Below are 72,089 nucleotides of genomic sequence, written 5' to 3' on the forward strand. Positions count from 1 at the left end.
GCTCTTGTGACTCATTAGATTACACAGTCCTTGTCTCAAAATGCTGTCCTTCATGGATTAGAAAAGAAAAATACATATGTAGAAATACTAAAAATACCTCTGCCTCCCTCACGCCTGACAAAAGGACATCTCCAGCAGGTGCTCCTACGTAGCAGGCACAGGTCTTGCAGAGAAGGCTCTGTGCTTGCAGTGCTCATCTTCACACAGCAAGAGACACTTAAAAATAGCTTGTACTACACAAACCTCTTAAAACCAGTCAAGGAGGACTTACAAAACTATCTCAGGTGCCTTTTCACACATGCAGCTGTTTGTGCCTTGTTTTTCTGTCTTTATACAAGTCAAGAAGTGGTTGGAAGACATAATTTGTTTTGTAGTTATAAGATAGAAAACAAAGCATCAGATGTCCCCCAAAAACATGATTTTAAACTCTGCTTCTAAGGTGGGATCAGATGAAACAGCTGAGATTTTTTATTTTGTCAGGTAAAACTTTACAAATTTTATTGCTAGCATGTAGTCAAGTAAACCAAGACAGGTTTCTGAGGCAGTTCACATATAATAGATGTTGGGTTTTTTTCAAACACAATATAAAAGCCTTTGAAGAATAACTCTTGGATTTCACAGAATTGACTTGCAAAAGTTACTTCTGCACCCTGTTAAAGAAATTAAAAATAAGGAATGGGACTAACATATACTTTTACAAAGATTTAATGGTATGAGCTGGGAAAGGAAATACTGCTGTATTTGAACATCCAGCCTTAAAGAAAGAATAAAGAGGCAAGAAGCCTGTAGAAGCAGCTAGCATTTCTCACTGAACCAGACTCTAAATGTCTGTGCCCTTTGAAAGAAGAGTTTCAAGCAATACTGATGACATCTGGTTTGTTCTCACTCCTGAACTTTCTTGCCTGTAAATGCATAGAATAATCAGAAATTCCTTGTGCTCTTGGCTGCTTGCTTTAAAATTAGCATTCCAAGTCAAAATAGAGAATTTTGTTAAACATAGTCACACAGACTGGCAGATTTTTAGATTTTTTGCTCTTCAGTCTAAAATTCTTCAAAGCCTTAGTGTACTCAAAGGAATAATTAAAAAGTGAGCTTGAAGTTCTAGCAGAGATAGTCCTTGTAGAGGAGAAAGCTCCTGTGCCTGGACTGCTTGTGCAAATCTAGTCCCAAGGTTAGTTTTTAGTCCCAGGAAACCTTGGGATCTTATCACACCAGAAATGGGTCCATCCAGGCTAAACTGCTGTGCAAAGAAAGGACAGGATCAAGCAGCTTACAGAACTGCTGACAGCTTTGAACTGGGCAGAATGAGAAGCTTTCATGCCTGAGCTATCAGCTGGGTGCCCTTTAGCAGCTCTGGATTCACACCAGGCTGAAGGTGAAAAGTGATGGAAATGTGTGGAGTGGCTGTACCCTCCTACTCATAGATTCTCTCCTCAAACTCACACATACATATATATGTGTGTGTCTGTGTGCATATGTATGTTTGCATAAATTCCCTGTATTTCTTCATAATTACATTATTTATATGTAATATATAGTATATGCAGTCTGCAGTGTATATACTTTTTCTCTACAGCTCTCCCTATAAATATGGGTGTCTGTACACACACACACATAATCACAGCATTATTTAAAATTCCAGTGGTACTGGAGTTTCCAAGGTCTCATGAGAAGGACACAGTAATGCAGCCAGACCCTGTGTGTGCTGTGCAGAACTGCACATCATCTTCTCAAGAAATGCTCATTTACAGTCTGCCAGGTAAACTGTTACGTACAAAGCTGCAAGTACCAACAGACACTGATTTGGCAACCCAAGGTTGAAGCAGGTGATAATGACACACCTTTATCTTAAAGCAACTCCTAACACACGCGAAGCTTCAAAGATTAGAGCATCACATTGTTTTTTATGAAATCAGATGGGAGCATGATGCAACCCACACTGACAAGGGCTGAAGCAAAAGAGTGGGTGTTCCTTGGCTGCTGGCAGTGGGGACTGCACTGAGGGCTGGTGCCATGTGCTGGAGCAGGAACTCAGCACACATGGCCAGATTTGCCAGCCAGCCCTGGGTGCTGTTGCTGGCTGCTAGATCTGGTCTCTGGTGAGTTTTCCATCAAAAAATCACAGTTGTCAGAGTTCCTCTAAGTGAGTAGAGAGGAACCTCACTCCAGCTTCTGGCCCTAGAGGAGGACAAGGATCAGCAGCAAAGTTCCAGGCAACCCTTCATCCTGGCTCCGCAGCACAGGTGTCTGCCCCACTCTGGGTCTCCCTGGCAGAGGAGATCCATGGGCAAGCTCCACCTGCCACCCGTGCTGCACTGGGCTGCCCAACACATCCCAGGGTACGTGGAGGACTGGTGGCAAGAGCTGAGGCTGCTCCAACATCTGCCTCCCTGGGCAAGCAGGAGCAGCCTGTGGCAGCACTGCATGGGCGTGGAGGCAAGGACAGGGCTCACTGCAGGGACCGTGCTGAGAAAAGGCCATCCCCACCTGTTTTGCTCTCTTTCTGTCTCTCTGTAGACATACACACCTAAAAGACATTATGGAAAACATACATAGATGCATACATATAAACAAACACACCCACATGCTTCACGCACACACATATCCTTTCCAAGAATATCATGGAAGTTCTGTTTGCAGTTTTCGGGAGCCCTCACAATCAAATCACACAGGAGGAGGGTGGCAGAAAGCTGTAGGCAGAAAGTAATTTACTTTTTTAGCTACTGTTTGCTAAATTGTGTGGTGTTTGCTTAAAGGTAATTGTCATTAATTAACCCCAGCTGGTAACTGATCCCCACACAGCCACTGGCTCATTTCCTCAGGTGGGATGAGGAAGAGAATTGGAAGAGTAAAAGAGAGAAAACATGTGGGTTGAGATAAAGACAGTTTAATAGGTAAAGCAAAGGCCCTCTGAACTCAAGCAAAGCAAGCAAGGAATTCATTCACCACTTGCCATGGGCAGGCAAGTGTTCATCCATCCCCAGGAAAGCAGAGTCCCATCATGCATTACAGTAACTGAGGAAGACAAACTCCATCACTCTGAATGTCCTCCCTTTTCTCCTTCTTCCCCCAGCTCTACATGCTGAGCATGATGCCATGTAGTCTGGAATATCCCTTGGGTCAGTTGGGGTCAGCTGTCCAGGCTGTGTCCCCTCACAACTATTTGTGTACCTCCAGCCTCCTCGCTCATGTGAGAGACAGAACAGGCTTTGACTCTGTGTAAGCCCTGCTCAGCAATAACAAAAACATCCTCAAATTATCAATACTGTTTTCAGCAAGAAATAATTTCATACCAGCTACTATGAAGAAAATAAACTCTACCCCAGACAAAACCAGCACAGTATGGCAACACCTATTTGCCAAAGAACCAGTTGCAGAAGTGTTATGAGAAGATGGAGTTAGAGACCAGAGTAATTTGAAACACCACTCTTCATATTGCTGTGATGCAAGGAGAATGTTTCCTACCCCACTTACTCTTTACTCTGCTTTTCAGAAGCTGTTGGTGCTCAAAGAATACTTCTGTGGTCTGTTCTAGTGTGTGAAGGCACTTAGACGTTCTCTTCTTTGGAGGCTTCATGCATTTAACTGGAGGGGTGGCCAGGGCAGTTTCCAGGTAGAGGGGGTGGATGCTGTTGGAAGACATCCCTTAGGACCGAGTGTCCCCGGGTCTGCCCTGACTCTGCAAATCCTCCAGGCCAAAAATAGAAATATACAGTCACAGTCCAGAGCAAAAACAATCAAATTCTGTGTAGGCTGCCAAAAAAAATCATCAGCCTAGGTTGTTCCAATGAGCAGGCTGGTGTGGGGGCCCATGCAAGCAGTACTGGTGCAAATGCCTCAGGAAAAGTCACTCCTGGAAAGAAGGAACCCACCTGTGGTTTTTCTGATGGGTGATGTCTCTTTGAAATAGCACTAATTTCCCAAAGAAACAGCCTTCCCTGGGGCCTGGCAAGGAGGATGAGGTGACCAACTAGACCTTTCACCTGCACAGCACAACACAGGTAAAGGATCATGGAAATGCTGGAACAGGGTGCCATGGTCCTTGCCTGAAAGGTCCAATCATGGCACTGGTGATGGCAGACCAGAGCCTCAGCAGGCTCATGCCAAAAATGAAGCTAAGGGATGTCATGTAGAGGCTGTCCACAGTGTCCAGGTAGGGGCATCGCTGGAGCAGGGAAGTGAAGGGTTTGTGATTTTGGAAGTGAGCTGCAGAGTCATTCCCAGTGAAGGCTACTCCTTGGCATGCAGTGAGAACAATGAGGGCTGCATGTGCATTGGAAATTTGCTTTATGCTCACTTCGTGTAATGAAATGTTGTGATCTTTTTGGTTTCCAGTTTCCAGTTACTTGTTCATGACTTCCTCTAATACTGTAGCATCTTTCTCCAGATAATCTCTGGTGTTGCCTGGGCATTTGGTGGGGCTGTGCAGCCCCCAGGAAAGCCCCTTCTGGCCAGTTTTTATGACAGGTTGCAGTGGATGAGATGGGACTGCCAGCTCACCAGGGACCCTTCCACTACAGCCTGCTCAGCACCACACAGATCAACCCAAGCTTCCACACACTGCAGCCAGGCTGGGAAAGTTTGTCCTTTCCCCTGCTGCCCCCAGAAAAATGTGATGGAGGGCATTTAGCCAAGACCTTGTCACCCCAATAACCCTTCCGCTGTTTTGTCTGTACTAACAGGTGGTTTTACTGGATGCTTTGCTCTGCTTTACGCCAGGCTTGGGGTAAAAGACAATTTCACTGACCCTGTCACGTGCCAGAGTGACCTGGGCCACAAGCAGAAGCAGCCCCTTGTGCTCTCCCCTCTCTCTATGGGGAGCTCAGCTGCCTTCCTTGCATGCTGCCTCCCTTGCTGTAAGCCAGCCCAGCTCCTGCATCGGGCGTTTTGTGGAAGAAACTGTCTCCTTTGATCTGCTGATCTTTGATCATCTAATGTAACTAAAGATCGTGAATTAGTGCTGCTGCCATCTCACAGGGAGCCCAAGTTCCAGATATTCTGTTTGGTGTGCTGTCGAGATCACTGATAGCAGTATTTTTGTGACTAGTTAAATAGCAACCGTGTGTGGAGAGCAGGGTTGATCGGAAGGTTACAGTAGCCTCCGTGTCAAGGATGTGGCTAATTATAGAGTAGCAGCTCCTCTGCTGATGCGAATTGTCACAGCCCTGCTGGAAAGCACAAGCCATAAAAATTCACATCAGCTGAAGACACTTCTCATCAGCCAAGAACTTGCTGCAGCTTTGTCTCTCTAACATAAATATTTATGTGGATGGATCTGGCTGCATCTTGCAATTTGACAGTCTGTGAAATACCTACAGCTTCAGGCCCCCTCCTCTGCCTCATTATAGCTCTTGTAGAAAGTATTATAAACAGAGCTATTACCTGACACTAGGATTTTTATTTGAATCTCGATTCCATGACAGTCAGATCACTACTGCTAACAATTAACATGCTTCTGAATTGCCTCTGTTATCCTTGGGGATATAAGATGCGCAGATTCATTCTGAAACATCAAGAAATCCAGAAAAGAACTGTACATTTCAGGTTGAAATCTTCCGTGTGTCTTGCTTATTGTCTTTAACAGAGCACATAAATGAACATGTTATGTTTTTAGGGCACTGCCTGCTTAAAGCCTAGAGATCATGGTGGATATTTCAAGAAAGAACAGAAAGAAATTGATCACTGTTTTTCCAGATGTTTTCTGAAGGAGTGTTTGTGAGCATGGGTGAGAGAGTAGAGACAGGGCATCACAGACCGGGTCAGCCGGAGGAGCACCTCTGCTCAATACCAGGCTGAGGCACACAAATACCAGGGTTTAAAATTTTTCTGGACCTCCAGCTGCACCCCCAGGCAAGGCTGGGGCTGCCCCAGGCTGTCAGGAGGAGCTGCTCAGTGACTGTGTCACAGAAAGGCTGCAGACATGGCTCCAGCCTGGGCTGGCTCCAGTACTCACACAATGCAGCTATCACGCACCAACAGCATCGTGTCTCATTAAATGCAGAAAAGCTGAATACCAACTCTTTTACCTAAGGCAAACATGGTAAATTGAATTCCCTCATGTCCCAAAAGAGGATTTGAAAACATATCTTCCAGGAGCCATGTGCTTTCAGCTTGTGGATGTACCCTCATGCTGAAACTGATGGCATGAAAATGGGCATCAGACATTGCAGGGATGTCAGAGAAACAAGGACACAAGTAGCTGGCACTGGTGTGGTCGTCACTGTGCTCCCCCAGGCAGGAGGATTCCCAATTTCTTCTCCGTATTGCCCAGACTGTCCCTCCATGGTAGCCTACCGAGTCTGGGGATAAAGACATGGGGAGAAGGTCTCAACCCCCTTATCCCTCCTGGTCAGGCACTTGGAGTGGGTCTGGCCAGGATGGAGTCAGCTTTCCTCACAGTGGTGCTGAGTTTTGATCTGTGGCCAAGCCGGTGTTGAAAGCACACCAGTGCTTCAGCTGTTGCTGAACATGCTTGCTCAGCATCAAGACTTTCTCATTTCTTCACTCTGCTTTCCCCCAGTGAGTAGGCTGGCAGTGGGTAAGGGACTGGGAGGGAACACTGCTGGGACAGCTGGTCTGAACTGGCCAAAGGGATATTCCACACTGTCTAACATCATGCCAACAACAAAACTGGCAGCAGAAGAAGGGGATGTTTCAGGTTTCTAAAGGTGCTGTTGCTCAGTGAGTAGCTTGACATTGGTCTGTTTGTGGGAGATGGTGAGTGATATCCTTTGTGTTACCTGTGGGGGTTTTTATCTTGTTCCTTCACCTATTAAATTGCCTTGATTTCAATCCACAAGATTTCTTGCTTTTGTTTTCCCTGTTGGGAAGAAACAGAATTCTATGCTGGTATCCATGGAGTAATCAGAAATATTTTCAAGTGCAGTAAAGGACACTTCCAAAGAACAGAAGAATTAAAAGAAAGCAAACCAAGGTCTGTGGAAATATGATGCGTTACATTCAAAGGACCATCTAAATTTCCTGCAAAAAGAAATTACAATGGCATGCATTAAATATAAATCAACACAAAGTATGAGAGAAAAATAGTGTACAATAGTCCAATTTACTGACAAAAAGCATGAAGGCTCAATTTTTATACTCTATTTCAATGTAATTGTAGAAAGAGAAAATATATTTTCCCATGAGAAAAAAACACATTAATGATTCCTTCTTTTCAAAAGCAAACAGGAGAATGCAATGTGACAGGCATAAATGTGTGTAATGTCTAAGAATTCTAACTTGAAAGATTTCAAAGCAGTCGCAACTCAAAACTCACAGTAGTAGTAAAATCACACTTCTAAGATGCTGAGAATAATTGGATTCATATTTAGACTTGAATTAAACTGTGACACCAGACAAACCACTCAGTCAAGAGTATCAGTACTTGCCAAGGACAGCAACTTCTTTGTCTCATGTGAATGTTGTCCTTGTACCTTAATGAGAGGGGGAAAGGGGATGGTCTGGTGCAAACGGTGCTACTATGAAATCTAGGTTCAATTCTTCATAGCTGTCCTCTGAGCAGAGTCCTCCTTTGTCCAGACAAGCAATTAAGCTGCATAACCCAAAAAGCGTTTTCTCACCTAACTCCCACCAGACTTTCAGAGAGTCAGGCAGGAGTCAGGCATTCCTCATCTAGGCCCTGAGGAGCTGCCTGTCCTCACTTCTTGGTGTTTCTGCCTTGGCTAAGCTGCTGGGAAAGCCAGTGCCATGAAAACCAAGTGTACTCTGGACAGCAGTGAGTTAATTTTAGAGGATCCTGCTGCTGACACATGCCCAGCATCTACAAGAGCCAAACCATCAGCCCTTGGTTAGACAGCAACCCTGGTACATGCATCCCAAGGCACTGGTGTTGGAAACACCTCCAGGTGTCTCCAGCAGTGATGGTTCTGGAAGAAAAGGACTGGAGCCACCAAAACTCTCATGAGATGACAGGTGACAAACAGATGAGGCTCTTCAGCACAACCCCAGCCAGAAAAGAGGGTGTCAGAATTTTTTTAGTCTTTCAGATAAAATCAGTTCAACTGGAGCAGATGCCAGGAAATCAGCTGATTCAACCTCCTGCCCAGTTGCCTTTATAGCACTTCTGCACAAAAGCTACAGAATATTTTCTTAAATAATTTCTTGGGATGAAGGTACTTCTGTAGGACACTCACTGTGGGTGAGGTGTTTAAAGTGTTGCAGAGAGCAAGGGATCAGGAGTGTGGTTGACTTATGCACAAGGTGAAGGGGAGATCAACCATTTCAGTCCCCAGGGATGTCCCAGTGGCTGACCCACAGCCACACATGACATGTCAGAAGTTCAGCAGGGCAGAGACAAGCTATAGAGCCATAATACAAATTCTGGGCACGTGTCACACAAGGGCATTCCAGAAAAAAAAAAAACAAACCAAAACCAAACAGGACAGGGTCCTAGATGCAGTCCTGCCAGTTATTTCCTGTAATCATGAGCAGCTCACCGCTGTTGTTCAGTGTCCACATCTGCAAACCTAGTCAAAGAGCACATGCCTGCTTCAACATGACCATTTGCCATCATGCTGCAAAGAGCTAAGGGTCACTTTTTGCCATTAATGTTGTCTAATTCTGCATTATCCTCAATAACTATGGATGTATCAAGATGAGCTCACAGACAAAAAATGTTTTTTATATGCTGAATGGCCCTGTGAAATGGGAGCAAGTGAAACAGCAACATCTGCTTAACTCACCCTCAACCTTCAAAGGATTTTAGCAGACCTTTCCTTATGCAGCATGAAATTGTGTTGCAGTATGGACCCCCAGTTCCTCAGAGAGAAAATATAGTCCCTGCCTCATCGTCCCTGCCTCATTGTCCCTGCCTCCCTGCCTTGTCTATGTTGAAGCACAGAAACAGCTTCATATGGCTTAACCTCCTCCTCTTCCTCAGTCACCAATAAAAATACCTGCCTGACTTTACTGGTAAAACATTTCTTACTGCCTGAGCTGCTGGCAGGCACAAAAGGCTTTTCTCCCTGAATTATAATTGTAATGTATTATGCAAGCAGTTAAGCAATTGAGAGATAGAACCTGCACGAAGCCAAAATAGAGCCCCACACAGAACACGCATGACTTTGCATTTTTTTTCTTCAAAATTATAAAGGAACTGGCCTAGCCAGTAGGGTTAGCCAAATTTTAAATCCCTGTGATAATAAATGACATAGCCATGACACAACTGGGTTTGCATAATGGCTTTTTACAAATTTGCAAAACACAGATGACTTTTTGCAAATGCTAGCCATGGCTATTTTTATCTCATGGCTAAACTCTAACTCCATCGGAAGGCCATTCCACCAAAATATTGTATGTTTCACAGGCAAACACACATCTGGGAGGCTGTGGTTATTTTATATTTATGGGCCCAGATATTTTCCCCAAAGGATGTGGAATCCCCCTGTGACAAATTTAAGCCTTCTGACAATAGGCTTCACATTTGTTGGTTACTTACCTTGTACCAGTGGGATTTAATGGACTGCAGGTTGAAAGCTGCTGATTTAAATATCAATCAACTTAATTCTGCAGAAGGATTTGTCATACCGTGAGAGAAAGAGCTCAGCCCCTGCAGACGCGGGGAGGAGGGGAGTGGAGGATTAACTTGTGTAGTTATGGGTTGGTTAAGGGAGGCTTCTTACCAGGATTTTTTGTTTCAGAGAGCTAATGGGATGCAAGGCTGAGGGATCACAAGAACCCAAGAGTATCAAGTGAGGACTGCACCAGGCATCCCCAGCCCCAGAACAACCACCCTGCATAAAGCCTTCCTCCATCCACAGATTACACCTGAGCTCTGTGGACATAGGTAGAATTCCCAAGTCCCCTTTAGATCAGCAGCATTCTGCCCATGACTGGACACGTCTACACCTCTCTTGCGGTGTGTCCTCCTCAGTTTTCCTCTCCCTGCCTTTTGTCCTGGGCTCTTTTCCTGACAGACTGCAAGGGGACTCAGCTCCAATCTGCATCTAGTCCCAGCTTAACTCTGGCTCCACAAACAAGCCTGCAGTTTGAACATCATCTGGGATGAAAAATGTGGTGTACTAAACACCATTCCCCCATACCACCCCCCGGATTTTTTAGGCTCTTGGTCTGGGCTGTGTGTGTCCACACTGCAACACAACTTTGGGGCAAGCACCAGGTTAGATGCCTGGCGAGGGACATGCCCTGCATGTGAGGATGGCTTCCAGAAACAAGCTAAATTTAATGTCCTGCTATCCAGCTGGATTTATGCTGTGGCTGCCAAGAAGGAGGTGCAACATGAATGTCCACTGAGAGCTCATGGGCTTTGGCATAAGTGAACAGCATGGGAGCAATTGCAGGGAGACCTTCCCTGTGCTGCAGGTCAAAAACCCATATTACAAGTAAACAGCTGGAGGGGAGGCCCTAGGATTTGTCTGTTCTCTTCCCGTCTTATTTCATCCTGTTTCTGCAACTTTTTCTTGCATGTTATATTTCTCAGAGTCCTACATTGCATGAGACAAAAATTTGGGGCTGCACAAAGTTATCAGTCTGTAAGTGGGAATTGTATCTCAAAAAAATTGCCCATGGACACTTGTCCTACAGACCATAAGGCAGCTTACGAAGCACCAGCCTGCAATACTTGGTTGTTGCACAAATTCCAGGAAAGTGTTCCATGAACTAGATACCTTTGGGATTAGCCTATTACAAGATCTTTCATTGAGGCATGTGATACAAAGCCTGATCTTAGGGTCAGAAGCTTTCAGTCTAAATTGTACATGCAGTGTTGTGCAAGAGGATGTACAAGGGAAAGAAGCAAACTACATTGTCAGACACTGATAGGTCTTTTGCTGTCCCTTTAATCTGGAAAGTTTTACTTCTGGTTTTGGAGTTGTTGCTCACAATCATCTCATAGACTTTACTGATTATCTGTGAGCTTTGGTCCTGCAAATATTAACTGCTGTCAATTTGTTCGATGTGCCTGTTGCTGCTCAAGGGTCTGAGTACTTTGAACCTTAACCTAAATAATGCAGTGTGACTTTGTTCAGGGGGAGCCAGCCTTTGTTCCAGGGAGAACCTTTCAGTTTCTGCGTGATATGAATCACAAGTGAAACCAGAAAACGTGTGGCTGGAGTTAGTTGTATAACAATAAAGCTGCATTACACAAGTGCCCAATCCTCTACTGAAGTCAGATGGGGTACTTGTAAAGCAGGGGACACCACCAGCAATGAAGGGATGGTCAGCAGGTTGTTCTTGGACCTTGCTTACTCATTGACTAAAAAGAGTTGCCAAACTGGTGCTTTGCCCTTCCCCTCACCTCGGGCCCTGATTCTATTGTGTTACAAAGACAAGGAGAGGCTTTTGGGTTGTTTTGCTCCACCATTTGCTGAGGGCAGTGGCTGGCTGTGGGACAGCGTAGCACTCAGCCACGGCTCCTCAGGGGAATGCCATTGAATCACATCCAACCAAGTCCTTCACTGCTGCTGCAAACTTTTCCTGGAGGCACTGTCAGGTCAGGCTTGTCTAACCCCCAGGAGAGGCTGCCCATCCTGGGGCAGCCCAAGGCAGTGCTCCCTGCTGTTGGCTGTGTCAGGCTCTGGGATCCCATCTGGGGACAGCCTGGGCACTGATGCATCCTCACCACCTCACTGCACATCAGGGCTGGGCTGTGGCACTGAGCTCTGCTGCAGGGCACTGGGATAGGTCAGCCCATGCCAGCGGGACTCTGGGCACTGCCAGGGCTGGAGGCTGATGCTCTGGGCACAGTAGTGGGGGCACTCGAGAGGCTCCCTGCTCCCATAGCACAGCCCCACTCAGGCAGCAAGCACCACAGCCCAAGGTTTCACCTGGCAGCTGTGAGGGACAGTTCAAAACACTGTTTGCTTTTAGGTCATGTCAGCACAGGTTTCTGTGACTCTGGAGCACTTCCTTCTATGCTGTGCCATGTGCCTGGGCCAGGAGCCCACCCAGCTGCACCTGCAAGATACGTGGATACAGTTCCTTGCTGCTGGGGCTGGGCACATTCTCTGCTGTGTTTCCCTTGGGATGAAGTGCTTGGAGGCTTTCATCTGTCCCTTGTCACCTCCTGCTGCTGTATGATGCTCAGAGTTTCTATTTTAAGCAGAAACAGTCCAAATGAGTATGTCACAGTTAAGGTGACTCACGCCTCAAGAACACATTCCTCCAGATTTATAATCTGATTTTTGAAGCCTGAGCAGCCCCACTGCACACTCCAGGCGTGCCTGAGTAACTTGTAATAACCCTCTGTGGAGGTTAAGGCAACTCTGTTTAAAGGTATTTCTTTCAGAGCAAGAAAAGTAAAATTGCTCTGGCCAAACAGATGTGAGAGCACTAATCAAGGAGGGCCAAGTGGTTTTTTGGCAGCAGAGACATTTCAGAGCACAGAGACATTGCAAGAACCAGCCCATCAAACACAGTGCCCCAGGGTAGTCCTGGCAGCCCCGCTGCCTGCCAGACACCAACCTCCCCCCACCACTATGGGTTGGGGTCCCCATGCACCTCTCAGTGCCTCCTTCCACATTGCAATTTTCTACCCAACTTGCACTGAAGGGAGCAAGAAAAAACCTGCAGCATCCATCAGGTGTTCAGGGAGGTCACTGCCTTAGCCCCACCATGTCTTTATCAGGGTCTGTTGTTGGTGCTGAAATATTGGTCATTAGCAGGAGGGCTCAGCCTGTGCACACCCTGTGCTTGCTTGCATCAGTTCCTCCTGAGTGCTGAGGAGCAGGAGGGCTGCTCTTCTGGTTTGGTAGCCTTTTCCACTCCCTTGGCAGAGGCCTGGGCAATGACAGAGCTGGGTGGGGTGACAGGGGATCAGGATCAGGACCCTCTTTTTCTACAATAGCTACAGAATAATAAATATGCCAGCATGCATCAGCTTGTGCACAGACACTCAGGTAACTCGGGTCAATGGAGTGTAACTCTACATTGTTTCAAGAACATCTGCCTAGTGCCAACATGCAAGAGTTGGACAACACTGCATTGGGGTTTTCACCTGCTAAAGGGCTTTTAGAGGTGTCAGACCTCCCTAGCAGAGTTTGCTGAAAGATGTGCTGTGAAGACAGTGATGTCACGGCAAGAGGCAGAGGAATAGCCCATATACCTTAGCCATAATTCCTACCACTGGCAGCCTGGTGTATGCCTGCTGGATAACTGGCACATTCATCAGGGCATGGAGCTTCCACGAATGGGGTTTCCTGGAGCAGCAGGGGAGCAGACAGGCTTTTCCGTGGAAATTTAGCCTAACATCTGTCCTAGAAAGGTCATTTTTCCAAGCTGGCATAGCACTTCTGGCAATGACAGCAGTGTCTGGCACACGCTTGAGCACCATGCTCTGCAGAAATGGGCAATGAAAGTGACTTTTCTGATTTTCAGCATGGATGAATGTTCCAGGTTTTTAAAAATGGAAAGATATTATGAGAGGTGATCAATAAGGAAACTCCAGCATTTTACAAACCACCTCTTCCATAAAGCTCCAGAGTCCATGTTCTCTACCTGCATGCTGGCCAGGTTTACTGCTGGATCAATCCCTGTGATATTAAATCATTTCCTGTGCAGAGATGTTTTATTACTCCACTGCCTATAAAACTCAAAATATGATAAAGCTGATAAATAATAGATGAGGTCTTTAGCTGTCGCTGGTGATCACTTTCTGGAAGCCAGGGAAGCACTCACCAGAGTGCCCTTGATTTGCAACACATAAAAGCTTTGGCTTCAAGGAACTTAAACCAAAATCAGAACAGCAACTGTAATAATTATCCCTTATGGTTTCTACCTTTGCTATCAACTTTGACTGCTAGAACGCAAGAAGTAAGAAAATAATAAGAAGAAAATAAAAAACCAAAATGGAGTGAAAACCCCTAGAGAATTTTTTTCAGCAAATCTAGTCACTTCACTGAGATGGTATAAATGCATTCAAAAAGAAAATTCTCTCTGTGACTTCAGGAGCTTTGTTCCTGACCCTCTAACAAGGACATACTACTCATTGTGCTGTTCATGTTTATAACAGGTTGTCACCACAGCATCACAGGAGGAAAATAAGGCTCTCTAAAAGAATAACATTTTCAAGTGGAAAAATATTTTTAGTTCTGTCACTTCTTGCATGCGCAGTTACAGAACAATTTCTCAGAAGAGTCTTTTCTTCCTTCACCTTGTGTGTTGGTACAATGTCAGGACTTAAAAGACTATTTCCATTTACTGTCCCTCTGTGCAGCCAGGAAGTCTGCAGGTTTTTCCAACTGCCCAATCTGTCCAACCCCTTCTTTCCCATGATAAAGGAAACTAAAAACACAGGGCAGTTGTGTGCACCACATTTTGGCAGAGGAATTCAAGACCACTCAGAGGATCTGGAACTAATTGACTTTCCTCCTTTTCCTCTTTACTGCTGCCCTTTCTGGCACATTGCAATTTCAATCTTCCAAATTTTATAGCAAAACATTGCATCACACGTACTAATAGATGTGTGGGAACTGAGGAAGAGCAAAACTTCCTAGGGCTATCTCATGCTAGAAGAGGTAAGTAAAATGTTTCTATCCAGATTTCAAACATACGTGCTTTGACGCAGCTTTTATTAAAATAATGTTGTTGAGGAATTTCTTGGAGCAAAGCTGTGCAGCAGGTACATTAACTGATTAGACAATAGCCATAGATAAAAAGAGCTGAAAAATTCCTAACAGAATGGTGTGCATGGGTAAACACAGCTGTTTTGAAACCCAGACACCCCAGAAAACAGGATGATTTCAGTGACATTTAATGGGAAAAAAATGTAAACACCCATTTGGATAAGGCTAAAAGTTCAATTTGGGCGCTGCCAAAACAGAATATTTTTATTTCATAGTCTAATTAAAATATTTCAACGTTCAAAGCATTCACATTCCAAACATTTCAACATTCAACATGCTGAATTTGAATGCATCGAAATATTTTTGTGATCTCATTCTGATTCTTTAAATTATGGACCTTCCTGCCTGTAGGACCTGAAAATTCTTGTTCCATGTGCTGCAAGTGAGCTGACTCTGGTTTGTACCACATACCTTAACACAGCGCCTGGAAAACCAAGCTGACCCTTTAGTGAGGGACATGCACTAAAAGCTTTGAGTTGAAAATTAAACACATGATCATGAGCTGCTTTGCTCAAACCTAGCACTGCCTGAGGAACTTCATTCTTTTCCCATAGTCCTAACCAACATTTGTACTGCAATATCGAAGTGCAAACCCTGGATCAGCCCCTACTCTGCAAAGTTTTACCTGGTAGCTGTTTTGGCTGAGAGTGTAGGAGTGTAGTTATCTCAGTCAACATTTTACAATATTTTTAGGAGAAAAATATTGTTGTTGTAATTGTAGAAAAAATAAAATCCCTGCTAACACAGTGCTGCAGGTGTATCCTCATTCTTAACCTGGCCTGAGGCCAAAGACCAGGGCCCCTCCCTATCTGTGCCTTACATCACTGAGGTTGGATCAGGACACCAGCTTCTGATGAGGAAATAAACTCTTTCCCAAACTGGGGCCAGAATGATCTTTTATCAAGGAGCCTGAGTGGAAGAGTGGTGAGCTCAGCTAAAATTTTTAGTGAAACCTGTGTTGCAATAGCAGCAGAAAAACCCTCTGCTCATATCTGCTGGCAATTTAGAAGCCCAGTTCGTGTAGCCAAGACCCTGCAGAACAGGTCAGATGGGATATGGCCATAGTCCAGGCACGGGGTTCTGGTCAGTGCTTTGCAGTATCCTTCCTTATGGTCATCCTTCCTCATGGGATCCCTCCTCCAGCCCACTTTGTGTTTCTCCAACTTCACCTAGTAGCAACCAGACAGTGGCCCCTCTTACTGTCAAAACTCAGCTGAAAGGTGACACTACTGAGATCTGATTAAGCTCATCATTAGAGGAAAAATGGCAAAAATTTGAAGGCACCAATCCAGGCAACAAACCTTAGGCCGCAGTGCTACAAAGGTGTGGACATAAAACCTCCAAGCAAGAGAGACCATCCCCAGTTCTGGGAGAGCAGGCAGCCTGCAGTGAGGAGAGCAGCCAGGCTGTAGGAAAGCCAGGGCTGAGCTTCCTGGAAATAAACTTTAACTAGAACCAGGTGGAACTGCTTTCCTCAAGGAGCCCGCTTGGCATGCTTTATCCCATCCTGTTGTGTGTGGGCAAGACGATGCAGAGCTCCATCCAGAAACCAGGCATGAACAGGGACTGACTCTTAGTCTGTCACTGCCCTGGGAATGGTTACCTTGAGGCAAAAGATCTCCATGACCTTTCTGTTAAACAGCAAAGGTCCAGGAGTCAAGGCTCATCCTAGAGTGAATGGTGGACCTTTCTGATTTCTCAGACATCTGTGAGAGTGAAACAAGCTCTATTTGGGTGTTCCTCACGGGGGTTCCTTCTGTCTCTGTGCCCGTGTGGCTATACCACGCAGCATCAGCACGTCAAAAGCAAATTCATTTAAGAGTAAATCTTTATTTATGCTTCAACTTACATGAACTTGAATGCTAAGGCCATGCTCATTATCTGGCAGGGTCAGAGCAGTAGCTGGGTCTTAGGGAAGCCCTTTTTGGCAGAGTGAAATAAGCCAAAGCACTCTGCAGAAGGGAAGGAGAGGGCAACATGCCTGAACTAGGCAGAGAGCAGCAGTCAACATTTATTGGAGACAGGCAGTTTGGGTTCCTTTAGCACCTTGTCTCTTCACAGTAAATCCAAGGCTACCTCAACCTTTTAATGCATGTTTTCTTACTGCTAATCAAACAGCACAGTATAGGTCCATCACTGCTCCAACACAACAGAACTATTTACTTTGAACCAACAGAAACATATAGAGCCCCCATGACCAATTGTTAAAGCCTAAATCCTTTGACAAAAAGGAGAAAATCAGTCAGAAATTACTAAATAGCTTGTTTGTTATTGTTGGGGATTGGTTTTCTTTTTTAAAGTGGCTGGATTGCCTTCATCCTTTTGCTCAGCTCTACAGATTCTTCTGAACTGCAGAGCCAAAAGCCAGCCACACAGGGCTACATACCACAGGAACAAGAGAGCCACCAAGAGGGTTGTTTTGACAGCAAATGATGAAATTACAACAGCAAATACATCAATTTGCTTTGAAAATCCCTTAGTGTTTTTTGTGCCGAAAAAGCACATGTAGTGAAAACAGCAAGTCTTTCCTAAAACTTCTGAATTGTTTCTTCAGTTATAAATCCACTCAAGACTTGAAGCAGCAGAAGCATGCATGTCTTGATGGTCCTTGATAATTATGTAGGCTGCAGGTGGAGACCATCCAGCCAATACTACCCAAATATTGGATGGGGCAGAAAGACAAAGGTAGCAAACCGTTTCCAGAGCTAATGATGAGTCCCTGTAATTCATAACCAAACTGGGGACTGGCTTCTCTTTGCAAGCAATGGAATGGGAATGTGTCCTTGCCCTCATGTTTCACACATCAAACCTACAGCTTTCATGGGTGGTTAGTGGTGGTTGTACAAAGGATGCCCAGTGCAGAACTAAGGTGCCTCTTTGCCTTTCAAAACACTTTTCTACTTCTCTCTTCCTAGAGACCAGGACTCATTACCAGGTAGAACCTGTATCTTCCCATGTATAGCCAGGGCTACTTTTGCTTCCACATTTTTTTGTAGAAGTACCCTTTATTTCTCATATATTTCAACACATCATTCAATTGTTTCATTAACTAAGTTTTCTGTTCCAAACTGCAATATTCCTGCTGGATAGCTGGGAGAAAATATAATTCTGTGCCATGACCAAGCAATCCAGAGGATCAGGATTCAAAGGGTTATTTACAAACTGGCATATACCAACACTGCACTGGGAAAATTTAAGAGACCTCTGTGGCATTACTTGCAAATACCACTGGAGGAACAAATCAAAAGTGTGTGGTGGAAGATGCTTTTACCTATTGAAACAAAGATGTGTTTGTGACCCATCACTACAAATAAGTGTCTTGATTCATCACCTGTGTTTGCATAGGATCTTTGTTGGAGTTGCTCAACTTGAACATCAAAAACAAACACACACCAATGGAAAAAAGAAAAAGAAAAAGAAAAACCAGGAAAATTACCAAATGGTACACTAAAAGGGAGAGGTGACAAAGCTGGATAACAGCTCCAATACTGTAATGGTATAGAGTAATGGTTCAGTGACCTTTAAAAAATGTATCTGGCCATAGACAAATGCCTGGCTGGTGAATGTGCGTGTAAAACAGCACTTTGTTTAAAGCTGAAAACACAGCAGGAGGTAACTGGTAACTGCTCTGAAGGCTCAGCTCAGCCTGCCAAGGGGATGGATGGCCACATCCCTCCTGGTTTGTACCCCAGCAGTTACCTGTGGAGCACCATGAGCTGGTTCCTGCCTGCTAAAATACTGTGTCCCACAATCCCCAAACCTTTCCTTTTCTTTTTAAAGAGAAAAAACCCAAAGAAAACATTAAAAAATACCCAACAAACAAACAAGCAAAAAGTATAAACCCCCCACAATTAAACAAAATCCCTACCAACTAATCAAAACAAACAGAACCGCCCAGCACCTGCACGCTTATGTCACGGTAGAATACAGTCACCGGAACAAGGTGGCCCTTGTGCCCCATGGCCGAGCCGCGATGTCCCTCCGGCCGCGCCTGACCTCTGCGGCCTGCTCTCCCGGCCGCCGCTCTTCCCTTCTGCTGCACCTCACATGCCACCTAGTGGCTTCCCGAGTGGAAAATTCCTTATTAAACGTGATTTACAGCCACCCCGCCTCTGCCGGGCGCTCCTTCAGCCCAGGCTGACTGCTGAGGAGCACAGCCCCGGCAAACCTGCCCGGCCACAGCCCGCCGAGAGCTGCCGCTCACCAGCCCTGCCCGCACCCTCACACACCCCCGAGACATTCCCACCTCCCCGAGCTATGTGTACAGCTCTCTCCCGTTTTCTGTCGTGTTCAAAACCTACACGGAGCCTGCTCCCATCTGGCTGCTCACCTTATCCCTCTGCCCCACCACCTTGATCAAATACCTGGTGGAGAGGAGGTTGTACATTTTACTTTTAAGCATTCAGTGATGGCAGATACTCGCCACAAAATTCATGTTAGTTGAAATCCAAGTTTTCCAAGAGAAAAAAAAAATCAGAAATGTTTATAGGGCTCTTCTTCTTTCCCTCTTCCTAACTTCTTACAAGGGTCAAGGAGGATTTTATTGTTCAGCTCAACAGTTACTTTTCAAGTGCCCTACAGACATTTTCATTCAGACAAAAGGTGTTGTACCATAGCCTTCCACTTAAGCCATTTCTTCAAGAAAAAGGAATTTTTGGTAAGGAGCTATATTTTGCCTCCAAAGGAGTTAATTTGATTAGTCTTGCTCCCCTCTCAGCAAGGTGGCCTAACCCCTGTGTCAATTAAATGCCTGTGTGCTCCAGGCAGCCCCAAAGTGAGGTGGTGTCTGAAGAACAGGTCAGTGGAAACCCCTCAAGGACTGCCAGTGCCACAGTCTCTGGGGATGAGCCCAGCTCCAGCCAGGATGCCTGTCAGAGGACACAGAGCATGTGTTTGCTGTGTGAAAGGAAGAACTTTATCATCACTGAATCTGGGCAATTTCCGTCCAAGACACTCTGGACAAAGAAAGGAATTGGACCTGATCCATGTTATCTCCAGCACTTTCATTAGGCAGAGGCAGCAATAAAAAATAAGTCACTTTCCCTAAATATTAATTTCTTGTTTTTCATTTCAAATGCTTGAAAACAGAATAGTTCATCTTGAAAGTACTTGAAAGTTTTCTCTGCAAGAACCTCTTTGATATTTCTAGGAAAAAAGAAAAAAATCAAACCAAAACACTCAAAGCAACTCTTTCAATATTTCTGAAATTATGTACCATTTTTTTCTTTCAGACCACTGGAGAAATTACTTTGTGTTGTGAAAGGCCACTGGTAGGTTTTACCATTGCCAAAAATCATTGAATTTGCTGACATCCCTAAAATAATTTCTCCTCTCACTAGTGTGGTCCTTTTCTTACACGTGGTTTAAGCCCAGGTGCTGACCTTGGGTGCTACATATCACCAGACCCTGAGCTCTGCAAGATATCGTCCTGCCCTTCAAGAGCAGGTTCCTCGCCATGACAAAGGCAATGTAGGTGAAACCATGCCATTAACTGCTGCCATGTGGCTTGGACAGCCATCTTTACTGTGCAAAAGTCACGCAGCTGTTCTGTATCAGTTAATGGCCATCCAGGTGATCGTGGTGATACCGAGGAACCGTGTGGCAAACACAGCTGGAGCCCCTGGGCAGGACAAGGACCATCAGAGCTCCGGAAGCTTGAGGGGAGGAAGAAAAACTCACTTGCTATCCAGGCTGCTCTAGGAAAGCCCAGGAAGCAGGGACGAGGGTGCACTCAGCAGCTAGAGGGCAGACTAATTTTTCCTGTAAAACTTGGGAACCACTTCCTCACAGCTGCAGTGAGTGCCAGAGTATCTAACAGAAGTGACTAAGATGTAAGTCAGTCAGGCTAATTGGAGGAGTCTTCTGTGTATTAACTAGAGGGTGGGGGGACCCAAACGGAAAAAAAAACCCCAAAGCACAGATGTACAAACTTGATAGTTGTTTCAAAATGCTTGGCTTCAGGCAGGCAGGCTTATTTCTGACACAGCAGAGGGAGAGAAATCATGTACAAGACAGGAATATTCCACAGATGTGGCCATATCTGATTGCAAACACCCCACAGAAAGGACACACTGGCCTTCCAGGCTTCCATAACAGGAAAAAATAACTGAAAGGATTTACAAATAGCATTCACCAAAGCATTCCAGAGAAATAACTTCTTTTTTTTTTTCCTATTCAGAAAAGAAATGTGAAGCAAGCTAAGAAGTCTCTGCAAAATATGGTCTCAGGTAAGTTATGTACTCCCTAACACAGAATTTTCTATTACTTTCTGCAGACATCAGGTTTGGGAGCTCAGTCCTTCATGGAGTGCAACTGGAGGAGCCATCCACGCACCCACTCAGTGCTGCTGGTGTGATGCTCCCACTGCTCTGCACCCACTCAGACAGGCAATTTTATGTCTCCAAAATCAAATTCTCCTTCTCTTTGTTGCTTTGTAAAAGAGCCATTGAAAAATCACTTGTCACACTATTACTGTTTGCAGTGGAAATGTCCTTATTGAAGCACAAGGGGAGACTGTTACACTGCCTGATATCACTGATGTTGCCCTGTTCATACAATTAAGGACCAGGCCAAGCAGCCCTACAGGCAATGCTTGAATATTAACATAATTATGGGTGTTCTGCCAATGCAGGAGCTCACACTAGTGAAACACCAGGCAGTGCCAGCCTGCTGTGGATGGGGATGGTAGTGCAGTGTTGGGCAGGAGGAGGATTTGAAAACTTCTGGTGTACACCAGCTACCTGCCAATGCAGCTGGCAGAAGCTTAAAAATCACATATATCTGGAGGCATTGCAGGTTTTTCCCCATTTTGCAGCAGTGGTTGCACTTCCCAAAAGAACTTCATGAGCACCCTTGATGGGCAGCAACGTGGGAGAAGCCCACCAGAGAAACAAAGATTGGTCTGGACCTGGGCAATTCTGTCAGCTGAGGACCAGCCAGAAATCACGAAAGTCCACAAAGATGGAATCCACTGAAAAATTCACCACCTCGTGCATTTGGTGCCATGCATAATGGCACTCTGCACTTGTCTGAAATGTGAGAGCACAGCTTAACATAAACACAGCCCTTAGCAGAGTCTGTTACTGAGAAAATGGTTCTTTTCACTGCACTTCCTCCTGCCTGTCTGCAAATGCTAAATCCTCATGGCTCTAGCATGGACATCTGATGTGTCATTTCAATAGAGAAAGGCTTGAAATATATTTTGATTTGGACAATGAAAGTGCCATTAAAGGTCTGGAGAGCCTCCATCCTTGGGAACATGGAAAGCCATGAGAAGTGCTTGTCTTCTCCTTGTTCACCTGCCAAAAGGCAGAGATTTCTGTGAAAAAGCACTATTGGAAGACAGGAGGAGAGGGAGGTGTTTAAACACAGCTGTGTGAATGCAGCGGGGGAGCGAGCAGGTGGAGGTGGAGCTGTCAGGAGACAGCTGGTGGGAGGGCTGCCTGCTGCCCTCCTCTGTCCTGCCTTCCTCTGCAGATTATGCTCACGGCCATGTTCCAAGCGACACGCTTAAAAAAACCCCAAACCCCGATGGCAGCAGCCACAGCAGCACCTGATTTCTTGGCAGGGCTGCAATGCTGGAAAGATGCTTCTGGGCTTGTCCTGTGGTTCAGTCCTGCTGTGTTTGGATTACTTTTTATCTTCCTGGTAGCTTTTACGTCTAGGTTGGTATGGCTTCAACTTGCTTTTCCCTTTTTTCTTTTTTTAAGACAATAGAAAACATTTTCCACATCTGTAAGGTCACATCTGATGAAGAACAAGCAAGTGCTATTGCATAGCACTTGTATTTTTCTCGTTTAACCAGAGTGTAAAACCAAGAACATTTCATCCTGAACTGAGTGGGAGAAAGAGATGCAAAAGCAGAAGTAGGATTAGAGGGCAAACCTTCTGCCAGACATCACAGCCAGCACAATGCCAGACCTCAGATTTAACACTGTCATAAATAGCCCTGGTGCACATCCCCCACGTAGAAACACAGGAAAATTAAGCTTAGATGGTGCTCAGTGAACAAATTTTTTCCTACTCCCAAAAATATGAACCAAATGACAAACAGTATTTCTCTCAAAGGGGTGGGGATGGAGGAGAGGGAAACCAGGCAGGGAGGTATGAGGAGGTACATTGGTGGGAGCACCTGCCTCTGATCCAACCTGGGGTCCCCCAGTGCCAGCATCTCTGCTCATATTGGCTCCAGGACCCACACAGAGTTAAGCTGCCTTGAGAGCTGAGCTGCCCTTTGCTCAAGAGAGGAAATGTTGCATCATCTTCTTCCTTTTCACACATTTATCAAAACCTCTCTTGCCTTGAGTACCCTGCTCCTTCATTTGCAGCCTCTCTTACACAAAGAAGCCCTTGCACAGCTATTCACCCCAGGGACACGGGGACAGGGCTCATGACTGACATTTCTGCTACACATTGTCCATCTAATGATATAACTCTTTTCTCCCAGAAATACCTCTAACATAGCAGAACACCAATACACCTGCCTGTTGGTTCCTCTCTTCTGCCCCACCAGATCTCCATGAAACACCCTCCTTTGTGAGGGTCCCATCCCAGGACTGTCCCTCCCTGTGCAGCTGGCTGTGGGGAATCAGGGCTGCTGCCCCTTGGGCACGGTGGGGAGGGTGGGGAGCAACTCTGGCAGTAGCAGAAATTATTGACCCAGAGTGACTGCAAAACCACAGCAGAAAATTGACTTGTTTTAAATGTATGAGTCCAGGACCAGAAGCTGTGTGTGCTGAAATCTGCTTTTTAAAGGCAGGAGAGGTACAAGGGAGAAAGGAAAGCCTGTTGTCAAAGCGCTTTAAAGCAGCTCCCAACAGGCCAGCTCCTACATGCAAGTTTTTTCATGCCTCTGCAACCTAATCTGTCCTTCACCTCTGCCAGAAGCAGCACCGGGAGTATCCAGCTCTTGGGCACTAGAAATTGCTGCCTGGGTTGTGCTATTTAAAATGGTCTTCTTTCCTCACCAAAGAGCAAATATAGAATAGGTATTTGCAGTATAAAATCCCATGCAAAGACAAGGTCCTGGCTGTAACCTACTGTAGGGCAAATTAGTAAGATGAGCACCACCACCTTTCACTGCTCCTTCTTGCTGTCCTCAGCCCCAGCTGAAGGAAATACCCTTCCTTTTCTCTTTGCAATATCAGAAGTCTTGTATATAAAATAGCTCCTCTCAACAGCAAAGCCACACTTTGGACTGATCCTCACAGTTCACTCCTATGAGCCAAGATGCTGACAAATATTTGTTAGGATTTACCAATTAACCAGGGCAGATTCAGACTGCTATTAAAGGAGACCCAAGCCCTCCTTGTGCTTCCTCATTTGATCCCACTGCATATCATCCCCAACCTCTTAGCATCCCTCAAAAATACATATAAAATGACAACAACAAGATACTTTCTTTCAGCAAACTTGTCATTGATTATAACAAAACAATCTGGTAGTCCAGGGCCCTTGGTGGGATTGTACATGCAGATCCACAGAAGAGGCATGAGAAAGCTGACAAAGCAATTACCTTTGTAATTGTTTCCCAGATGGCTTAGATGCTGGATGGTTTTGCAATTCACTGCACAGAATTCCTTATAATAAAGAAGAGGGACTGGTGTCTCCCACAGAGAGGCAGAGGAGGGCCTGGTGGCAGATACTGGAGCAGACCTGTGCTCTCGGCAGCACACTTGTGACCCAGCCTGGCAGGACATCACATGAAAGGAGCCACAGCTTTGTAGTTGGGCTCCTGGTAACAAGAAGCTTCAGAGGCAAAGAGCAAGCTGAGTGCTGCTGAACCACAGTGCACTGAGGCTGTTTATGATTTGATTAAGCCACAGTTCCCTTTAATGAATCTCAGCTGTGCCCTTGCTGGTGGCAGGTCTCCTGTGGTGGCAGCACACACACAGGTGCAGCACCCAGCAATCCCAGTGCTGTGGAGACTCTTGGGGACATTGCCTGGTCTCTGGCTGGGACAGCTACTCTCACTGCTCATTTCCAGCCACACACAGCTTTCCTCTGTGGTAGGGAGCACTGCTGGGAAGATGGATCAATCATACCCCGATCTAGCATGTTGTTAAGGTAGGAAGGTTTTCATTAAGTCAACAAGGGTGTTAATTTATAGCATGTTTGCTACTTCACTCCAAATACTCCTCCAGATGAGAGCTTGCTCCCTCACGCTTGCTGCATGCCAAAGATTAACGAGCGTTTTGTTTACCTGAGTGCTTGATGCAGTCCTTCACCCCTTCCACCCTCCACAGTGGGCTCTTGGCCTCTGCTGCAGGTTGAGTTGCTGCTCAAACTGCAGAAGATTTTTCTGGTTGAAATAAAACATATCTATGTGGGGTTTTGACCTAAGAATGGCTATTTATGGATATAATGTTGTGACTTAAAGCATTACAAATGCAAAGCCAAATTTTGCAAAAACTCCCATTTGCACAAGGTCTGTTATTGCATACTGAGAGCTAATCATTAGTGGAGTATGAATCTACCAAAGCAGAGCTACTTCCCCACTCACAAACACTGCATTTTGTCAGTTTTTTGATAGCAAAAAGATTTTCTCAGAGTTGAACAGCTGAAGGTTTATTATTGGATTAAGGAAAAACTAGCCAGCAATGCAATGAAAAATAAATGTATAAAGAATTATCACTACTTTTTGGGGAACTGCAATTACTTATATCACATATTCTATAGGAAATTTCAATCATTGCATCTGAGATGTGAGATCATCAGTTTCTAACAAAGTCTGTTGTAGTACAAAATGAACGCAGAACAAGCTGTACTGCATTTTCATATTTACAGCAAGGCCCATGAAAATTATCCAATAAAAGGAATGGTTCCTCATTGGCCTGTACTAGTTCAAGTTGTTTTTTTTTTCTTATTTTGTGTGGTGTCTCTTCATTATTACATAACCTTATAGAAAAGATGATACCACTCAGGTCTAAGGTGTACCTGAAGGACTCTTGTACCACAAGAGTCAAAGATCTCTGGATCTGTGTGATCCCATGAGAAACTCTTCTCTACTGCTTTGTGTTTTGTAGAGCTGCTTACATGATGTGCAGTGACATGACATACAAAATGAGTGTCATTGTGCTTGGTACGCCCAAGTAAAAGTCAATGGATATTTAAGTCCACTTTTATCCAGAAAGATGTCTTGAATCCACTGCTTTCATTCCAGTTTGTTGTGCAAATGCAGATGTAGGTTATGGGTAATAAGCTGCCACACCAGCTGTTGCAAGACCACACTCAAGAGGAGATAAGTCAGCAAGAAATGAAACCAGGAATTACACTACAACAGTGATCTCTTTTTTGTATGACACGTAGAGACTAACAAGAGACAAGCTCTCTAAGTCCATTAACAATGCTCTGGGAGATGGGAAAACATAAGAAAATGTCAATATGATTTGAATCACTCTTACATTTGCAATAGCCAGGGCCTGGATAATATCAGCCATTTGTTCCTAGATCAGGATGTCTCATTTCCATTCACTCCCTTCTTCTCTCAGTGGTGGGCGTTTGAAAGCAGCAGGTAACACCACAGCCTCCTTCTCTCACTGATATAGAGCTGGTTGGTGTATCCCCAAAAAACACTGCCTCTCCAGGGTCCCATCCCTACCTGCTTGAGCCTTGTGCAGAAATACCTAAATTCAGTGCTCAGCTGCTAAAAACATGAGGGCTGTGCTAGGGAACAGTTGTTCCATGGGTACAGCCCTGGATCACACTGGCAGAGCTCCTCAGGCAGAATCAGTCTTGTAGGTACCAGGCTTTTCCTGCCACAAGAGCAGTCTGTAAGACAGTGGGGATGGCAGACATAAACAGCTTCTGGAGAAGGAGTGCATTTTCCATAGGCAACAGCTCCCATTCTCTCCTGGTCTCATCAGCCTGGGTATAGCAACAGAGGATGTGCTGAAGAGCCATTGAGACAAGCTCATGAGCCCTTGGCGATTTAGCAAGGATTTAGCAACCTCCAGCAGCACAGAAGAAGGATCTTCTGTGTCTGACACATCAAACACTGTCTCAGCCTTTGGTAATCGTGAGCTTACACATGTGATGCATGCAGAAAGCTGCCCAGGTCTCACTGTTGAGTTCCTACATGGAAAAGGGTCTCATGCACCCCTCTTACAGAGCATCTTTGTGTTGGGGAGCCTGGGATGCTGTCTCCCTGGACAGACAATTGCTCTTTGAGATGCTGGAGGTAAAGAGAGACCTAAGAAGGAGTAATAACCAAAGTTACAGTCAAAAGAAAGCTCTCAGGTGCCTGTAACAGCCCACCAAGCTCCCCATGGGCATTTCATGCTCATGCTGACATGCACCACAGCGAGGAAGCTGCTGTGCTGCCATAGAGGGTAATATGCTGCAACATCACTCACACAACTGGAGGACTTCTTTAAGTTTGCTCTTTGCACACAACTTAAGCTGAAAATATGTCTTCTCATGAAGTGGAGCGTGAGAAGCAGCAGCCATAACAACAAAAGCTGTGCTGTCTCTTGGGAAAAAGCGTTTATGTCCTCTGCAGTGGAGAACATGCTGCAGTAGAAGGCTGCAGTTGGAAAATCTGCTCTGCTGTTTTCTCTGAAGCAGAGCAGAGAGCATGTCTTGCAAGCAGATAGTTCAGAAGAAGCCTGGACACTGAACAAAAAAATCCCTGGATTACAGAAGCAATGGTGCCCCTCCTGTTGTGCAATGAGTTGGGTTACACTGTGCCGAGATTGGGGAATTGCAGTGGTAGTGCCTGGCTGGTCTGTAAGGCTGTGTTTGAGTGTGGCTTTGAACAGCAATATCAGGCAACATAATAAAAATGTGAGCAGGCTACACGAGGTTTGCTCAGACCTACAGCACCTCCGGTGCTCAGAGATGTGTTCAAAACTGTAGTATGGACCAGTTTGAATGGAGGGAGGAAAAATCACACCACCCCGTGAGAAACATCACATCACTGGAAAAGACCAAGAGATGCTCTAACATGGAGAATAAGCAAATGTTTGGAGCCAGGAGCTGAAGTCTGTTGTTGCCACATGCATTTTTTGGAATTGCACAGACCTATTGAAAGTTTTTAATGTAGTACAAAAAGGATGTGGCAAATTCTGAATGTCATTAAAACCAACTCAGATTTCCAAATTAACTCCTTGTCTGCCTAGCCTTTTCATAGAGACAGTCCACTTACAAATCCTTGAAAACAAGAAAAGGTGCAATGTACTACTTTTGACTTTTCAACAGGGAAGCTTAGCCAGGAGGTTAATCTCTGAAAGTCTTGAGCCTGGTTAACATTGCATGCAGTGGCAGAATTCCATGCTACTATTACTTGACTTTGCTAGGATTTCCAGAGAGCTGCCATGTCTATGGTATGAAGACTCTGCATGGCTGAACTGTACTTTACTGGTGAAAGACAGTAGTGAACAAAAGAAGAGTTTTCAGACAGAATATTTCTTCTTGAAAAATCAACACAACTGGAAGGCCACTGGCTCCTTGTGAAGTTCCTTCCATCATAAATCATGCTAAAGCTCGTTGGAAACGGAAGATATTGCAGCCCTATTCATTCTCATTAGGCAGCAGGGAACAACTAACTTCCTTTATGGAATAAACTATCTGAAACAATAGGATGCACCATCCAAAAGGCAGGCACATGGTGTGAGCCTTCTGAGGGAGCCAAGCTGTGCCAGCAAAGTGCTTTGCCGAGTGTTGCTGGGTATTCCAAACTGCAGGAGCCACTCACTGGAAAAGAGCTTGGAGCTGCAAGCAAAGTGTTTCCTCATTTAAGCAAAGAAAGCTGTGCCTGTTCTTTGTAAATAAGGAGCTAGGTTTTGAAACAATCCTGACACTAGAGAATTAACTGAAACAATCCAAACTTTGGCTAAACACGAGGGTCAAAAAAGGATAATAAATCCTCTTTTTCCTGTTAACAAAACCCACAACTTTATTTTCTATTGCTTTAAAAAAAAATTACATCATGAGTAATTTTGGAAATTCCTAAATATTACTTCATTTGCCTGGCAGGAGCATCCTGTCTTGTCTCTTCTTTCTCTCTCAACAGTCCTTGCAGCAGGAACAGTCTCCCTTCAGACACTGGAGGTTTGGTACAACTCTGTCTGACATGATTACATCCATGTGGCAAAGTAGAAAGTATAAAAAAAGAGCATGGATTTTCTGGATGATGTAGGCTGCAGATGACAAACATGAAGGATGATGGGTCCAACTGAAGAAATCTGAAGAGTATTGGGAATCTTTGGAGCAGGGAAAGCAAGGAGAAGGCAGAGATGTGAGCAGGAGAGGGAACCCAAAACAGAGAGATGCAAGAGGAGGTGAGCAGAGAGGTCAAAAACTTTAATGATAATACAAAGTTATTGCTGGGGAATACCAGGGCAGATCTTAAGAGAGAGAATGACCAGCCCAAGAAATGGCAAATGAAATTCAGTCTAGGCAGGTGTAAAGCCATGAATGCATTTAAGGAGAAGCAGCTTCATCTTCACATATAAATAATGTTCTCCATGCTTACTGCTGCTGCTCAGGAGAGAAGCCTTGGTTTAACTACTGTAGACACTTTTTTGAAAATATAAAATCACTGCTTCACAACAGTCAAGGAACAAATGAATGTTTGGGATTACTACAAAAGGAAAAGCCAATAAAGCAGAAAGATCACTGTTCTGCTGCATAAATCCTTCTCGCACCCACACCTTGGATACTCTGTGCAATTCTGGGCACTTGAAAAGGATAGAGAAGGCATGGAAAAGATTCAGGAAGAGTAACAGGGTGAGCAAAGGTGTGGCACAACTTCTGTACGAGGAACGGTGCAGGAGAATAGGACTGCCAAAGCTGGAAAAGATAATAGATGGGGGACACAGCACAGGGAAAACTATGAAATCATTAATAACACAGAGAGAGGGGATATGGATCGAGTGCTGATTGTGTCTCCAGGACAATGAGGTACCAGCCTATGAAGCTGGTAGGAGCCAAGTTCTGAGCAAACAGAGGGAAGGAGTTTGTCATGCAGCAGGCAGTGGACCTGCCAAGGGTGTCCTTTCAAAGCATGCTGAAGACACAAGGAGCTCACATGCTCACCCAAGTGTTTGGAGAGGTCCATGCACAGACAAACCTCAGCAGGTTCAGGAAATCCTCTGAGCTGAAAATAGTTGGAAACTGCAGTAACTGATTGATACGAATCTGCTTATGGCCCCTGTTGAAGGCAGAGTGTAGATGGATGGGTTAGATGATCCAAACCAGCACAGCTGTTCTTACCTGGAGTGGAAATAGATAAGATAGACTCAAGTAAATACAGGAACCCTGAAGGGAGCTTAGGTGGCAGCATGCAGCACAGCAAGAGCTGAAATCAGGGATTGGGGTGAAATTGGCACAGTTTAACTGCAGTCCAAAGGTGTGGTAGATAAGGAGGCAGAAGAAAAGCTGCAGTTTCAACTCCATCAATGCTTGGGCTGAGCCCAGACATGCCCCACTGCAATCAGGAGCAAAGCTTCCACTGACTCCAGCAGATCAAGCCCTCAAGACATAAAGGCAAGCAGTTAAATGAGGAGTTTCAGGGTCAAAGAATATCTTCAAGATAACAGGAGACACGGCACAAGTGAGTCTGTACTGGCAGAATTTGCAATTTATCTGTATTTATCAGCCAGATCCAACTTATTTCCATCCCAATCAGATCCAAGAAAATTTTGAATTTAGAGATATTCCTTTGCAGAGTCTGCATAATCCTAAATAATAACTACTGTGTAGGTATTGCCCTCAGCACAGTTATTTTTTCAATCTTTTTAATAAGCACTTTGAAATAAGTGGAGTTGCCTCCATTTAAATATGATATAATCTAGTAGTGAGAAGTTAGAGAGTCATGGCCCCAAGGCAGGGTGCAAAGCCTCCCAAACGGCCAAGAGTTTCAATTCTCCTTAAGGGCATGTGGGTGTAAGAAATATGGCCTCCAAGTGGAAGGAATCACTATTCATTAGTTACTCAAAGCATTCTTGTATCAGCAATAAACAGAAAAATAAATATGTTTCTTCACAGAACGAAAGAATGCTTCACATTCTTGGGGATATTTCTAAATATCATGATTTTTCTCATACAGAAAACAATTATTTTGGGTAATGACCTTGAAATAAGCCTTTCCTGTCCTGAGGTTGTGTTTTTCTGTAGGACTGATCTTGATTTATTTGTTTTACAACTCCTACATGCAGTTTCTCAATAAGTGCACACATTGTGGTCAGTATTTTGAGAGAAGAGTCTTTTATTCTTTCAGCTGAAGTAGACTGCTTCTCCTGGTGTGCTGAAAAAAAATCATTTTAAGAAGCTGATCTGATTAACTGGGTTAAACTAGAAATGTGCCAAATTGCTCTGCAGACATGGCATAGCTGCTGACCTGCACCGAGACTGGAAATCGTTCCAGGCTGTGACGTGCCATGTCTGCTCACGTCAGCTGTGCACTGGGAAATGCACAAGCAAGCAGCTTGCTGAAAATGTCCTTCAGCTTAGGGCTCAAAAAAGATTCCCACAAAACATGTTGCTTGTGAGGAAACCAGCCCCTCAGACCCAAGAAATGTGATTTCTCACACAATGTTTTAGTATTTCTCAGTTTTCTGCCAGTGTATTCAGGACAGCATGCACAGAAGGACACACAGCCCAGACACACACACAGCCCTTCACAAAGAGCTTTGCAAATATCTGACCCATTCACCCCACCTAGATCTGTTCTTCAGCTTGATGCCACTAGCCCTTGGAAGCTCAAGTTGTTTCTTCTTTGCGCTATTGAGATCTAAAAAAAGAGGTTGCAGCAGTTTAATTCTGACACTGCAGGTTGATATCTCTGTGTGAACCTTTGTATCATGTTTGTTCCCCTGTGTGCTGCTCAGACACCCAGTTTGCAAAGCTGGGCATCTCCCCATAGACCACTCCTTGATCCCTGCTGTTCAAGGATGCATTTCAGCAGCAGCAGGTTACATCTGTGGGTCTCAACAACCTTTTCAGATTCCATCCCCCTGTTTGTCTTCCTTACCACATCTGCTCCTCTTGCACATGTTCAGTGGGGAGGGGAAGCTGGCATGTGAAGACAGATGTTGGAAGAAGAGCAGGCCTTCCCCAGTGCAAAGCCTCAGGATTGCTGAAGACATTGCCTAACAGAGCTTTTGTTAACTGTCAGGAAGGAGGAGCCTCAGAGGTCATTCAGGCTGCAGCCTGGTGAGCACTGCCTTTTGAAAGAGTCTCTCCCATCTATGCCTTTAGTCTATTTTTGCGCTCTCTTCATGTCATGCCATCACACGCCAACATGCAGTTGCACCATGAACTGGCCTGGGGAACTGATCTGGCTGAAAAAGCACCCAGCTGAAAGCAGGAAAAAAGAAAAAAAAAAGTAAAAATTTCCAGCCAGCTCAGATCTCTGATCTCATTTACCACACAGCATTTCTAACTGTTGCACCACCACCAGGGAGGTAACCTCTTCCCACAGCTGTGGTGGCTGCTGCCAACTCTTCCTCAGGCAGCAACCCAAGCCTTTGCCCCATGGACCTGCTTCCTCAGAACTGAGTTTCCTCATTTCATTTCCACTACTAAGGCAATTCTAGCTTGTGTAGACAGGCCCAACATGGATGCCCAACATGGGATTTGAAGAAGTCTGGTTAGAAATCTCACATGGGGAAGGATCTGCCAGAGCTCTCTCCTTGTAAACACAAAGGCAGTAGGAGAAAAGTTTCTCTGAGTGTTTCTTGCTTCACTTCTTGCTCTCCTATCCTCTTGGGGAATTTAAGAAATAGTTTATATAAGCAAAATCTTTTGGTAGCTTCCCCCCTCTCCTTCCTGTTCCTGTTGACCAGTGGATGGAAGCAGCATTCCCTGCCTTGAGACCTCTGGTCCCAGAGAGATTGTTTGACACTACAGTACTTCTCTTCTAGCATGAATTACTGAGTGGAAACAAGAAGCTGGTAACATGTGACCCGTTTGCTGCACACTACAGCTCTGTCTGTTAATAGATGTGACCTTTGTGACTAATACAGCACTGGGAAGTACTGGGAGGGTGCATTAAATCCCTCCCTCCAGCACAGTTGTCATCCTTGTCTCATCACCCATCCAAGTGAGGAAGCTGGAGTTTCAAAGCCTGCCAATTCCTGAAAGACACTCAAAATGCTGGACTGGGTCCAGAAATCAGCCAGAGGATGAGTGATTGGTGTCACCAGAGGTCAGGCCAGTGCTGCACTGTCCTCATGCATAGAACTAGGTCCCCACTGAGTTGACAGTGGGGACCTCACTGTGCATTCAGCCTATGCCTGTGACAGACATCCCACGGCTGCGTGACACAGGGCTGGCAGCTGCAATCACACCATCCAACACTCTGCAGAGCCTTTTCCTGCCCTCTGCCCTCTGCCTGCAGGTAACAGGCCCTGGGCTCTGGCACAGACAGGATGGCTTCCATTTGCAGATTGTGTGTGGATGCCAAGGGACCTTGTAACATCTGAAGTGGCAACTACCAGTGAAGAAAACTTGTTATAATCCATTGAAACATCTCTGATGTTGAGGCTGGGAAGTTCTCTTCCGCAGGTCTTTGGTCCAGGTGATTCTGTTACAGACCCTCCTGTTTAAATCCACAGGGCACAAGCAGCCCTTTACACCTCTTGCACCCCTCAAACCACCACCAGCCCACCAAATATTCTCACCCATAACATCCCACACCAACACTCTACCCTCCAGTCTCCCTCCTGAGCCTCTTGCCCCTTCCCCAAAGCCTCTTCTACCCCATCATGCCTCAAATCACAGTCTCCCCTTGTGACCTTTGCCCCAGCCCCCATCCTTGCCCCTGTTCTTCCTCTCCTCATTCCCAGAGCTTCTCCCTGTTCATCCCCTCCACTCCCTGTGGAGCCACATCCTGCATCCTTGGAGCAGTGCATACCTTGACATGGGAAGAGAGGGGGCATCTCCCCAAAATCAGCCCCACCTCCAGATCTGCACACCCCCATGATGATGTGCTGAGCCCCATGTCCAGCTCTGCACACCCTCATGATGATGTGCTGAGCTCAACTGTCTGGTTCTGGTCCCCCTTTAAAGCATTTCTGTTTGCTGTGTCTGAGAATGTGCCACAGAGCCCACTTAAAGCAATGGACCAGCGCTCCATAAAGACAGAAGAAACATTTACAATCGTACAGGTATGGAAAAATTAGCAGACAAGGGAAAATTTTGTCTTGGATATCAAAGTGCGTGGTCAATTAATGTTTGCATCTCATCAGGGAAACTTGCAGGGAATTAGGAAGCTGTAAATGCTGAATGGGAACTGCATGTGCAATAGGCAGAAGATACAAAAGTGTGCAGAAGGAAATAGGGAGACAGAGCTGTACCCTTAGCCCTGAACCTCTAGATAATGCTAACAAGACAAACTTGCAGGCAGGAGGAGAAATCCCTGCAGGAGTGGTGTGCCAGTGACTTCTTCCTGCTGCAGAGCCTGGGCCACTCTGGCCACACTCAGCACGGGGGCAACACAGGGCTTAGAGCTATTGCCAACAGCAGCAAAGCTGTGGTGGGGATGGACCCTACCACCTTCACAGTAAAATCTCCCAGTCATCCTGTTTGCTTACCTGTCCCTCCTGCATTTCATTCACTTACAGTGAATTCACTGCCCTTCATTGACTCATGGCTGTTTTACTATCAATTTCCTCATTCCCTACTCATTGTTGCAGACATTGTCCTCTTGTGACATCTCTCATTTAATTAAGAATGAAAAATCTATGGAAAATTGTAGGCCGAAGGCATACAAACCATAGTGCTTAGTGCTCCCAGACACAAAAGTTAAAGGATAATTACAAGTATTTGAGAAACAAAGATTTTGTCTGAGGATCAGCTCTGTGATTCTTTCCCATGCACATGAGAGAGGTATTAGTTTTCTGAAGCAACTGGCTTTTGCTCTGCAGCTGTAGCACCCCAGGGTTACCTCGGTGTGTGCACTGTGGGCTCAGCTGGGCTGTCTCCACCTTCAACCTGTGCTAGTGCAAAGGCACAGGTATTGTGAGTTACCTTCTGTCCCCAGCCCTCCCCATCTGCCTCTGGGGTCCCTCTTTGGGCAGCATCCCCAACTCATCCCCAAAGGATGGAAAACAGAGGTGACAGGCAGAGGGGTAGGAGTTTTACCTCAGGCAGGGCTGCCTTTGCAAGAGATGTGCTGCCTTGGGGATTAGCCAGAAATTAGATTAGCTGCCTTGGGGATTAGCCAGAGGAAGTTGTGCTTCACTAGAAACGCGACTGAAAACTTCAGTCATCTCTGAACTTTGTTTGCCTCTGAACTTCATCCATCTCTTTTCCTAAAGAAAATCTCAGGTGCTTAAGCACCACAGGAATTGTGCTGCTGCCTTCAGCAAGGGCTCATTTCAGCCTTGCTTTGCTGTCTCTGCAAAACAACCTTATGCCACCATTTTGGGTGTATTAATACACACCACAGCTTTAGGTCACAAATCTACAAACTCCATCTGGAAATGCAATTTTTAATCTAAAATTAAGACTTTAGCTCCTTTTCTCCAAACAATTCTGGTAATAGTTTTTGGTTTACAATTAAAAACTGCAGGGAACAGAAAGCCAGGTCCCAAAAGTTTTCCTGAACCACAAACCCACATTTGCCTCATGGAAGAAATGTCTTATGCTCTGGCACTGCAAAGACCTCAGTTCCCTCCTCCTGCCATTGTGCTCTCTCTGAGCTGTGCAGCGCTGTGAGTGCCATGGTGCTCCTCTCACGGCAGGAGGGGGGGAAGGCTGGGGACTCAGACTGAGAAATCAGAGTCTCCACAGGCTGATTGATACCTGGAAGGCTTAAGAGAAAGATTAGGCTGCTCAGCCTAGCACAGGAAATGAACCAAAGGATGAGCAAAGAGTGCCACTACTGTTAGTGTTTCATTCACTTCATTGGACTGTAGTCCCAGGAATGGAGAAGAAGCATCATGCAGTTCTCCTCATCCCAAAAAAAATACAGCCATGGTTCAAAACAAACTTAGGGGGGACAAAAATATGTATTGTCTGCCAGAAATAAACTTGGGAAATGAGCTATTAAAATATTTATTGTATGCAAAGGTCTTTGCTATCCTTGAGCCTTCAGGATCATTTTTGAGATTATTATTTTGAAAGCTAGAGATGAACAAACATTTCTGGTTGGAGTAGTCTCTTTTTATTATCTTCAGCAGGCTACATGGGAGCATGATAAAACTGGATGTTGTCCTTGATGCTGAGCTACTCTTTTTGCTGCCAGCAGCAATTCTTATTATTTGAACACACTGGAATGGTTTATTTTTGTGGCATATTCAAGGCCAAGGATTAGCTGGGGGAATTATCTTGAAATTTTTTAATTATTTCACTACTGGTAATCTTACGAGTGAGGTTGTAGAAGGAGATACTGCTGGCATTTTCACTTTTTTACCACAAGTCCAAATAGCATTAATTGAGGAATATATCTGCCAGAAATACAATTGTTATGAGATGCAATTTCCTTCTGTAACTTCATTTTTAAATACACAGCAACACATTTGAGAGTCTATTTCTTGACAGTCTTCAAAGGGATACATTGGAGCATCTCATATTGCACAAGTGACCAGTGTGAGCTGCATAGAGGCTCCTGAAACAACATTCCTGCAGTATGGATGCTCAGATGCCAGGTCTGACCAGGGCCATTCCAGGCTCAGTGGTAGGATCAAACCACACTGTATCGCTTCTTCCTACTTCCCACTGTTGCTGCTGGACCAGCAACCACATTTTCACCAGCTTCTAATTCAGGGTATAAGTGAACTCTGCTATGACAGGCGTGACCCACTTAGCAGGACAGGTGTCTGGTCACCTGCTCAGAGTATCTGGAGGTGGCTGTGGTGTCAGAGGTGTGACATTATCCAGACTGGATGAAACTGAGAGATAGGTGTTTTCCAATAGAGAAAGAAGAGAGAAACAGGATTTCTGCTGACGGGCACTGGGGCACCAGGAACAGCTGCACCCATCCTTCTCACAGTCTTCATGTCAGTCAAAAACCCCACAGCTGGGACAGCATTTTTGCTCTTGATACTAATAGTAATAGAAAAATGTAAGGAAATGGTGCCAGAGCTCTGATGACTATGTAACTGGTCCATCTGAAGGTGGGTGGCAGAGGATGCTTCAGGCTCACACTTTGCTGCCCCAGGTATGTTCCACATAAGGAGTAGGTGGGTATGATGCAGTCTCCTTCCCACCTCCCAGCTTCCCTGCCAGAGCTAGAAGGGGTGATGCCCACAGCTTATTCAGCATGTTTTGGAGTTCTCAGAGGTAGGAAGTGCTGAGAGATGAGCCTGTGGGCACAGCTGGCATTTGAGGCAGCCATCCAGTATTTTCAGCTTGCCATTCAAGTTAAGGAACATCCCACAGGAGTGTACGGGGCGTCTCACACTTGGCTCTATGCTGTCTGTGCAAGCATGCAAGCAGCTCTCCAGACTTCATCACAGTTTCACAGTGTTTACTCTTTCCCTTAAATCTAGTTCACAGGCATGTGGTGAATATAAACTTCATACTAACATTCCCTGTTTGAAGTTACAAAGGTGTAACAACTCACAGCTCTAAAGGGTTAACAATATCTTGGAACATATTTGCAGTGCTCATTAGTTGTGACAGATAATTATGGATTTGAAGAGATTTGCAATTTGTTTATAAATACAACTTCAAAAACTTTCTACCGAGACGTCTTCAGCAAACTGCTCAGCTTCGTTGTTAATTAAGAAATCACATTTACACATGCATTTAAAAGTGCCAAGAAATTACAGGAGCACTGCCACTTCCACTTTAAATGTTAAATTTGAGAATCTTCTGGCTAGAGAAAAGAGAGGAACCCTGAGGGATGAGCAAACATAAAGAGCATATATGCTGTCACACTGGCTGTGTTTTATCTCATTCTTTTGAAATTCCTGCCATGAATTTGTTGTTAGATGTATTTCTGACTGAGTGGGTCCATGGACTGGTTTGACAATCCTGACTCTATGTCGACTTTCTATCTTAAAATATATAGCCCAATAGTAGCTGATTTAAGTTTTGAGTATTTTAGTGTATTGCTGGCCAACATATTATCTAATTAGAGGATCTCATAGAGTGTACTTGGAGGACATCCAGTTTACACCTTTTCTTTCTTCTTTCTTTTATAAGTAGATCAGGCTTTCCAAGATGCATGTGTGGTGTTTCAGCACACACATGGTGAGAAAGCTCCAAACTCAGTCTACCAGCAGCACAGCCCTCTCTCAGCACCAGCTCCATCCGTGTGTTCAGGGCAGATATTTTATTTTGAGAGGTCCCTTCCCAGGCAGAGAGCTGCTCAAGTGGCTCAACATCCTGGGAAGATGCAGCCTAAATCTTTTCAGGAGCTTTCTATAAAAGGGTGCCATTGCTTTGTTGTCATTATACCAGAGAGTCTCCTACATTTACACAGTATCGGGAATATATTTCATGCTCACTAGCCAATGACTGATGGTACTTCCCTTATCAAAATCCACATTTTGCACTGCAGGGTGAATTCTTTCCCACAATCCTTCCAGCTCTGATTTTCAAGGTTAGCCTTGTGCAGAAATGTGTGCTCCACCTTTCCATATGTGCAAAAATGCAAATCCCACAATCGTTCATGTAACAGCTCCATTACAAATCTGTGCAGATGAGATTGCACCCAGCAGCTTCACAGTAAATATGGCTTATTAGAGATCCCCCAGGACAGCGAGTCCTCTTGTGTCAACTCTGCAAAAGGAGACTAACTTTAAGGATGCTCAGCTGGAGTACTTTGCACCCTGAAAGTGTCCAAATCCATGAACACACTGTGTCTGCCTCTTTTGGAATATTGGGAGCACCCTTTCTGTGTATGCTGGAGCTGGAAACAGGGATGAACCCAGAGCTGCACAACACAGTTTCCAACGCCATCAATTATTTTTTTCTCTCTTGCATAGATGTGTTTTTATCCAAGCCCATCTTTCTTCTTCCTTGATTCAAGGAACTTGAATATTCAGCCCTGTCCATGACCATAGGTGAATATTCAGCCCTTGACCGTGCAGCCTGATTTGGGTTACTTGTAAGTTCAAGTATATGTGAATTTAGAAATCTAGCTCAGATCCATGTCTGGCTAGAAACACTACTGATATGAACTGAGATAGTAAAATTATCTCAGTTCCTCTGATCCCCCTTCCAGAATAAGTAATTATCCTGTGGGTAGATGGACTTTTCCAGCTGTTATGCCCCAATCACATTGAAAAGTTCTCCAGAGACCACCTCAAATAACACACAACTGCCTAACAGGAGCAAAAACTCCAGCAAACAGGGTACAGTGAGCAATCAGAATTTCTACCTGGACCCCACCTACCTGCAGCACCCTTAGGGCAATGCATGGCCCTCCTGAAAGCAGCATGCACAACCTTAGCTACAACATACTGCTCCTTAGCACTGTTCACATCCCACAGACAGAGAACAAAGTTACATCCAGCTTCAATGAATGCAAGGAAGAAATTTGGATGTTGTTCTGTAAGGGAATATTTATGGCTTAACATATGGAACAGGGGAGTGAGGTGGGCTGCTCAGGGACTGCTGGGTGCTGACTTTCTCCTTTGCTTCATGGTATTGCTATACCTGCTTGATAAGGACCATATACTCTCAATTAAGCAACATGCTTCATTTTTTTTTCTTGTCTTTGTTTTTGATTCTAGAGCCAAAGTTCTGGACACCAGCAAAAGAAACTACTCAAGGTTTTAGGAAGAATTTGTGTCTGTGTCTAACAGAACAGTTTAATTCTCTATAGCTATGAGGCCATCCAGCCCTGAAAGATCCATAAATTCACCACGTACTTCCTGGACAATTCTCCTACCTGCCCACCCTGCTGAACTCAGCAGAGCAGCAGAGCCCATATTTACAGGGGCCAGGTATCTGTGAGGTCAAACACTGGAGACAGCCCAGCACAGCTGATCCTGGGCTAATAGTATGACCCATGTGTCGTTAAAGGCCACTCAACAGAGGATGTGCACAGGGAGCACAGATGTGCTTCTTTCTAGGACTTCCAAACTCTGAAGGGTTTAACAACATATTTTGATAATGTGTTGGTGCCACAGGTTTTAACCTGTGGGTTTCTTCCTAAGTTTTAAAAGAAAAAAACACATCCTGAAGTCCCATAAATACCATGGGTATTATGATACCATCGTGCAGTTGCTATCAGGCTGGCTGGGACAGCATCCATAGGCAGTGATTGCTGTCCTCATAAGCCATCTGAACCCTTTACAGCTTAGGTGCCTCTATTGCATTTTTTTTCTCAGTCATTATTTCAGGCTACAAATATTTTGACTTATTTTCATCAAGCTTTAACTTCAGCCTTGGGTCTTTCCAGCTCTTTCCTCTCTTCTGTCCCTTCCACACTACCTGTTTCTTGTCCCTGAGTTTGCTCCTCATCTAGGCAACTCTATGTGCTTAAAATAAATCTCGAGGACAAAGCTAGGGTTTTACGTGGACCAAATGTTTTAAGACAGACATTTGTCTGGCTGTTTTGATTAAATCCTGAGCATTGGCATAAGGTATACAAAGTGATACTTACCCAATTGTGATTGAATAATATTGGATTTGCTTCAATTAAATCTATATTCTCATTTGCTCCTTTACCCTTAGTTTTGCAAGGTAATGCCATCTCAGAGAACAACTGAGGCCAGCTGTGGCATTGGAAAGCTGTTATCTTCCAGCCTTGAACTTGGACACTTTGACATCTGTTTGCGCTCACAAGCTACATCCTAGTGCAATTTTCTCACTCTCCACACCAGTTCAGTTCCTAAAATGATTTAGTAACACCCCAGTGTGCACAGTTATAAACCAAGTTCAAAGTGGCTGGTATTGAGTCTGCTTCGTATGAGGAGGTATGAGCCAAAGTCAGTGTGCTTCCTTATGAGAAAATTTTGTTGAATTACTGCAATCAATTCAGCAATTCAGCTTGTGAAATGGGTTGCACTTCTGTAGAACTGTCCTCACACAGGAGAGGAAGAAATGTCAGGCTTCAGGGAGGGATCAGCTGCTGGTCAGACCCACTCTTGCAAATGCAAGCAAGCCCCAGCTGTGTCTCCACTCTCCAGGCTGGCTGGCAGCTGCTGAGGGGCTTCACCCTCCAATTTCTTCACGGCAAGGTGGCACATGTGTCCATTGAGACATGACTCAGCTGAAGCCTCCTAAAACCCACATCAGTGAGGCAGCACATCCCTAGGTAATTGGGCAGGCTCCTCTGGTGGCTCCCTCAGTGGCTGCCAGGCCCTTCCATTGGGCTCACACCTTGCTCTTGTGGCCCCCTGGCAAAGGACACAGCAGGGTAAACCCCTGTGCTTGAAGAAGTCTGGTCCTCCATGGTGGGAAGGAACCATTTCAGAGCCCTGACTGCAGTGCTCAACACCTGGACTTGTGTTGTATGCTAGTCCTGATGCTCCTCAGAGCTTAAAAGCAGGGTGCCATACACATGAAGAAAATCCATGGGCAGCCTGTAGGAGCACATTCCTGCTTCCCATCAGAGCTGCTTCATAGGTTCACTACTCATCTGCATGTTAAGGTTTTGGCTGGTTTTGCCTCTTCCTCCCTGTGAAATTTCATCATTTTGTTTAATTGAGAAAGTCAACCACTAGATTTGAGAGATGAATTACCCTACTGCTGCAAGAAAGTTTGACATTTAGTAGCTTAGAGGATATTTATGAGCAAAGTAGTTGTTATTCTGAAATATAACATCATTTGTAGAAATTCCCCATTGGGGAAAAATAATCAATGACACATAGAAGGTGCTAAAGCCCCACCAAAATAACATCTTAACTGTTCCTTAAAATGGTGACTTGTACACAAATGATGAAAAACAGCTCAGAAAGTTAACCACTTTAGTCCTGGAGCAATGTAAGCGTTTTAAGACAGATTTACAGTGCACTGAAAATCTGATTATGTAAACTATCATAAATGGATTCAGTGTGTTAGAGGCCAACACTAAATCTTCATCTGTTTACTGGAAAAAAGGCAGTAGGGAGCTATACATTAAATGAAGATTGATTTCAGAAAATGTAGCAGAAATGAAATATGCTGACATAATGAGTAAGCAGAAAGAAAGAAAGCATAAAATTAACAATCGTCAGCTCTTGCTCCAGGATTACGACTATAAACTAGAGAATGACATTTATTGTAATGCTAGTCCTTGACATGAACTGCAAAAGTTTTGATAGAGCTTGTCGAAACTTTCCAGGTTCCTGGTTCAAAATCTGTGCTGCAATTATGCCTGGTCATTAAAACTAATGGAGACATTCCTGAAAGTTCTATGCACAAGCTCCTGCCTTTCCTCTCAGGAGTGAGCCCTGAAGGGCATGATTTCAGATGTCAGAAATAAAGATATGAGGGCCTTCTGCACCACTCTGCTCTCCCCTGACACCTTAGTGTTTTTCACCTGCAGCCTCAACCAGCCAAAATGCTTTGTCAGTCTCATCACTTTGTAAATATTATTTTGATGCTATTGGACAGTGCATCATTAGCAGACAGAGCTGCAGCTCTTGCAAGGCGCAGTGGAGTCAGGAACAGGGAGGGAAACCCTGGCCCTGGGCACCAGCTGGAGCTGGGAACTTTCACTGTCTTTGGGAGGCAAACCACAGTTCATGGATATCCTACTCTCTGGGACTGAATCAAAGAGTGAGAGAAACAGGAAGAAAGGTTTTCTTCCAGAGCATGAAGGTGGATGACGAAGACGAGAAGGTTGCGTTATGGAGCATCTTGTTCTGGATATGGTTTTTAAAGGCCTAGAAGGAATAAAGCCTCCTTAAATATGCTTATGAAATGGCACTCAAAAGAATTCATCACCACTGTCTATGATGTAAGAGTAGGTTTTTATACCCTCTTGTTTGAAACCAGCATGGCCATAAGTTGGTGGGGTAGTGCATTTCAGAAGTGGAGGCCACCGAGTCTGATTCTGGCTGTTCCCAGCACAGCAGCACCCCTTGGGGTTCACCACACTCAGGGTGCTTTGTTTCAGAAATCACCTCATGAGGGATTTTTTTGGCTTTTTGGTTATTCCTCAGCGAATATACCTACTGTTTGGTTTGGTCCAAAGCATCACAGCAGTTACTGTGAACACGGTACAACTTTTAGTCTCTCTTTTTTACCTACCTATCTAGGCTGCAATTTTATAACTGTATTTAAATTGCCATGATCCTTCTTTAAATTTATTTTCACTGAAATTGATTATAATCCTGAAAGGGCTTATATGTGACTCAATAAATATTTGTTGTTAAAATGCTATGGCTTTTTAGTTCTTGCTAGGCTCTTCTTCTTGTCTCTCTTCCTCCCCAAAAGGATTGTTTAGCAAAAGTGCTTAATGCTACTTGTATTAATGCTAGTTGTATTTAAAAAGTAGCCAGTGGCCTTAGAGTTGGGATTAGATACTATCCTTCTACTAGATGTATACATCAAAATAAATAATGAAAAAGAACCAAAACAGGGAAACCATCCAATGGAGCATTTCAGATCCTGAAAAGAACGTATTATGCTGCCCATTTTGAAACTAGGTCTCTAAATCTGTAGCTTGGCAAAATAGCAATAAAACAACTTCATTTTGTCCTATATTTGTCATGCCAATTGATCCAGTGGATCTGCCCAAATATTATCTATGCAACAAAAATATAATAAAAGAAAGAGCAATAAGTCATGTAGAGAGGAGTGGGAGACTGTGTCTGGATAACAGAGAAGGTTATTTCATTAGATCTCAAAATACATGTTTCTGACTCACCCAGGGCAGAATGCATCACCGTCAGTGCAGGCATTCTGCATCGTAACCATCAATGCTACAACATGTCGTGCAAGCTGTCTTAGGAGTCAGAAAGGGAACCCACACTTTTATAACAGGAGTCACCTCATGCTAATGCTGATATTTAATCTAGTGAAGGTGAATCTGACACAGATGGGTGCGCATTGGCATCTGCAGTGAGGTGAGATCTTTAGACTGAGTCACTTAATCTGCCTTAAAATGTCATCATGGGATTGATTGTCCCAGATTTTCCTATTCATGCAGAGCAGAATTGAAAGAGGAAGGAAACAAGAAGGAGCTCGTGTGAAGAATCTGATGTGAGCTGGTACCCCAGAGAAGAGTCACTCTGATCTCTCTCTGAGAGCCAGGAGACAGGCGGATGGATAACACCCATCACTGTCAGCACACAGACACATCCATTACCTGCAGTGACAAAGCCATGAAACTTCCATTTCTGCTGTAGGTGTACAATTATAGTAAGAGAAATATCTGAGTCACAGGTGTAATTCCGCCTCACTTCAGGTATGTGACACATAAGGTAATAATCAGTTGAAGGACTGGAAAATACTGATCTCTGTTCATTCAATATTGGTGAATCACAAGAGGAAGTTTATTGGATGTGGCATATAGAGAATATGTGGTTTGAAAAGTGTGAGAAGCAGCATATTAGTTCTGGGTCTTTCAATGTGTATTTTTGCTGGAAGACAAGTGCATCTCTTATTACATCCCTACACTTTTAACTGGATTCTTCTAGCCAATGTCTGCAGTTAAAGGTTTTATTCTTTTAAATGTATATCAAAATATCTCAGGGTGTGGAAGAATACATATATAATATCTGCACAACCTTTCCCAGTCATTATTTAGTGTACAAGTAGAGTACAGTTGTAACAACAGAGAACTCTAATTAGTCTACATAAATCCAGTTTAGAATCAAACTGCTACCTAAAGATACTTTAAGGAAGGTATTTAATTTTCTTTCTTACTCTAGTGTAATTAGTGGAAAGATACAGGGTCGTTAATGGAAAGAAGCAGGGTCATTTAGATACCTTATTTAAACATTTCTCTCTCCTCATACTGTGTGGTGATATGGGTAAAACCCTTTTGGTGCTTGTTGCAGTTGTGTAACAACTGATATTCTGCTAGTAAAGCACCAAGAGCAGTAAAATTACCCTTTATTTGGGAAAGGCTCATCAGAAAGGTTACTGCTGAAGCACGGATCTGATCTTGGTGTCAGGCAGAAGTTGCACCATCAAGCCACTTCATTTCCTAGGAAGAGGCTGCAGTGAGGACCACCCAAGCACTGAGGTTGGTGACATCATCTCTGCATCCTTAGCAAATGCTGGAAAACACCCAAAGCCAGGAGAAAGAAAAGCCACAATCACAGGCAGGCCTGGATCAAAACGTAGAAAGAAATTAACTGGCTTCAGTGTGACTTACTCTTGGACAATCCCTGTGGGCTGCTACTTCCTGTCTGAATTTCTTCTCCACATCACAGTCCAGCAGGCAATTTTTTATTCAGCCTTTTAATGACTTTGATCTGACCCATACCAGGTCTTTTAATGTTTACTTCTTTTCCAATCTTCTGTAGCTACACAAATCCTCCAAGATATCATCAGCTCCCCACTGGAGCCTCAGGAGAGCTGGGACAGTCTGGGTGATGGACACAAGGAACCATGCAGGTCTGTGAGAGCTCAGAACAGAGACGGTTCATGGCATTTTACCAACTTTGCTTGGATCTAGTTAGACTTAGTTGGAACTCATATTAGATGTCACTTTTCAGATGGACCTAAGACATTTGAAATGACCCAAACCACCTCCTTCACACTGTGCCTAAGCCTGTGATGAATCCTGATGATTCAACAGGAGCTCAGCAGGGAATATGATACATGTACAGGTGTACATGGTCAGCTCACATCCAGATGGATTTTTAGAGAGAAAGCCTTAGCTTTATCCTGAATGGAAGTAGTTTGACTATTTCCAGACCCAACCAGACTCTGGAATGTGCAATGTTTTATACCTGTGGTGCTGGTGCTAATGAGCCATGTTGGACACTAGCTGGCTCTTTATTTGTGGCACAGATAATCTACAAACTGGGTAATTCAACCACAGATTCCTGAGAGCTGGTTTTAGCTGCAAACACCTTCATGATTGCTTCAGCCATATCCCTAAATACAGTGGAGTGATTCTCATTAGACCAAATCAAGCTGAAAAAATGTAATTGAAGGAGCATTCCCTAATCTGTTCCTTGTAGTCTCAGTTCTTCCCCTTTCAACAGTGCTGTTAATTGCATTAAATATGTGATAGCTGTTAATCTTTTTTGCAAAGGTGAACACACTAAAAAAACTTATTAAGTAACCTGAGTGATCATGGAAGTCCTAATGGAATAAGGACTTGCTTTCAAAGGGGTGGTAGCATTGGCCAGTTCTACCAATCTTATACAGGCAAAAGAAACTGATGTTTGCTGTGAAAACATCCTGCCTTCTGAGTGATTCCTTCTTGGAAAGAGGAAGCTTAAGCACTGCTTTGCCAAAGCAGTAGAGGAGCATGGGACTATCTGCACAAACCATCGCTGAAGTCTGACAAGGCAGGAAGGTGCAAAGAAAACAAGCAATGGAACAGCTGTGAGAGCATGAGCTCCCTATCTCCTCAGATTATGCTTTCACCCACAGGTGGAGCAGAAAGCAAAAGCAGCAGGCATGAGAAAGAGAGCAACTATAAACTCAATGCAAGCTCAATATTTGGTAACTTCCCTGCCTCCAGTTCTCTGTCTCTTGTGTCCTGTCTGCTAGTCTTCAGCCCATTCAGCTGTGACAGCACAACCGTTTACAGGACTGTATTTTGAACTGGATTAGGGACCTGATACAATTAAAAAAAAAAAAAATCCTGCCAAGAAATGTCATTTGTGTGATGGAAATGAACGATTGTGAGAATAACTGAAATGAGCATTGCCCCAGAACACATGGCATTAAGAAATCACAGCCCAGCTCCATGGCCAGCCTGCTCTGCATTGTTCAGATTTACAAAAGGAGCTTAGAAGCAGGGAGTCATCTTTCCTGGGATTTTTAAAAAAATATTTATTTTTTTTAAATAACTAAGCACTGATGTCTTCCATCACAACAAATATTGTGGCTGTCTTATTCAGTGTTTATGTTTGCCATCTTTTGTCATGAAAAAGAAATTTAAAGATGGAAAAGGGCTGGGAGGTGACAGTACATACATATCAGCAGTTGCAGTCAGAACAATAAGGAAGCAAATTACAGCAAAACAAAGCTTTATAAACCAAACAAAGTCATAGTAAAGGCTATACTTAAAAAAAAAAAAATTAGAAAAGGTTTCTCTTTGGCAAAACACAAAGCTGCACTCCAGAGGAGGTGAGTGTTCACCCATGGCACAAGGGCTGTGACTCCTGCCAGCAAGGCTTTCAGGGCAAAGTACACATCTTACCTGTCCTCATGTTCCCAACTAGAAACCTAAAAGGGTGGAGTCGCTCCTATTTTTTCTGAGATTTTTCTTTTTGTCCATAGCAGTGGTTGAAATTCTCAGGCTACCTCAATATCACCACATTTAACAGTACCAGGAATGTCCTTCCACACTCCCTATCCTCCACACTACAAATTTTTTGGACAGATTTTGGCACATTTTGACCAGTGCCAAGTTGCTCTACCCCAACCATTTCCTGGGTAGAGTTCAGTACCACCGTAGGCCAGGGACTGCTCCCAGAACCAGTTTCCATGTGGCCACCCTGTTTTGGAGGGTAAGACAGTTTAACATTACGGATTCAAGCTGCTCTTTGCCAACTGGCCCCAGTGCCAGGGAATGGCCCCAGGCACATTTAATTTGCTAGTACAGACAACTTCAGTTTCTTTGGGCTGTGGTCCCTCTCTCACTCACTTGTGTTTAAAAACCCTTTTGGTAATATTTTGCTTGTCAGCTGATAGCTATTTTAGACAGCAATTTAAGGACCTAGCAGAATTCCTTGTTTTGTTTTCCTAGAATGAGTCCCCTGTAAATCTTCAGGTGTCCTGAGGCTTTATAGCCACCTCCTGCAGAGCTGGAATAGCTGCTAGCAACCGGGCAGCCATGCTGAGTATTTTGGTGATGGAAGAGACAAATCCTCTTTATATTTTTGGTTTGCAAGTGCTTGCAAATACTCTCTCTTTTCTTGTACCAGAAGTCCAGAGATTTACCTGAGCTGGCACTTTGACGAAAAAACCAAGAACTTCTCACCAGCTCAAAGCACAGTGGCAAGCCATAATCCTAATTTGCTGTTCTGTTTTAGGGAGTTGCCCTTATGAAACTGTCATCTGGAGAGGAGAATCAGGAGTCAGCCCCTGGTGTCCTGTAATTTCTGTGTATATGGGCTCTGCCTGCATTCTGTCCTCTGTGTGTGTGTAGCACAGTCAGAGCCGCTGTATATTGGAGAGCCAGGCAAATACTAATGCCCAATTTAACATGCAGCTCATGTGCCTTTAAATAGCAGCGAGAGCCGAGCCAAGCCATCCACTGCAGCAATTTCTGGACATATGTGCAGAGCCCCCCTCCTCCCCTGAGCCCTCCCAGCCCGGAGCTGCGAGCGCACACAAGCTGCTCAGAGGGGCAGGGATTGGTGCTGCTGCCTGTCATTTCACAGTCACCCCACTGACGTCTCCTCCACGCTGTTGACTTGATCCCGTTTCCAGCCAATATAATTATAACATGGACAATCAACAACAGTTAACGATTTAGGTTAAATGTAATTTAATGCCCAGAGATTGCTCCTCTTAGATGAGATTTTGCTTCACTTGAACCATGCAGAGAATGTGAAGAGCCTGCATACTTCTGCTAAAGTAATTCTGGACAAAGGAAAGATTGACACTGCCTTCTTCAGACTCTGTTAAATGCTTGAGCGACTTTGGCATGAGTTTCTAATCTGTCATTGCTCTTGGAATTCCACATTAGAGAATTGGACCTGTCTGAGAGCAGAGGTTCCCAATCCACAAATCCATCCTTTTTTGGGGGATGGTGTCCATATATATGGATATATTCTCCTTAAAGAAGTAGAGTTCAAAATGCCTGATCATCTCTAAGGGTTTGCTTTGTCCCTTGGAAAGAGTATGCCTAATATTTCACTTGCAGTGCCATTGTACCCATAAACCGTGGAAGATAGCGTGAAATGTTGCTGTTACAAGGTCTTAAAAATACTCACATGAGCCTAGAAACTCAAAGAGCCCATCACAGAGTGCTCTTGTGCTACTGGGATGGCTGCCAAGCAAGGCATGCAGATTGCTGTCGCTGAGCTTTTGAGTGATGAGAAAATGACTGGGGCTGCTCAGCACAGCAGACACTCCCTGGAGCACCCAGAGAGGTCAGTCAGCACGGCTGCTGCCTTGGGGAGCCAGTTTCTAGGTGGATTGTGCTAGATCCTGGTCCCAGAACCAGGGGCAGATCCTGAACACACATTTCAACACAGGTTTCCAGTTCTGTATATCAATCCAAGAGAAAGCTTCCTAACCAGGGATTATGGCTTTAGAGCTCTTTTGCCTTCTCTGCAGATGCAAGACAGCCATCATTCTTCCAGGATTCCAAGCTTCCACAGACTGACTAGGACGGCAAATATTTGTGATTGAAACTTCCAGCTATCCTCTAATTCCTAAGAAACTCAGCAAAAAATAGCCTTAGCAATCTTTTGTGATTTGGTGACAATGAGCCTTTTGTTAATGTTTAGTACTGAAAGAAAAAGGTTATCATCTGACACGCTCATGTATTTTTATTAAGTTATTTATGAGCTTGACTTTGTCAGGATCTATTAACTCATACCTCTGTGCTCCTGAGCAGCTGCTCTGATGACAGCATTTGGATTTACTGGCAGAAGTTTGTTGGAGTGCTGGTTCACAGCACTTAACAAATGGAGAAGCTTCCACGTTCTGTGTTATAGTGTCAAAAAGTCAATGCTTACCATGGTCTTACTGAGTTCTGTAGCCATCAAAGGGCTAAGGAATAGGTGCATACTGCTTGTAAAGCACTTTGCTCTTGGATGGCAGGGGGCAGCTGATTTCCAGGAGCCTGTTGCAAGGGCAGCAGCTCTCCACCATGCTCTCCAAGAGGCTTCAAGCCCACTTTGACTAGCACTAGCTGGGATCATTATGGCAATTTTCCTGATGGTGTCCTAACAGCAATCTCAATACTTGCATGGAGGTTTTTAGCAAAGGGTAGATGCCAACCTAAGAACAACATCTGCAGCTGAACAATCACAAAAAAAGGGTTCTGGCTATAAGTAAAAAAGTCATGAACTAATCATATGAAGAAGAAAGGCATCATTATCCTGTGACTTGAGGTAAAGATCAGTTATATAGAGTGCTTCCCAGCCTACTCAAACTTTTTTAGTTGTTTATTTATAGTTCTTTATTTATTTATATATATGGAAAACATTTATAGTTTTCCAAGAGCGTCCACAGAAACTTCTCCAGCATTGTCAATAGTTTTCATAGCTCATATAGTATAATACCTACTAACACAGATCAGGTGGGTTGTAGTGTTTTAATGTTAGTATAACCAGAAATGAACATTCAACACCTGGTGATTTACAAATATATATCATAGCAATACCAATTGTTTTGTTCACAAAGGTGTAAAATTGCAGAAACTGTATTGCTTAAATGGAGTCCTGAAGTTCATATTTTACATGTAAAACAGACGTGTACTTTGATGGTAGTTCACAGAAGAAAGCAAAAAAATTACATTTGATCAAGAGCCTTCCATGAGGCTCTGTGGAAGAATGAGAATACAAGCATGTACATTTTGAGCATTTCACATTTAGATCCATCTCTTTACTCTTAGCCGCAGGATTTGCAGTGTAGTGACAGGTTTAGTGATATGGTTGCATGGGCTATGGAAATGGGTGCTTTTCTGGTTAGAAGTAGTCACCCAGAGTCGATGGCTCAGTCATGCAATAGGAAGCATCACAGCACTGTTGCCAACTTCTTCTCTGCAGATGAGTTTTCTGTCTGGAAGGACTTGGAATCCCTTTTCAATCACGTGGGTTAGGCTAGAGACCCATGAGAAGCACATTCACTGATATGGTTGAGAATGTGTTGGGACTTTCCACAGGAAGGAAGGAGCAGTGAATCACTGTGAGTACAAAAACACATAGGGCAATACAGGTTATTCCAACACTGATCATGAGCTACTTCTATTGTGCACTAAACAGACCCCCAGCTGAAACAAGACCGAACCTGGCAATGTAAGTAAGAAAAAAGATCTGGATAATCACATAGGTTACATTGGGTGAACTGGAAGCTTCCAGCAGTCAGCTACAGAGTTATAAAGACTGTCAGCAAGGATAGGAATTATACATCCACTCAAAGGGATATGAAGAATGCAACTACAGCAGGGAACAGTGTCTAAAATACTTCTCAAAGGAAAGGAGGAAATCCACCATGACAGAACTGTGTAAGAAAACAACTGGAGATAAAGAGTGCTCCTGCCCAAAATGGGGCTTTGTACAGTTACTCTGAAGACAAGCCACTAAGTAGAGCTAGCTGGTTTGCTTCCCAGTTCTTTGTTCACTGACCATATCTTCACACTACATAATATTAATGAACAAAAAATTAGTAGCAAGTCATTCACTTACACTTCAGTGATTGTACGAAGGCATTTGACAATGATGCTGTTGTAGTAAGACACCGAAAATTTACTGATTTCTTTGCAAAATCATTTATATTTTCCAAAACCTTTCTCAGTATACAGGTAATTAAATCATTGCTTTGATGTCACTGCCAGCATAGGCGAAGGGACATCATCTCCCTGCAATGTCTCATAGTGCTGGGTAACAAATATCTGCACAGAGACTGGAGTCCCAGGGGCGTTTGGCGGTCTTGGTTTGCTGAGGATATCTATTCATCAGCAGATGAGATACAACAAAAGACAAACAGTTTAGTCAGAACAGCAAAACAAAAAGGTCTTATAATCAACAGGTCAGAAAACAAAGGCTATGAAAATAAATATGACCTTAGGTGGCAGTGCTGTTCCAGAAGGAGTAACTGCAAGCTTTGTTGTCACATTTATTTACCCAGGCAGTGTATCTCACAGCCCCTGTGACTCTGTGGTGCAGGGCTCAGATGAGCAAGGGAGTGAGTCCCTTGGTGAGAATATAGAGTCTAACAGAAATAATGTCTTCACTAAACTGTAGATGAGGGAAAAAGCAAAAGTTTGTTCAAGCCCTGTTTGAGCAACTTTCAGTTGGAGATTGTGGCTAGCACAGGCTTTTTCCCACGAGAATTCTTTTTGTGTTTTATAAATAAAGATAAAGTTTGGATGTTATTGGAACAGTGTCCCAGAACTTGGACGGTGCAGGCCTGGCCAATCAGGCCTAGGGGAGGGCTTCTGACCGACCAATCTGGGTGACTTTTGAGAACTCTATATATGTGATGAAATCAAAACAATAAAGATCATTCCTTCTTGCCACTGAGAACTGGTGCTTTCATTACTCTGCTAGCTGCTCAACAGCGACAGGAGATGTGTATCAGATATTCATAATAAAAGCATGAGATAAAGAACAACGAAAATTTGAGGTGTATACAATTACCAGTAGATGACCAAAACTAGAAACAAAGAAGGTAGAATCTGTTGGGTGTATCCTGACCATATTGACTTAGTGCTCTGAGGGACAGAGGAGAAGATGTTGACATGAGGAATGCCTGCAGGATGAGAAAGACTGGAGAAGTGACCTTGCAGATTAGCAGATGGGTAAAATTAAAAGTATTGCTCTACAATAGGATTACTTAGGGGCAACTGACATCCGTGGGGGTTAGATTGCCTTGGAGCATCCTTGTATGCTGATGTTTTCTTCATATAGAGACCAAGCATACAGTCTTCCTACATTGCCAAAACAATGGTTATATACATAACCATTGTTATGTATACTGTCTACTATAGGCAGTCTGGAGTTTGCTGTCTGGACTAGTTTTGCCTACTTTACACACTACAAGCCTGTAAACCTGCTAATGGCTGCTTTGGGTATCTCACTTCCAACACAACTCTGTGTGGTGCTGGGTTCACCCTGGTTGGATGCCAGGTGCCCACCTAGCCAATCTATTACTCTCCCTCTCAGCTGGACAGGGGAGAGAAAATATAATGAAAAGTTTGTGGGTTGAGATAAGGACAAGGAGAAATCAGTCACCAGTTACTGTCACAGTCAAAACAGACTCAACAAAGGAAATTATTACCAATCAAATCAGCGTGGGATAATGAGCAATAAAACCAGACCTTGAAACACCTTTCCCCTCTATTCCTTCCTTCTTCCTGGGTCCAACTTCTTCCCCAATTTCTCTACCTCCTCCTCCCCCCATCAGTCCAGGGACATGGGAAATGGGGTTTGCAGTCAGTTCATCACATGTTCTCTCTGTTCCCTTTTCCTCCTCATGCTCTTCCCCTGCTACAGCATGGGGTCCATCACATGAGACAATGAGACACAGTCATCCAACAGAGCCCTTTCCCAAGGGCTGCAGCTCATCTGTAGTGCTCCAGCACTGCATCCCATATGGGTCCCTCACATGGGATGCAGTTCCTCAAGAACAGACTGCTCCAGGGTTTATCTTTTAGCAACATAAAAAATTTATTCCTCAAACATTTCAAGGAACTTACATCTCTTGGTACTATGACCCAATGGAACCTATTTCCAACAAACAAGAAAGCTTTTTCTTAACTCATCAAATGTTTACATTAAACTATGTTAAAAGAGTATTCATCATACAGGGATACAGTCATAGGACAGTAATAATTACATCAAGAAGTTTTGCAAGTTCCAGCATGGCTGTTTACATGCCTATTTTAAAAAACAAATACTTACTGAAGGTGTGTACAAACTGATGTATTTATTCCTTCATCTCCTAAGGAATATTAGCATATGCTTTTCTATAGGTACATTGAAGACCACAGGCAATTTTTGGAGAACACATCACTCAAATCTCTTCCACAATTCAATAGGTACATATGTAAAGATAAATCTGAAGGAAGGAAGAAGGATTAGATGGATTCAGGGAGATAGAGGAGGGAAATTTTCTCTTGTTTTATCTTGAATCTAAAAGGACATCCTTCACTGAATGTTTTTAACAACAGTGGTGAAAAAGGGTATCTTGGTCGAGGAACACAGACAACTTCATTGCCTTAGTACAGAAGTTTGGACTGGCCAATTTTTTTAATCCCTCCCTTAGAACAATTGGGGATTCTTTTCTCTTTCTGACCACTTTTGATGCTGAGAAGTTAATGTCCCCAACAGGAGAGAGAGCAAGAGCAGGCTGCCACCACTTCGCCCAGGGTTTTGTTGTCAGTGGCTCACCTCAAAGGTATTGCCGAGGGGGCTTGGGGCAATTCTGTTTAGAGGACAAAGGGTTTGTTTCAAGCCAGGTCAGTTCCAAGAGCCAATTTATTGCCTGGCCACCCAAGTGCATGGGCTGGCAAAAGGGAGGAGGCGTGGCTTGTGTGCAGGGGCTGGGAGAAAGCAGGACATATCTCCACCAGGATGTGAACTTTCTCATGGATGTGACCATGAAAAAAGAGCCTAAGTTGTTGTTAAGGCAACAGAGTCATTGTAATTAAAGGTTTGTGTTTCCATTGCAGATCAAGTTTGTCATTGGACTTCAGCACACAGAAACCATTATTTAGATGTCCCATTCAACTCAGTTTCAGAGGTAAATCATGGGTCTGGATTGAAGGGCAATGTACCAAATTTTGTCAGCCTGAGTTCAGTGTGTATTTGCACTTCACCTTTCAGATATCTATTTCTTTCCCTTCCCAAGAGGAAACATTGTCATTTACATCCCCTCCTCCAGCATTTTGGGTCTCTTCTGTTCACTTTGGGCCATGAAAGCAGCCAGACTTTATGACAGCAGAACTTGCCCAGAAGTTCTTAACAGAAGGGCTAGTCTGGTCAAGAGGCTCTGATGGATGTGGCCCCTTAGGTAAATACCTTCCTTCTCCCTTCCACACGTGTCTGGAAACCTCCTGGCATGGTCTGGCCTATCATAGAGTAGCTATCCTGTTTCTTCAGCTGGTCTCCTTTTTGCACTCGCATAGGAATTCAGCAACAGCTTTGTACACTTGTTTTTGGACTACAACCCCATCCTCATTTACTTTTAGAGACTTCTGCATTGCAATTTGCATATATAATGCAAAGTTAATTACTGTTTAAATTAAGCACACAAAAATGAAGATCTGATGATCTGTGTTATCAAATCAGGTATAAGATTAACAGCTATTATAAAATGAATAGAATATGTAGATAACTCTTACCATTTTGGTGGCTCTTTTGTAGAGCCATTAATTCTCGGGGATGTAGTTGAACATACAAATGGAGAACAAGTTGCTCATACTAAAAATCCAGTCCTATGCTTTGTGTTTCTTTCCATCAGGCTGCTTATTGTTTATAACAACTTGGTATTTTATGCATAAACTTTGTCTTTTCTTTTGCTTACCTAAATACATTTTTAGTAACAGTCTTTGCTAGAAAAAAAGAGATCATACAAAAATTTTAATTTTATTAGCACTTCATATCTTGCTATAGTCTGTGTCTGTGTCTGTGTCTGTGTCTCTTTTCTCTAACCCTGAAGCAAAATAATAGCAAAATTACTAAGGTTGTTGCCATATTCCATCCCAAGCAGGACTGCAGAAAAACTCTGTGGTCAGCCCTTTTCCATAAATACTCCTCAGGCTCAGACCACTCTCTGAGGAAGCAGGGTTCAGGTCCCACATGAACAAATGGGCATTATAGGTGAGACTTCTACTGCATGGATATTACTGACCATAGAGTATTGCATAAATTGTGCATATCTTCTCCCCAGTGAAGAGCCAAAACTACTTGGTACACTTTTCTCATACATACAAATAGTTTGTGAATAACTAAAACAACATTTGAGGGCAAATTTGCTATTTGCAGTAAAAAAAGAAAAACTGCAATTTACCAGCTGCAGCTGTGTCTTGTGTTTTTTATGCCATGCTTAGTGATACATCTGAGAGGAATTGAAGATGTTTTCTAAGAACAAAGTTAATTATTCAGTAGCAGTTCTTAAAGTGATCAAAAAGAAAGGTGTAAGCGACTTCGGGTCTTTTAAATACAAAAGAGCTATTCTTTGAGGTATTGATCAAAGTAAAAAGAAAGACGAATGAATTAGGGATTGGTTTCAATACTACGCATAGGCTTTTGCTGAGACAGAATGGATTATTTTCCCAAAAACCAGCAGTGTAAAGATAGTAAAGATAAATTACTTTACTAAAAAAACCCTCCACATTGTTTTTTTCCAGTATTCAGTATTTTTAACTTTGGACTAAGAAGTGAACATTCTTTGGGAAAATAAAACCCAAGCAGTATCTGAATTGTTCTTTTATTTAAACGAAATAAGCATAGCTGTAACAGTGAAGAAAAAAATAAACAAAGAAAATAAAGACAAAAGCAGGAAGTAAGGAAAGGCTTTTAGTAGTATTATTTGTTTGCTTTGTGTCCATGTTGAACAGCACAAGCCATGAAGCAATACCCATTTTATGAGGCACTGTGCAATCACAAAAGGAAAGGACAGGGTGTGATCTGAGTAGTTCACTGTTTAAATATAGCACTGCATACAACAGGCAAGTATTGACTAATGCAGGGGGACAAGGACAAGCAGTCCTGCACACCTAATGCCTGGTGTGGCTGTACCAAAGGACAGTCCAGAGGGATTCATGCATGTGGTTTTGGGGAGCTCCCCTTGGCAGTGCTGGCCGTGAGGTCACACTCGAATGTTTCTGCTGGAAGATGTGACAACATGATGGTGGATGGTGGTTGGGGAACATCTTTCAGGCCAGAAGGGAGATGATAAGAAGCACTGGTTTTGAGAAAGGGCTTGTGAGTGAAGATAAGGTTTATAAAGGGGCAGTGGAGAGGTGCTAGAAATATGGCTGTGAGAGCTGGAAATTATTTCTTTGCTCCTGGGTGATGTCTGGAGGATTCTCCCAGTTCAAGTATAACTTCCTCAGGTGAATGAACACCCATTTTCTTGGGGGATCAAACAAGCTTGACATGAAGTTGAAAGCCGAGTCAATGGAACTCCTCCCTTGAATCACTTAGGTATCTAGAACAAAATTGAAATGGTCTATTGCCCTGAGCTGGGAGGGAAGAAGCACTCCAGCCAACCTGGATCACCTGGAGGTAGAAATTGCAGCCAAAGGTCAAACCAAAGACAGGAGATAAGTATTTCAGGAAGTAGAGATGGGTCAAAGTACCACTCCCCAGCTCAGCTTAGGTAGGATTTTATTTTTTATTACTTCCAGATCAGCAAAAAGGCAGGATGTTCCCACAGCTTTACCAAGCTTTTCTTAAGCTAAAGCAATTTTTTAACAGGACAAAACCTACAAAAATTAAACATCAACCCAATTTAGGACAACTAAAACAGAGTTCTAAAAATAAAGCTCCTGAAGCATATTACAGTCCTGTGTAGCACTGAAGGAACAATGCTGCAAATATTGTCCCACCATCTCTGGACAATATAACTTTCTGCAATTACCACTCTCCCTAAGAGTTTGCTGACCCTTTCCTTCAGCTAAGCAAGTTCACTGGTTCCTGGTCACAACAGTGGCTTTGGCAGCACCTCTTGGCCACCTGGCTGAGGACTTATCCAGATGCCCAATCTCCCTTGATTCCTGCTGTTGGCAATGTGAGCAGGTAACTCAGGTGTTAGGATGAATCACCCACCAGAAATGCTTCACTTATTCTCTTGGTTGGCTCTGCGTGGAGACAAGTAGGCTTGCCACTCAAGTCTCTCATTTAAATCTCTAACATGGGATGAAAATAAGTGTCTATAAGGCTCTCATCTTGCAATAGCTTTTTAAATTATCCTTTTTGTTTCTAAGCTTGTAAATCACACTTTTATTTAAACCCTTAATGCAGAGATTTTATCCCACAGGTGTGACAGGAAGGTGTATGTCACCAGGAGGGCACAACACATCATCCTTCTGGGAATGTAAAGAAGTAACAAAACCCCATGATTCACCTTCCTGTACTTAAACATCTGAGGGTAAAAACATCTACTCCAAATGTGTAACTGAAGAAAATAGCTGTTTACAAGGTGGTATTGTCAGAAAAACTATTGATGCAAAAGAGGCTGCCGTTTAGGGAGAGGAAAAGAAAGACAACAACGAGATAAGGCCATAAGAGAGTAGGAGAGGGGAGAGTGACAATGCCAGCAGAAGAAATGTTTTATGACTTTCAAAGGCAATTCTCTCCCGAATCCACAAGTGAAACTGTTGTCCATTGAACATTAATGAATACATTGGCTTCTGCTTGGCCTGAGACTGGTCCACAGGAAATTTATTCAGTAAGGCTTTTAAGTCTAATCATGGACCTCTGATAACTTTTGAGGACAACTTTCCAGTAGATTTATTACTTATTTAGTCCATATTTTCTTAGCTTGCTGTTGAGAGAATTTTGTAGAGAAATACCAAAGTCTTGCTGATGTCACTGGCTGTTTCTCTGACTCACTGGTGTTTATCCAAGAATGCTGTACAAGTGAGTATCCAATTTCTGGATGGATGGGCCTTGTAAGCAGTTGAGACTGGGAACTTTATCAGTGTTATCAGTAACTACCAGGATACTCCTATTCAAGCCATGATAAAGGTCAGCTTTTTTTTTTTCTGTGTTCTTAATTTTCTCAATATTTTTCTGAGAACTGAAGCTTGCTAGACTGGTCTATTATTCCCTGAAAGCTTCTTTCCCTCCCTTTCTGAATATATTTAAATGTGTGTGTACATCTCTTTCAGTCCTCTGAAACATCACCATCCTCCTTGAGTATCCAAAGGCACTGACTACTAGGTCTGCAGTTGCTTCTGCTGGCTTCTAACAACTCTAGGATGAATTGCAAGTCCAGGAAATTTGAAAACACATTCTCTTCTATGTACTCTGAAACTTATTTTTTGCCTGCTCAGGCTTCAACATTTATTGTAGTCATCTGTATTAGCTGTGGTAGTGTTCAGAACCCAGATGAAAGCCCCAGTGAAGACAAATGCAAAAAATCCCATTAGAAATTATTGAGCTCTTTGTTCCAACCTGTGCTCAGTGAGAAAATTATGTGCATTAACAAAATGAGAAGCAATTTATACAAGCAAAAATAAAGGAAAGATGGGAAAAGGTCTGGTATGGATGGACGATTTCAACCTTGCACAGTGACAAACCTTTTAGAGAGCTGATAAAATTTGTTAATGAAGCCCTAACTGAATTACCAATAACTTCTTTTGTGTAGTCTTGAGGAATTCTTGAGCTATCAAGAATAAAATCAAAGCAAGTTGAGAGCAATATAGGCTTTCAAGAGACACAGTAAGAGTGGTGGTAGTGCCTGCTGTGTTTCACTTATCTAATCACAGCCAGGAGAAAAGCAGTAGAAAGGATAGTGAAGCAAGAGTCTCTGTAGCAGGCAGCATGAACTTCAAAAGAGCACCTCATGCTGTATGAAATCAATTGCATATTTACAGTAGTATGAACATGGAGAGTATTTGCAGCTTGGACATAATTCTCCTGGATTCACAAGAGGGATATATATCCATTTAAAAAAAAATGTGTTGTACTTCCCATGTTTAGGAGACTAGCTGAAGAACTGTAATAATGATATCTTTCAGTTTCCCTCTTTCAGCTTCTCTGTTTTTTTCCTCTTCAGCTTTTTATTTTCTCTGCAGGTCCCTCTGAGTAACACCCCCCCTCCTGTGCCACCTTGACTCACTTGGCACTTTTCTTCTGCTGCCCCACACTGTTCCTGACCAGCTCCACATGGTTCTTTGCTGAGATCCTTCAAACTGGCAGTGCAAGCAGCCTGCCTGACAAGTGCAAGCCAAGCAGAGAGGGGTGCTTGGAAATCCTTGGCATGAGGTGGCTCCCAAGCATCTCCTACCCTGGATGTACCTCACTTCAGATCTCCTGAGCTCCTTCTCCCATGTCCCTTCCATTTAAAAATAAGAATATAGAAGGAGGTCTTGCCTCTTTTCAGTGGCTGGGGACAAGTGCATTCGCCCAGGAAATGTGATGGCAGTTCCTGAGGATCAAACCCTTGTCCATCAGTGAGGTCCCCCTCTCTGGACTGCACTGACAAGTAGGAGAAGAGGCAACTTCTGCCTCCCCATGTAGGTGCAACACTACCATATAGAGAGGCAGGCTGAGAAATGAGATTTCAGGAGGGTCATTAGTGGCTGTGTTGATGGGGACATGGAGAGTGGACAGCAGGGTAGGCTCACACCCACCTTCCTCCCTGGTGCCCAGAGCTGCTGCCAACACACCACTGCTTCCTTTCCTTAAAGCTTATTGAAAGGAAGCAAATGGCATGGGAACAGCCGTGGATTTTGCTTTCTTGCCAACATACTTGGTGTCTTTCATTCAGGATAAAGCCTGACATTTCCAATTACCAGTCAGCGTATGAACTGGTTACACACACAAAGATAAAAATAAAACCTGTGTTGAAACACAGGGCTAACACTGTGCATCTCCATTTTCCAGAAAGTGTTTCCAGGATGAGCTGACCTCTGGAGCAGAGTGGCTTGGCCCCCATTTAGGACCCCCCACATACCCACACTGCTCACAGGTCCAGGCACCAGCTCATGTGCAAGGGCAGTAGGTTGACCTTAGAGGACTGTCAAAATTAACACCTTGAAGCTGAAGGCAGGACCTGGCCTGCAGGCTACTTGTTGGGCCTGATTACATATTTAGGAGCCCTATATGTGGTGTCTTTCTTCATTAGATCCAAAAGCTATTTAGAAAAATTATCTTTGCTCTTGTTTCATATGTGGAAATCCAGAGGGCAAAAATTTAGGTAACATGTGTCTGTCCACATAGGAATTGCTGGAAGAGCTGATAAATGGCTCGGTGCTCCCTTGCACACACTCCCACCTCTAGAAAATGTCCACAGCTGGTGACCACTTCCAAAGCAGGACTTGGCTGAGGAGCTCTGCCCTGCTTGCCTTCAAGTTAGATTTGGATCAACATGTCTATGCCAAAAGAAATTGGTGCCTTTGAAAACATTCTTTGAAAGGAGCATGAAGCAGATACCTTCTACATAAGAAAGGTCTAACTACATAAAATCGTTCAACTGTCTATGTCTGCTTATCTCCCTTCAGCTCTGATGGAAACTGTTGGTAACTGTTAAGAGTCCAAGAGAACATCAAAGGAGTAGAGGAAAGGTATAACCCCAGAACAGGTCTTCCTACTACCTGTGCTTACATTACTCATGGTTATGCTTGGCTTTGGCTGGTGTAGTCTCCTCTCTCTGAGATCTGAGGGGATCTGCTCTTTGCAGTTCAGGTGGGGAAGCCACCCCATGTCCCATCTTACTGGCTCCCTCCATGACTGCTGAGCCTTGGAAAGGAAGCATCTTTTAAGGGCTTAAAGCATCTTAAGGGCATTAGAATCGTCCTTCTGCAGCTTACAAGTAAATCAACACAAGTGAGCAATCCCCCACTGGTTTTACAGAAGAGTGGTTGCTTCATCTTTCCAGTGCTGGTGTGCAGGAAGACACCTGTGCTCTGGCTAAATTGAGCCCAGGGAGACGGACGGAAGGAAGGAAGGAAGGAAGGAAGGAAGGAAGGAAGGAAGGAAGGGGAGATAACTGTTTGCAGCCTCCAGGAGGGCTGGCCTTAGCTTGCATTCATTCTGAGTTATTTTTAGTTGCATATGCATTCCTGCACAGGAGAGTTCAAAAAGTGTAACTTCAGTAAGTATAAAAACAAGCCTGAACAGTGAGACACATCAGAGCCCCATGTCTTCTGCTATGCTAGTTCCCTCTCAGCCTGTCCCTCTGTTCCCAGTCCTCCAAACCCACAACAAAAGCTGTTTCTGCCAGCACTGCAATTTTCCCATGGACAAGGTGGCTCTGATTTATGGCTCTGTGTTCATGTTTCTTTACACACTCTTTACATGGCATTAACAACCTGGATTTATCATGCACACTGATAAGCAAAGGTTGAGCCAAGAGCTTCCCTTGGATCTAACACCCCTCTGAGTTTGATGCCTGGAGTGAGACTACATTCCACACTGCTTTTAAGGTTATCAGAAAATCTCAGGCCTTTCTTCTGCTGTGATTCTTTTGAATGTTGGCCACATTTTCAAGTTTCAGTTGTACAAAAGCCATCCCCCAAGCTGAGGCTGTTGTGAGGAGGTCACATAGCATGTGGGGTGGGTAAAGGAAAGTCTAAAGCAGCATATCCAAGGGCTAATTAAAGGGGACGCTGACCATTAAAGACATTGTTGTCAAAGTGGCAGTACATTTATTTGTACTTTTATGAAGAATCACCTGTTTAAACGGTTTCATTGTAAATAATTATGTACCCCTGTTTACATAGCAATATTTTTTTCTTAAGCAGACAATCTGCCTTTGAGCAAGCAGATAAAACTGTTTTCTTTGAGTAATCATAAGTCATCCTTCCACCATCCTTCTTTCTCCTATTACAGAGATCCTAACTCTGTCCTCTTTGTTATTAATAGATTTTTCCTGACTACTCCCAGTGCCACAGAAATCATAGAGATATAAAATCAACTGTAAATTATGAAGTCTCTCCCTCGGCCATAAATGGACAATAATCTATTCATGGTAACATCTGTGTAAAGTGGCTTTCAGGAGATTTTTTTTCAGATTCCTCATAATATTTACACATTGAGTGCAGACAAGTATTAAACAGACCTCTCTTCAGCAGCGAGAGTACACCGTGCTCTAAGGCAGTGCCAGCTGAGTCCCACTGTGGGCAGGCTTGGCGTCAGCTGGGGCAGCAGGAGAGGTGACCCCAAGCTCCACTGAACAGGGGTGGTGCTCAGAGCCAGGGAGCTCAAACCTTCATACCAACACATGGAAAATCTGGCCAAGAGCTTCTCCCTCTCCAGTCTCAGCCCTGGGTGTGGAGTTTGCAGCTGGGATAAGGGAAGACTGCAGTAGACTTGGCAAATGATGGGAAGGCTTTGGCACTGAGCACATGGACTCTACCCAGGCCAGACAGGAACAGCAAAAACCAAGGCCCCACGCATGGTGAGATGCTTAGCAGGTCTACAGAAACCTGCCCAAAGCAGACCATGGAATGCACCATGCTTCAAGAGCAATATCTGCCTCTCTCAGGGAGGCTGCTTATGTTTGATCATTGCAAATTATTGTGCTTCCTTAAAAAAGATCAGCCCATCTAAAACAAATGTCACGTGTTTCCCTGGTCTTCAAACATTACTCCAGGCTCAGGCCACAAAGCCATTCACTTTCTTCTGTCTTTTGGCCCCAGCAACTCTTCTGTGGACCACCTTTGGCTGCCAGCAGGGAGGGCAGATATCCCTCAACACCACCCCACAGCGTCCCCCTTGCAAAGATGGAGGAATTTAATTAACAACCACGACCTGAACTGGGCAGCCAGTGGGTGTGAACCTGCCATGTCCCTGCAGAGAGGAGAACAGCACAGGCAGGTGACACACACCCGTCCTGGCTGGTGACATTTCATGCCTTGTATGAAGTGTGGTAGGCAACGGACTCATGCCCAGCCCTTAGGGAGTCACCAGAGAGAGGTGGAGTCGAATTCCTGTTGGCGGGAGTGAAATGCAGCTCCTTGGAGTGTGGTCTGGGCTCTCCCATGGGGGACAGTGAGGCTGCAGCTCCTGCAGTAGCAGTAGCAGCAGCAGAAAAAAATTGCCACTTTTTACCTTGGGCATTCCTAATGAAGACCTGAAATCAGATATTTTTCTTCATATCAGATGAAGAGAATTTTGTTTCTGCTCTTGTTCTTTCACCACCAAAAAAAAAAAAAATTAGAAAAGGAGCAGGGAAAGATATGCTTTGTTTGGGACCACATTGCTTGGGGTGTTTTGGGGATTTTTAAAAATTTTGGCCACTGACCCATAAATCGATTTTTCCGATAGGCTTTATGTGCTCCTGAGGGCTGTGCATCAGCACCCACCCATCACCTGGATAATGAGATCAACTGCTTAATTTAATCCAATTGACAGAAACACATTCAGACACAACGGGAGGAGGCTTTGTGTGAGGATGCATTACCAAACCACTCTCCTGCTTCATTCCTTCTGCAATCCACTGCTCCAGTTGTAATTCTGTAGCTCGTGTCCCCTCACCCGCCTTGCTCTTCCTCTCAGCTTCTCACTAACCATTTTTTCCCTGGATTTCTTTCCTTCTCCCTGGGAGCCTAGGAGACTTTAGCAGCCTGCCCAGCTCCACCTCCTTTTCTGCTTGCTGCTTGCTCTCCCTCCTCCCCCTCATCTCCAGGCTTCTCAAAAGCTCAAGGCTTCTGCTTCCAGTATTTTGATTTCCTTTTCTTCCTCTTACCAGCTTCTCTCTCGCTTGGGCACTGAAGCAGCCCCTCCACATCTTTCTTAAGAGCAAGGGTTGCTTTTAAATTTTTCCCTACTTCTCTCTCACCTTCAACAGCCAGGTGTATCCTTTACTCATTGAGGTTTTCTTGTTTTTTCCTTTGTCTTCTTCTTATCTTTGGTGGAGGCGCTACCCTGCTTCCCTTTTATATCTGCTTATTTACATTCTTTTCTCCAGTTGAAATTATCACATTTGCACCAGTTTTGCACATTTGCATCAACTGGCAGTGTGCAGTCAGATCCACATATTTTCCCTGCTCTCTTCTCCTGCAAGGTCCATTGATATCTGAAAAATTAATTAATACTTTTTCTTGTTCCCCTTTTCTCCATGCCTATTCAAGTTGCTTTAAAATCTCTGTCATTGCCAGTTTTAGCCAGGATTTTATTTCTGGCTCCTCCACCGCCTTCTCTGTGCTCAAACAAAGGCCATCCCATGATTGCAGTAATACTTCTGTAAATTCCTGGTAATTATCCTGTTTACTCATCCTTGCTGCTCAGGCAGTATTTCCTCCTTGTTCAGAATAATTGTACATCTTCCTGCCCAACTGCTCATCTCCCATCTTTGACCATAGCTCTCCCCACTCAAATGCTGCCCTGGATTTGCCTTTCATGTCATGATCAGAGCTGCTGCCCTCGCTGCAGAGCAGTCCCCATAGCTCTGAGCGCTGCAGCCGCCTGCCGAAGCACTCAGCCCTGGCACAGAGCTGTGCTCAGGGGTCCAAGGATCCCTTTTTGGTATTACAATGCACTTGTAGACAGTCTAGCATAAACACAGGGAAAACTGTGTTTATATTTGCAGAGAGGAATGTATAGTTAAATCTCTCTTTTGTCATACCACCTTCTCTTCCATATGTAAATTCAGATATATGCAGTTTATGGGTTCTTAATTAACACTGAGGTTGAATTTTTGTCGTTTTCTCTTTAGGAATTCATGCGGGAGATAAATCTTCAGGTATCAGAAAGGGAGTGTTAGTTTATATCCCACATCCTTTTATAAACACAGGTTTCACACTGCTTCCTCCAGCTCTCCCAAAGCAGGATACAAAACACAGGCTCTGTAACACCAGCAGCCTTGAAGGAGAGCGAGGTTGTTTTTAACCTTGGATACCAGAGTCAGCCATGCTGCACAGGAGGCAGGGCATGGGCTGTAGGATCTCCACTGCTTCAGGGAGGGCTCCTTCCCTATCTGTGGAGGTGCTCTGGCCTCATCCTGCCTCCTTGGGGACCACAGGTTGAGGTGCAGAGGAAGAGCTTGTCTTGTACAGCCACAGCACCCAGACCCTTCAGGCAGAGTGAGCTGGCACACACCACAGCCCAGGCTCCCCAAGGGCTCTGGGGGAAGCTAGGCACAAAACCTCCTTAGCTGCCATACAGTCTTGTAAAGAGAAGACAGGACAAACTGGGAATTAAATATATAAATTAATTTCTAACCTGGAAATACCACAGTGTCTCCACTTTTTATCTTCCACTAGTAGCAGATGCACCCAGATATGACAATGCTTCAACAACCTAGCTACCAACTCTGAGAGCCTTGGAAATACTTGGAGTAATTAAAAATGTATTTTAACAGTGTCTTTGCAATTTATAGCTGAATTGCTGTCGAAATGTGGAATGAACAACAATAAATGCAGGTTTCCCTGCAGGGAAAAGGTCTCTTCATCAAGGGACGATGAGCACATTTAATGTTTCAGATCCTTCCTTTTAAAATGCCCAGTTGGGAAATTTGCCCAGATTGCTTCATAAAGCCAAAATAGTTCATCCACTTCAGGTAGAATTAATCTAAACACGTACTTGAGCATGAGAATAAAATCTAATTTGGAACAAATATATCTCTCTAACCTTTACAGTAATTATAAAGAATGAAAATAAATGGTAATTAATCTTAATAGTTTAGCCTGCAAAAACAGAATCATTACATATCAGAATTTTAAAATATGCATTTTTAAAGCTTATATATATGCTTACAAAAGTACCCACTATCCTCAAGACACTGACTATCCCCTCTCTCCCCAAATACTCTGTGTGCCTTGCACCCACTTAACCAGGGTGACAGTGCTTTCATCTCGACTGGAACAACATATCAGTGCTCCTCCAGGGACCTCTTAAAAGACCCAGGTCTTGATAACTCCCATAATTCTCAATTTCCCAGCCTCTCTTTATGCTATTTTACTACCACTTCAGCATAGAAAATGAAGCCTGCCGAAGGAAACACACTGCTGAGCAACACATCAAGAAAGACAAGAGCTGTGCAGGTGCTTAAGGCACCCTCTTGGGGTTTAAGTTACCTTTCATTGCTGGAATTAAAAAAATAAAGAAAATGCAAAAATAATCAACAAATCATGCAAATCTAATCTAGGCTGAAATGCAAACCAGTCTTAGATTTTGTGCATTTAAATCAGGAGGAGAGACTCTGCTCCCCTACAATGGATCTTGCATTTGAAAGTATTGCTGGAGCACCTGCCTTGTGGCACAGCAAGCACCAGAGCCCACAAAACACTGCTGACACCCAACAGCAAACATACACACTGGAGCTGTAAAACCAAAAGCCACAGCCCTAATGAGCCAGAGGAAGTGAGCACAAAGAAGAAAGGCATCACCAGCATCCCTGACCCCTGCAATGCCGAACAATGCTGTCTTTGTTACGAGTCGCTGTTTCAACCCTCCTTCCACTGAATTCAGAGGGATTTTCATCACTGATTTTACTAGGAGAAGAACAGGGTTCTGTGCAGAGCAGAACCAAAATCATCCTCCTTCTTGCCCAGAGACCACTGCTGTGTCATGACTGAGATAACAATTAGAACCTGAAGGTGATGAAATGCTTGCAAAAGTGTGCTCAGGTCTAGCTGCTGTCTCTAGAAGCAGTTTGCTTATGCAGGAGAAGAAGAATATAGCAGATGAAAAAAACCCTGATCCTGAAAATCTTGTGCTTGTTTCAAAACATATAAAAACTAGAATTGTGCTGTATTTTAAGAGGTTGGAATTCACATGCTCCATGGTTGAAAGGGTTTGACATGCACTCTTTGCCCTCTCTTTTAATGAAAATTTAGTCTCATATAACAATAGAACTCTTGGTGCTACAATGTGAAAAAAGACATTTTGAGGTGCAAGATGGTATTATCAGAGGCAGTAACATGACATCCACCCACACAGACCTGCTCACTGAAGGTGCTCTCTGGTTCACTGAAAATGCTGAACAGCATGTTTCCTTGGATAACTGGAGTTCCTTGTGAGACTTCAAGGAAAGAGCTCTCTCTGTCACCAGTCCCTTGCCACATTTTGGAGTTTGTCGGTATATCATCACAGTTTGACTTTTGAGTTTCTGTGCTGAAATAATAATAAAAAAAAATAACCCTCTATTTTTACTAAAATGAATATTAATTTCTCCTGGAATTAAATGCAGGCCCTATTTCCAAGAATTGCACTCCTTTCCAGAAAGAAGAAAAGACTGATAGGGACTTGCTCCAAAGAGTCTTATCCTTTGCACATCCAATGAAAGAATAAAATACTAAAAATACTTCATTTTAGAGACGAATTTGTGTGAAGTATTTGTTGCCAAGAATACTCAGACTCTGTACATTCATTTTATTTTTCTTGGCACAAAGGGCACTTCCCTTCTATTGCTATTGTTATTTGAGCAGACTGAAACAAGATGTAAAGTAATACCAAGTCTATCTCTATGTTAATTCTCCCCAGTAATGCTGTTGCCATAGCAAGGTTATACATGGATTTCAGTGGGCACACACAAATTGAAATCTATTGGCTTTTAAAGTCATTTCAGCATGTTTATAAGTCCTATGTCTGCCCTCTGGATTCCTCGCAAACTTCAAGAATTTCACAATCTCATTTTCTGTATAATCAGAATGCTTTTCTGATTGCATAAGAAAATAAGATATTAATTCACCACTTACTTTCTAATAGAGAAAAAAGAGCGAAAATTACAATGCCTAATATCTTGTCAAATGGGTAAAAAAATCCCAAACCTGATTTTCTTACCCATTTGTAGCATTAATTTCTTAAAACAGCATGTTATTTTCAGAGACTAGGTACACCATGACTTGTAATTGAGATATTTGATTAAGGAGGTGCTACATTCACCACAAATCAAATCTGTCTTTACACAAACACATATATCTCTCTAGCTATTCATCACCAGCTATTTGAGTCAAAACATTTCACAAACTACAAAGATTCTACAATATGTTTTGTTTGTGTGCTGGTATGTGAAGTATACATTGAAGTTTCTTAGGCTTTCAGTATGTGAAAAATTGCTACCTTCTCAACTTTAAAATTTTTTAGAGTGGGCTTTTATCCAATTTGAAATGCTTTATAATTGAAAGCTGAAAATACCAAAATAGGAGATGGAAGAAGATACAGGGTTAGGTTTGAGATGATTGTATAGTTAAAAAATAAAATCTTGACAACTCCTAAAATACTTTTAGGCAATGTGGACTATTAGTGTTTCAGCTATAGCAGACTGTGAAAATCTTCATGAAAAAATATTTACTAAAAGGTGTTGGGGCTTGTACTCTCCAGTTCATAAAACAAGAATTTCATTCTTGTTCAACCTTATGTCCAAGCCTCCCACTGCACAATAATTCATTTTCTCTGAAGTTAAGAAAACAGAAGAATTCTTTCACGAACAAAATCAAACATAAATTCTGAAGATAAATCCTATTTATTTGGAATTCAAGTCTGCAGAGAAAGAACACTATCAGTTAGAGGTGAGTGGGAGAGCAATGGCTGGTCCCTTCTTCTCCAAGATTTATGGTCGATATAAACATGGACATGCCATAAATTAAACAAGCTGTTCACTCCCAATTTCTGTCATTTTTTCTTTTAGATTGGAAACTCTTCTCTCATCTTGCTAAGGGATTCCTGAAATGCAGATCACACCAGTGTCTGAGTGCCAAATACAATATTGTCTCATAGGATTATCATCACTGGAGCCTGCCTTTCACCACCCTGAGCACTGGCACATACTCTACTGTTGTGGTTGTTTCTCTGTGGATTTTTTCCTTTGTTCCAAGTTATTGCATCTAAAACCATATTCTTGAAGGGCAGATTTGGCTTTGTCATATCTAGTAATGACTTCCCAGTAAGGCATTACACAGGCCAGGGCCAGTGACCAAGGACACCTTATCTCTGCTGCTGAGGAATTTGGCCTTGGACAGAGGGAGATGACGTGCATCAGCACCAGTGGGGGTCAGACCACGGAGATAGACAAGGACTGGGAATGGAAAGAGAAAATAATTGTGTTCTTTGACGCCACCATTGCATAAATCCATCACGTCTATATTTTGTTTAAACTGTCTGAGAAGTGTAGTCAAGTGTTTGGGTGATAAATTATGAGGAAGCACTGCCATAGCTGTGAACCCTTCCTCACCACCTCCTTGCTACACCCCAAACTTCAGCGTGACCACAGTGGCTTCCCCATGTTTAGTTCAGGGATACAATGAGCACTCAGGTGAACATCTCACACCTCCTTCCTGAGCCAGTGCCACCCCTGGGTGTCACACTGTCACTTCTGTGCAGACAGAAGGTGATGCATCTCACTGAGAGCCCCCAAATTCATTGCAAGTGTGGAAAAAGAAAAGGCATATACAGCACAATATAGGCATGTAAGGAACTGGGTAGCTACAGACTGACAACTAAGGAGGATGCAAGAGCAATGAATCATTCAGTGATACATCTTTTGAAGAACAGTCTTTAGGAGTGTGGCAACACCCAGAAAACCTCCTGAGCAAATACCAATGCTGCCTTGGCTGGAAGGAGTCTGGCAACTGAAGAACTTGAGAGATATGGGGTCACAAGTGTCCAACCTTGTGGGAACAGGCCCACAGGCTACATTTGATTTTCTATTCCAGGACCTTTGGAAAGACAGCTCACCAAAACTGCAGTTGCACAGAACGAAATTGAAAAGGCCAAAATTTGTGTATGGTACTGGACAGGATTTTAGGAGAAAATGAATAGGATGTGGGACATGCTGTCTCTATTGTATTATGCATCCAAACACCACTGTCCAGATGAGGGGCAGACTAGAGGAAAATATATATCCCAACAGCTGATTTTAAAATTCCAGACAAAGTAACAGCCTGGACAAAAGTCTGGGATAGGATGAAAAGCTGTTTTTCCAGGGATGCTTTGTCACCCCAGTATAAACATGCTGGCTTTGGGTAACAAGCAAAGGAATAGATTTAAGGTGAAACCAAAGGGAACTGTAATTGGCAGTTTAAACCAAGAGGGGTTTCAGAATGGCCACCATCACAGAAGGCTCTGGGGAGCAGACAGGGGTGCTGGGTGACAACCCAATTGTCCAACCTTAAAGCAAATTCCAAGGCTTTGCTCTGCACAAGGCAAGCAGAGCAATGATTGAACTGGAGCCTTCAGCTAAGAAGAAAGGATCCCAAGTGAGAGATACCAAACCACTCAAAATGTCCCTGGTTGTTAAGGATTTGGGATTTAGAGTTGCATTTACTCAAAAATTTTGCTTCCAGTCTTGAAACTAGATGCCATGACTTCAGCTGACACTGGAAGTGAGGTCAGCAGAGATGCAAAACATTTCAGCCTGCTCTGTTAGGAAGAAATTTATCCTATAAAGCTGTGCATCCATGCCATGAGGTGCCTCATGTTTGCTTGTCAAGACTAGGGTGGGAGCACATTTGGTTGAGTTCAGAGGAAAAAGCCCTCCAAGCATTCTGCACCCACAACATTGTTGGATAGGGGCAGGTGGCAGAGGCAAATGGTGACGGAGAAGGAGCCAGGCAAACCTCTGAGCACCTCACCAGGCTGCCTCTGAGTCCTCACAGGATTTTTATAGCAATGCTTCACACCTTCTCCACAAGACTGAGATGGGCAAAAGTTAATATCCAGTGATCACAAAAAAAAACCATTTAGGTATGAGTGCAAAAGTTTGACAACTAAACAGAATTAATCCATAGCTTCCAGTAGCTAACTTTGTAGGCTGAAATAGGGATTACATCACTGCAATGTTTTTAAGTCCTGCTTTAGTTAAGGCTGTCCAGCAGTGCTCAGAAACTCAGTGTATTCCAACAGCTATCTTTAAATCTTTTTTATTATTACAAACAATACCTGAGCAAGAGGGCTCAAGTTTTCTTGTAGGAGGTATTACGGGAGGCAAGAATTAAAAAGTCTGTGAGAAGCCACACATGAGCATATAATCTCCTCATAACACAGCCTTACAGCTGTTCTCACAAGTCATTAGATGGTGGGTTTTGGTCTTTCTGGTCTGTGCCCTATCAGTGGGTCAAAACCTTCTTACAAGATGCCCTACAACCACTGCTTTAGGGATGCAAGCCCAGAGGGGTGTGAGCCCTGAGGAAATACTTGCCTATTCTACCAGAGGCAAAAAAACAACGAAACAAAAAGATGGACTGACTGCAAAAGCAAAAATTGTTGGTCTATATTTCTGATAGTTGTATCCTCAGACAATCTAGGTATATTCAAAGGTGTTTTGTTTGTCATAGAAATATACTCCTTTGGTTATTTGTTCTGCTGCTCAGTGCTTTTCCCTTGAGAATGTCTCTCTAGAATCTGTCCCTAGAAAATGGTGAGCTATTTTTATCTCCAAGCTAGACAAAATAATTCTGCTCAGGGAAAATGAGGATGGCTGAGAGGCCACTCAACAGAAAGCAGGAGAGATGGGGCTCACATTGCACACTTAGGCAAGCTGTGAGCTCTGCTGTGCTTAGAGGTTGCAGCATGGGGAAAGACTGGGTTATGGCAGATGTCTTGAAAACCCTCTGAACCAGTGGCTGCTGAGTGGATAATTCACTGGCCCTGACTGTGGTCTGCAAAAGCAGCAAAGGGGATACTGATCTGTGGAGAAATGTAAAGGACACTGGGGCTTCCCAAGCAAACAAGAAATGCTATTTTATCCCTTCCCATTCTTTGAAAGCACAAAAATTAGACTAGCTGAAAATGGTTGCCACTAGTAACAAGGTGTTTTAACATGCTGGTGGTTTCAATAGTAGTGAGAGCTGTTGAGCAGAGTTTTATGGGGACATATATTCTGTCTGGGACACAGACACAGCCCTAGCATCAGTTCTGTGGGATTTGGACAGACAAAAGGAAAGCCCAGGCCTTTAGTTACTTTGTGAGACAATTTACATTTATCACCGCCTCCCCCATTGTGAGCTCCACCTCACCAGGAAGGGGAAGTGTGAAGGAAGGAAGGGAGAGGAGGGTGAAACAGCAAGGGGTGGATGGTGAAGGAATAATGCTGGGGTTTCTCACAGATGTACAGCACCAGAGCTGGTCACCAGCACACAGCTGGGGCTGTAAGCTCATCCATTAGTGCTGTTCCCTGATTCCAGCTGTGTTGGGGAAGAGGACCTAAGACATGTCCCTTGATGTGTCCTTGCATGGCTCTTCAGTGAAGGTCAGGGGCCCCAAAGGAGTGCCAGAAGCAGCAGTCCCTGTTCAG

At 43.8% G+C, this 72,089-nt stretch overlaps 3 long non-coding RNA genes across 3 annotated transcripts; 2 read left to right on the plus strand and 1 right to left on the minus strand.

The window, feature by feature from the left end:
• Positions 1 to 1,884: 1,884 nt before the first annotated feature.
• Positions 1,885 to 18,703, minus strand: LOC146443192 (uncharacterized). Its single transcript, XR_014846284.1, has 2 exons — positions 18,469 to 18,703; positions 1,885 to 2,527 (listed from the first exon to the last, which is right to left on the minus strand). It is a non-coding gene; the product is annotated as an uncharacterized LOC146443192 (long non-coding RNA).
• Positions 18,704 to 20,237: 1,534 nt separating this feature from the next.
• Positions 20,238 to 21,743, plus strand: LOC146443193 (uncharacterized). Its single transcript, XR_014855954.1, has 3 exons — positions 20,238 to 20,431; positions 20,779 to 20,827; positions 21,082 to 21,743. It is a non-coding gene; the product is annotated as an uncharacterized LOC146443193 (long non-coding RNA).
• Positions 21,744 to 53,913: 32,170 nt separating this feature from the next.
• LOC146443194 (uncharacterized) lies at positions 53,914 to 58,517 on the plus strand. The gene is made up of 3 exons (XR_014855955.1): positions 53,914 to 53,981; positions 57,225 to 57,335; positions 58,078 to 58,517. It is a non-coding gene; the product is annotated as an uncharacterized LOC146443194 (long non-coding RNA).
• Positions 58,518 to 72,089: the final 13,572 nt, after the last annotated feature.

Source organism: Lichenostomus cassidix, chromosome 1Aa, assembly GCF_008360975.1.
Source record: "Lichenostomus cassidix isolate B80296 chromosome 1Aa, HeHo_3.0, whole genome shotgun sequence".
Taxonomy (NCBI): domain Eukaryota; kingdom Metazoa; phylum Chordata; class Aves; order Passeriformes; family Meliphagidae; genus Lichenostomus; species Lichenostomus cassidix.